The following is a 71,787-nucleotide window of genomic DNA, read 5'->3' on the forward strand; positions in this document are numbered from 1 at the left end:
GAAATAAATAGATCCTCAGTCATACTCAGGCAGCATTACAAATGCAAATGCTTATTGCTATAAATAAACCATTAAATACTTCATTTAAATAATTTAAATATTTCAAGTCTTTCACTTCAGAACAGCTCCTCCCAGGAAAAGATACCCTGAAGTCCTACAGAGAAAGTAATCCTTGCGCAACACTGCTTTTGTTCCTGGGTTAAGACAGCTGAGGGATTGGATAAACCCAGGAACTTAGCTCTGTTTAAATGCCATACTGAAATTCCATCCCAAAGGAGATTTGAGTTAAAGAAGGCTGGGAACAGTAAACAAAACATGAAAATGCTGAAGATTACTAAAAGAAAAGAATAGTAATAAAAATGAGGAAAAGAAGGAGTGATAGTCTTTTATGCTCCAACTTCAGGCACAGGATTAGGGGAATATTTATCTCAACACATGTATGTGTATCTGGTCTGTTAGAAGATCAATTTTATGCTTGTCTTCTTTTCAGACCAATACATTAGTGCTGGTTTTGAGTAAGAAAAAGCAAGAGAGAATTTGTTCTTACTGTGCTGTATGCCTTTGCAAATAGCCACAGCTAAGGACTGTCAGGAGCCCAGACTGGGGACAGCTGCTGCAGTGTTCAAAGCAGGATTTACAATCACATGCATCTCCACTAAGAAGAAATGTTGACTGCACATGACAGACAGCATTAAGCTCCACACACCCTAAAAGGCGTAAATTAAGTATGCAAATGCTTCTTTCAAAGCAGTTTCAACAGCAAGCTATGATACATTCCATGTAAATCCAGCAATGACTGCAAGTTACGACCTCTTTAATTACAGAAAAATAAGTCTTTTATTTCATATCATTTTACACAAGCAATTTCAATATGATAGTCCATGAAAAACAAATGCATACTCTATGGAAGTTAAGAGCTCTCAGTGAAGTCAACATAACATAGAAAGTTGTGGTTGAACAAAGCTTCCTATCTGGTTGAACTTCAGCAGCCATCATTGCACAGATTTAAGTTCCTTTAAAAGGTTTGGTTTAAAATTAGAGTTCATTTAAATGACTGGAGGGAAAGGCACTTAATATTGCAGTTTCCAGAACATGATTTGTTTGTCTTCCCCTCCTGTAATAACACTGTTGCACTGTTCATTCATCCACATGGACATTACAGCACCTGGGAAACAAAATCACAAACAAGTAAATCCAAATGCAAGTAAGTGTGGTACTCGAGATGACAGAACAGATCTTTCTTTGAGAGAGTTTAGCATAGTCTGAGCATTGGATTACACTGACACCATATATGCTAAGAGGAATTTTAGTCAGGTCCTAGGTAGCTGCTCTTATTCATAGTAAGGATCTCATGCTCCATTCCCTCAGCTGACTTTTGGTACTAGAGGGACATCATTGCTATGTAGAATGCAGATGGCAACTATGGAAAGCATTCATGGAGAATGAGCTTTTTCACTGACATTTGGAATTTTCATGGTAAAAGTGTATTCACATCTTGTAGCATATGCCTCAGAAGCCCACTTCTGAAAAATCCCCAACTACAGAATGATCTCTCCACAGGTCAAGTTCCAGTGTAAAACTTACAGTAGGGAAGTTTGAAACAACTGTTCTTAGTTAAATAGCCTTAAAAACTTGACTTACTAAAACTTAGGTAGTTTTTCCCCACACATCCTGGTTGCTGATAGACTATATAGATACATTTAATATGCCTATAAATCCCCATCCAAAACAAGTTTACTAGAGAACTTTACCTAACATTGTTAGACTCAGCCTGGACAGACTGTGGCAAAGACTACAGTAAAGTCTATACTATATTTGAGGGCCAAGAGGTAGAAAAATGTTGACTTTTGCAATGTTGTGGTAATTAGAAAAATTGAAAGTCATTTCCCTTTGGCCAGTCTTCTACAAAGCAATATTCCTCCATTCTAACTTGATTTCCTAGGAGGCTTACATGGACCTACTTCTAATTCTGGTGTTTCAGGTAAATCTGACATCAGGAACAGCAAGCTGGGTGAGCAGATGACTCTCAAACTTTTCAGTACTAGAAGAGCTGGAAAATAGGAATCTCACATTCAGTTTGAGAATAGGAATAGTTCAGGCATACCTGTATGTCCTTTGATTCTTTCAGTAATTTTTCCTCCAAGAAGGTCCCAAACCAGTAATTCGCCAGATTGAGATCCTGATAAGATGGTATTTCCATCCCATTTGAAGCACCTGCAAGTAAATCTCAAATTAGTTCATGTCAGGCTTTTGCATGATGACAGCCAGACATTTCCAAACTAGGTCAAAAAAGAACTGGAAATAAATTATGAAACCAAAGGAAACTACTTTTTAACACAGTCTTTCTGGAAAGATTATTCCCAAATTATTTTAAAGATCCATGGCCCAGACTTGGTTCTGTGACTGCCCTAGACCCAGCCAGGCCTTCCCCTGGCAGAGTGTGAAACAATCCCGTAACAGAAGAGGGCCCAGTCAGCTATGCATGTGTGTGATATCCCAGTGCTCTCATGAGCCACCACTTTCACTTCTGCCACTTCATATTCCTGAAACCATCACTTAAAAAGCAAAGATGACTTTCAGGTAAATAACTAGTGAAAATATATGTGAACATGCATATATAATTATGTATACCCACTAAAAAAATGAAGTGTATTCCATGTATACCTGCTATATTTTTACTCCAGTAACTGAGTAAGCATTCCATCTGTTTATCTGATAAACCATAAATAACTGTATACTTTTCAGTTGGTGGAAAAAGGTGATTGGTCTTTGATTTTAAAAGCCAGTCTTTTTTTAAGACTATCAAAAAAAGAAAACATTGAAACAAAACCTCCACAACAAACCCAAAAAAATCAGTATTAGTGACAGAGATTATTTAAATAAGAAAACTCAACTCGTTAGACATTTCAGTAGCTCAGCTGCTGGAAGAGCTGGTTAGCTACAGCTGTCATCATCTTTAAGGGACATGACAGTTGTTGAAAAGTTGTTTACTCAGAGAGCTGTTTGATTTTGCCCCAGTTTGGAAAGCTTGATCGTAATGCTAGAATGCTAGAATGTCAGTCTTTTCACTCTAAAAAGTGATTCAATAAAACAAAGTTCCCAGTAGTCTGGCCCTTCCCACTCTGCTGTCACCAACCATCTCCACCCAGCTCCATAACCTGCATATTCTCAGCATTACCTCTGTGGCTCTTCAGTGGTCACAGAAGATACAAGCATTCCAGTTTGTACATCTATTACTTTAAAACAACAGTCCTCCCCTGTGCTCAGTAGATGTCTGCTGTCTGTACAAAAGAAGGAAGCAAATAAAAGAAACAACAAGAAAAATCATGTTCAGACATTCAGTTCCAATTGTCAAAGCACTCTGTGATCAGCATGTTGGATGTGACGTTACCTGACCTACGTATCTATAAATAATTTACTGGAAATTAAGTCTCTAAGCAAGCAAAGATAAACAAGATTGGTTTAGAGTCTAGATCGCTGGTCTACAGCCTAGCATGACCTTGTGTACAATTAAATTCTTTACAGAGGAGATGAGTGACAATCCAAAACATCTCACCATCCCCCTTAAAGCAGTAATTCCAATAAGAAAGATATATTATATGGTATTAAGAATAAGATTCCCTCTGAAACTCCCAACAGTGCACATTAAAAACTGAAATCCAACGTACCAGGACTAAAAGCAGCATGAAATACAGTCCCAGAATGATGTGGCAACTGATGCAACACTGTTGCTGTAGTAACATCCCAAACACTAATGGTACCCTCTTTGGTTCCAGATGCCAGGATGGTATTTGCAGCATTAAGATCCATTGTATTTACCTAGGAAGTTAAACATCCCATGACTCCTCCTCTTCTTTCATGTGAGCCATCTTGAGACAGGTTTTAAACATACACAAAACAAGCCCATTATCCCTAAGAGGACATTTTATTTATGAAAAGCTTTGAATTTAATTCTCAACATCCTTTATTAGGTACAAGTATGAAAAATCCAAACTATAAGAGGAAAAAATAGGTCACTTTAAAGACCTTTTAAAAAGCTTTTGCTTTGCAGAATCAGAAATGCTAAGTGACATTTCAGATTGCTTTTAGTACCAATACTCTCCATCTAACTGCTAGACTCTACCCTTAAGGGTAAAATTTTTAACTTTTAAAAAACTTCCTACCCATCAGCTGTTTCCAGTTCTCTTGGGTACAGTTCTTAAATGTTATCAGAACCATTTCAGTATTTGCCAACCTTGTGATCTATTAAAAAACTAACTCTTAGGAAGGTTTAGAACATAGTAATTTTAAATATCTTCACAGACTGATATTAGTGGCCATAAACAAAAGTATGCAGTTACACATTTCTGATGCATTGCACACAATGTGTTTGTATATTTACAGTGAAATTCACTAAGATATTTACCATGACAGCATGGTAAACAATTCAGGATTTCTTTTTCATTTGCTTGCTTTACATTAAGAGGAAACTGTAACAATCAAAACACTTGAAAAAAGATTAATCTGTTTTTAAAAGCAAAGAGGCAAACATAACCACCCAATCTTTCCTGCCCCCCACAGGAATTCTGTGCATTCAAGTTGAGCAAGACAAATTAAGAAACCTCTGTTTACACTGGTGCTTCAGTCCCAAGAAATGGACCTTTCAACCCAGGAAGCCTGGGAACACTGGTGCAGAACCATCAGACAGTGAAAACCCCAAACAAAACAAAAAGGCCCTACACACATTTCCCAAAATACACCCCTCAGCCCCTAACCCAATCTTTGTGCTTTATCACTAGATCATGATTTAAATCATCAATTAATTTTCTTGTTCTCAGACACTGCATCAACATACTTACACTGACATCATGTTCTAAGTGTGCAAGCAGTTCAAAGTGGTGTTTTTTATTGCTCAAGGTCTCTCCAGGAACACAGTGCCACACCTACAACACAGATAGTTAAGTTTGTTCAAGGAAGCAGTAATATAACCCCAGATGAGTTCCTTCAGTGCTGAACTCTCACATTACAAGGGGGGGCTGCTTGTGTTCACTGTGGGCCTTGCCTACATGGCAGAGTACAGCAATGGCACCTGAACTCCTTTACCCTAAGCACAGCCACATGGTGAACACAAGTCTGCTCTCTCCAGATGGCCTACAGAGCCTACCTAAGAGCGGGTATATCACTGCACTAAATGTGTACTTACCAAAACAATCATACACAGCAGGCTTCAGGAAAGTTTTTCCTGTCTCTAGCTTCCAAATTATCTTTCCACCTAACTGTAGGCATGCTCTTTAGATTAGCAAGTTTCTGCTTCTCTTAGCTGAAGAATGTAAACTACAAAATTATTAAAAACATTTTAGAAATCTATTCCACCCAAGAAACAGAATTGCCAAAGTCACAAAACATTCCAGTTTCTCCAACAAATACAGTTTGTCTTCAGAATCCTCATTTTTTACAGTAAGTTATAATGAATGAAATTTCCCCAAAAAAACCACTTTAGCTTTGAAACAGTTGAGCTAAAGCTAAATGAAGAATAAGCTCTGGAAATAAACTTACTGTGATACTAGCCTGGTTATTCCTCTAGTACAACAGGTACAAACATCTCAAAGCATTTGGCAGGCTGAGTATTACAAACTGCTGGCTGTAAATAGTCATGCAACTCTAACAGTCCCATCTACAAACCTTCACAGTGGAATCCCAAGATGCAGAAAATAAGCGCCCATCACGCCAACAGATCTTACTGACTGCATCATCATGGCCCAACAGGACATCTTGCTGTCTTCCAAATGCAATTGAATAAAAATATCTAACAGAGAAAGGTTATAAAAGCATTACATTTTGTAAAACTTAAGGGTTTTTCTTTTAAATAAAGTAACTTTGTTTCTGTGGTTTCTAACAGAAATCTAGTGGGAAAAAACAGAAATACAGACACTGTGTTTTTAAAATGTGATGGTTTTCTGTATCATTATCTAAAACCATAAACATAGCAACCAAGGCACTCCATGAAATTCAATAAAGTCAACAGGAAGTAAATACACACATATGATTGTCCCATGAAGAACTTATGACAGTGGTATCTCCTGGTAAGATTAAACAAGATGATAAAGCCTGCAAGAAAGAAAAAAAAAATACTCAATTTCTTACCCCAAATCCAGTTCAAGTACATTAACGTGCTTTTGGAGAACAAGAAGCATTTTAATCTTCTATAAAAATAACATGCAGATGTTATATGAACACTGATCAAGAAAAACCTTAGAGGCTGGACACTGAACATCAAGAATACTTAATCTCTATTAAATAAAGGTAGCAAAAACATTCAGAAATACATGCAGAACTGATAAATCTTTTCAAATAAACTGGTATTTCAAGTACATGGTATGTAATTCCTCACTCAGAAGTAAGTGGGTCAGCTCTTCATCTTGTAAGCTGCTCTAAATTCTAGACACAAATAGCTAACAGAAACTAAAAATGCAGATTCTTCTGATGTTTGTTCTCCATCACAGGTACTTATCAGCTCAGGTCTTTCAAAGAAGAAATACAACTGTCTGATTCCTACTACTCTCAACAAGAAACATTATTTACAGGTACCTGCTCAGTTACATTACTGTCACTAGGAATGGCAAGGAAAAAAACAACAATCAGCCCAGTGCTTCTACCTGCTGTCATTACTGGTCATGTTTTAGGTCTGTCTGAAAAACAATAAGCTGCTGGACTGTAACACCACTCCTTTTAGCATTGCTTGAAGTGTTTAGGTCAGCACTAAAACTACAGGGAAAAGAATAAGAGTATACGAAGCCTCCTCATGAAAAACAGACTTTTGGCTTAGGAGTCAAAGAGCTCCCTTTTCACAGTGCCAAGAGGCAATGTTCCTAAATTTCCCTTTGCTGAAGATTAGGAATTGATGTATATAGATTCACCTGCTCATGTGCCCCATGGCAGACCATAGGGTCTTGATCCTGCAACTTACTTGGGGATCAGTCAGAGCATGTTATGGCTTCTGTCTGGGCAACACATTTGCCATTCTTGTTCCCCCTAGAGATGGTGATAGAGAGAAAACTGATGTATCTTGGTGTCTTGCACCAATAAAAGACTGAATATGGCAACTGGGAGTGTATTTTTATAACCCAGGTCTGGCCTCAGTGCTCAAGCACAGAAAATCAAATTCAGAATCCCTTTCCCAGCTCTTTAAGGAGCAGGGGGAAAGTGTTGTTCACAAGTTGCTGAGATCATTGCTCATGGAAGAAGGATGGCTCATTTTCACCCAGCACATTCCACTCCCTGTGCTTGGTTTTTCTCTGCTGGCTGACTCATAGGCTTCAAACACTTGGGTGCAGTAAGGCAATGCTGGTGTGAGCATGTGGTGGAATTTAAACTTTGAAATTCTGGTCCCAATGGCAGTTCAAGGTTGCTCAGGAAGATATCCCTGCTCATGCCAGACTGTCTACCACAAGCTCTTCCCTGGATAGCAGGGCAACTCAGAACAGAGACAGTGTAACCATTTAATGCTTCTTCCCCATATTTGCAGAATGTGCTCTGTCTCTCTGGTGGCCTGAGAGAGTCTCAATTCACTCTGCTAAATTATTCACACACAATACAACTGAGTAGGCAGGGGAAAGAAAGATGCATTGATGGATGCTAAGAGCCATCTAACTGAGCAGCTTTCAGAAGATTCCCAATCATCTCATTCTTATTTTGACAGCAGCCTACCATGTTTGAAAAGGACACACTTCTCTGGATGGTTTTCGAGTCTCTGGAAAACATCTTCAAAGTTGAATCTGGGGATAAGGGACAAAATAGAAAATAAAAAGACTATTTTATATTCTAGAAGCTAATAATTTTGCTCCTGCTTGAATATCTTAGTATGAAAAGCAGACACAGGTTTCTCATAGTCTCTGAAAAACTCTTTATAAGGCTTGTGACTTGGGCCTGGAACTACCCATTTTTGTACCAGTTACAGATGGACTACCAGATGCTCATCAAACTGTAAGAGAACTCTGGTATGTAAATGGACAAACTTCCATTATTGTTATCACTGAAATTATCTCCCTAGCCTAGATAATATTGAAATGCTTGACTCAAAATCATCTAAAACTGAGCAAATTGATATAGTTAAGCTATTCAATTACATCAGATATATATTTCAGTTTCATGCCATTTTGTTAAAAAAACAACATTAACCTGCATTTACCCTGCAGGTTGTGGTAAATACCTGTGCAATACTTACCCTGGGATGTAGTGAAAACAGAAGACCCATTGCAAGTGACTGCTATTCCAGTAATTGCCCTGTTTAATACAAGTAAGCTTGTGGGTGACTTCATAGATTTTGAAACTGAACCACCATACTGTAAATAGACTACAGCTGAAATCTGTTATTTGAGCTCTGTAAGAGCTAAGACATTCAAGGAGATTAAAAACACTACAGTGGTGTGTTATCTGCCTAGAGACAAAAATATACCTTGACATAAAATGTGAAACACCAGGACAGGATCCCTATAGTGTTCTGTAAGAACTCCATCTTCATCAGAAGGGACTTGCCCGTGTGAGAAGATAAATGGTTTCGCATTTAGTTTTTCCAATTCTGGATTAGCTACAAATAATCAGGAAGCTGCCTACAAGCAGATACTGAAAACCTCAAGTGTCGGGAATTGGAACTTGCACATTTTTTTCTCTTTTAATTTGACACTGGCAAAGTCACTATAGGAAGAAATTTAGACAAAGCTTATGTCAGGGAATTAGGAAGCACAGAGCATACTGCACAGCCAAAGTTCTGTTACACAGCTCTGCGTCTCATTATTTCTCAGCAGTCTTCAGGAAAAAAAAGTAATAAAAATAATCTGAAGCTGAAATTTGAGGCTCTTTTCAGGATCAAGATTTTTTTAATGCTAACAATCTGGTAACAGATTTCTCACTACAAATATTACCTTGTTTTAGGGACAGGATAATGTTTTCCTAGATTCAATTACAGTCACCAAGAAAGTAGCTGGATTCAAGGTAGTAAGAAATCCTCCTAACCAGCCCAGTCACTAGGACAAGAGATGGGGGCAAAGGAAAACCTGTTCTTTAACACATAGCTGACGTTGTTCATTATTAGGTATTTTCAAAGTTCACCTGAAAAGAGCCCCTACTGACCCTTGAATCCCTAGGAATCCACCAGAACAGCAGTTTGGTACCCAGATAAACTAAAAACCTATAGCTGGAGACTTGGCAAACTGCTCATGCAGCAACAGCTTGAGGTGTACAGTGGAACAACTTAAGTGTTTAACCTTTCAAATCTGATGGGATGAAGTTGTGTGCTCCTGACATTATAAAAAAAATAAAATGGAGTCTTTATCTGGCTGCTATTATCAGTTTTAGAGAAGAGTAATCAATATCTGCTTCAGGTACTAAAATGATAATGAACTTATATAGATCTAGAGCTAAGGAAAAACAATAGCAAAAATCAAGCTGACAAATACCTTCTCTGGATTCATAACCCATCATATACTTAAGTTCATCTTGCATAATCAAATCACTAAGTCATCTCCAAAAGAAAAGTATTTACCTTAAACCCTAACCCATCATTCAGATTGACACACAGATTTCCCCCCCCCCTCCCAATTCAGTGGAAGAATTTTGACTGGAAAGAATAGTACCTACTCTTTGTGAATTTTACACTGTGTATCTAATTTTAGTTTGGCAATATTGTTCCAGGCAAGTGTTATACTTTCTTCTGTCAAATCTTCAAATGATTCTTCATTTGGAGAAACTGCAATAAAATGCCACAATAAAGTTCCATCACAAATAGAAAATAAAAAGACATATTTCAAATACCTAGGTAGCTGACATAAATATGAAATTACAGAAATCATGCAGAGCTTCAGGAATAAGATTGTTAGACTAATCCAAAGGAAATGGAAAACAAACAAACAAAAAATGGAAACCTAAAAACTCTGCAGCAATGTTTTGATGTCCTTTGAAATGTCAAGGCCTTTCCAGATGGAAAAGAGCTAGAGAAGCCATTTGCTGCTACAATGAAGTATATGCTTTTATTATTCTATTGCATTATGTTAAGAGTGTCACAACTTCATTTCACTTTTGCAAAAGTTAAGGGATTAAAAATGCAATGAAATTGAGATAATTAGATGTCAATTATAAAATGGTCATACTCAAGAGAAAACATTGATGAATGAAATAATGACTTAGGCAGCAAATCTATTTAATACATGACCATTACTATCACCACATACATCTCTCAAAGCTTCTCTTGCCATTGGATGCTACAGGTTGCCATGCTAAGTAGCACTCATTGTCACTCCTCTGCTTCAAAGTGAAGGCCATCAAATGGTAAGTGAATTGAAGACAATCAAATGAGAAAGATCTTTCCAAGTGATACCTGGGCTGAATCTTCAGCCCAATTTAGAGTTAAATCACTATATAATTTATGAAGACAATAGCATCTTAGGTTTGGAGAAGTGGTTTAAGTCCTGCCTTGAATGGCAACTGTAATCCCTGTGAGGGCATTGCAATCCTTTTTTAGAAGAAAGTTACTCAATCAACTCCGTCCCTACAATATAGGGGGAATATATGGGGAAAAATATGTCCTTTCAGATTTTCATTCAAGTCATGGAAAAGGAGAAAAAATTCAGATGCTTAATTTAAGTTCTTAAGGTTTACTTTGATCAAGCTAATTAACTAATTACCCTCCTAAGACATTCCTGTTAAAAAACCAAACAGATCTTTGCATCATTTAGAATGCCTGCAGATAGGGCCATTGAAACTGCTGTCACATCAGCTTGAATTTAAAGTGCCAGGAAAGGCCAGGGATGATCGCCCTCCCACAGCTTCAGAAGCAGAGGTGCAACAGTTCCAGAGGAGACCACTGGAACAGAAGGCAAAATACAGGGCAACAGCTGTATATTGAAATTTGAAACTGGTCTGGTTTTGTTTTTCTTTAAGATTTAGTTCATGGATTTATCTTGAGTTGGCTTACAGGGAAAGTAGCTAAGAGAGTTGTATAATGAGATCCTGTGGGAGAAAGAAACTACTCAAAATTACAAATCTTTCACATTGTTAGTTTATCTATTAAACATTTACCTGGAGACTCAGCTATGGAAGTGCTGTGACTAGATGTTCGAGACAAGCTTTTCAATTTCTGAATTTTCCTTTGAGGATGAGGGGTTGTAAACAACTGTTTTGGCGTCTGTCCAAACTCCAGGATTTGTGTCAGCAGAGCTACTTTTTCATTGGGGTCCATAATACTTTACAAAGCAAGATATATAATTAAGCCATGGAGGCAAGTAGTTTTTTCCCCTCCCCTTCCCCAAAAGCATGGAACTGTGTGTGCAGTTACTACAGCACTGCAGGCCATCACATATTCTTACAGAACTGACTTACTGAAGATTTACAATCACAACAGCTTCATAACTTTGTTTATGTAAAATAACAATATTCTCAATGACTGAAAAAGTGAAGCACTTCCAGAAAAGTCAGACTGAAGAAATGCTTAAGAAACAGTCTTTCAAATGCAAGCTAAAACTGAGAATATGGTGCTGGTTCTCTGCATATTTGGGAGTATAAAATGGAAGAGCAACACCATTCATGTACAGAGCCCTTTTACAGCTGGCAGAGAACCTGGAGAGATACTGAGAAACTTAGCTAACTGCTTTAACAAAAACATTCAGATTCTTGTTAATTACCTGTTTAAATCCACTCCTCCTTCATAAGTTAATGGGTGAAACACTGGAAAAAAAAGTTTATTTGTACAATGTAGATATACAAGGCTCATTTTGTTTGTCTTCCTACAAACAGAGCTGCATTTTTACTCACAAAATAAGCTATTTCAGCAGGCATTAGTTTGAGGTCTTACATTTTAATCCTGTTTTTTTACCTGAAAAAACTTAGGACTTCCAAGAGATTTTCAGAAAGTTTCAGAAAGAATTAGTACTTTCATAGAGGAAGGATTGCTTACTCAAGCTTCATTAAATACCTACCCCCAGTAAATAAATATATAAACAGATAAATAAGAAAGCAAGCACAGTTACATAACTGGATCTTTGGTTAATTTTCAGACAGGGAACAGAAAGTAATAAAGAATGATCAGAAAGATCAGTGTATTCACCTTTCCAGGTGAATTGCCATGACACAAATGACTTTGAGGCCTCTGCTTAAGAATATTTACTTTGACCGAAGTTCATTCATACCCAGATCCCTTCTGACTCTCTTATCTACTTAAAAGTCTGCAATTCATTATGCTAATAAAAATCCATACTGCATCAGAAGCAGCACATTATGCATAAAAAGTGCTCTCATTAGTGGTCTCTTTTGAGAGGTAAAAATATAGATGCCATAATTTATATGCTGATTTACTGTATTTAAAGTCTGTGGTCCATTGTAATTGACACTTATCCTCACAGTATGACTGAATGCCAAATCCTACAGCTCTAAAATATAGCCAATCATATGTTAAGGACACGTAGAGAAAGTATACTGGAAAGAAATTAACAGCAGGAAAACAACCCGATCCGCCCCCAACCAAACAGCAAAAAAACCCCAAAACCAAACAAACCCCAGCAAAACAATCCTTGCTATCTCAACTATCTTTCCCTGGAATTAGAAATTAGAAACTATCTTTCCCTGGAATTAGTGCCAAGTATCAAAATGTTGCTTGTTCCTACTCTCACCACTGTTGTAGGAAGGTTTTCTTTCTAAACTTATTACATCTTTAAATGCAAACTATCTCAACATTTTCTGTTACTAGAAGTCCTTCAAAAGGATCAGGACTTTTGGAATAAATGCCCTAAAAATCTGATCTGCTACTCTTGTTTTAAAGAGGGCACTTTCTTATTGGGTAGTAACATACAAAGCTAAAATACCAGACTGATGAATAAGTTAATCATTGGTAATACTATTAGGTGTAAATAATCACATTTACACAGCAGTAACATAACATCCCCCTTTGTAAGGGCCCATAGTGGCTAGATCCATGTTCAGAGTAAGGTTGCAAACAGCGAAATGTCTCACATGCAGTTATGTGTATGTGTACAAGGACGAACCAACACACACTTTTTCCTTCATTCTTGCTCCAAAGACCTGGAGCCCATCAGCCCATTCTTTCCCTTGTCCATTCTCTCAGGAGGAGGGGGACATTGTATTGAAATTCTCCCACTGAAATTACAGTGGAGGAAGGCTAAATACATGTTTATCTGGAGACCCTGCAGGCTTCCATTTTTAATTGGGAAACACTAATTCCATAATATATTGCCACAGCATGATGTGCAAGCAATTCCCAGCAATGCTACAGAATCATCTTGTCCACCCTCTGAAGCACATCTTCAAAGATGCAAATCACCATGAAGGCAATACTGCTTTCATAAGGATCAAGCATTCAAAGCACAGTTATGAACACTCAAAACAAAATAAGCATTACAGATATGTTGTGATTTACCATTCCTGCCTAATTGAAGCATCCTCTATTTTTGCTAGTTCTATAAATGTGTATTTACCATTGTGAGCTGCAACTGCTTCACTTCCTTTCTGCTTGTAGCCAAATATGATGTCAATCCATTCATGAAGATGTTCTGATACATATGGACTTTCTAAAGCCTCTTGGCACTTCTGAAGAAAGTCATCAGGACCTGATGAGATAAAGGTTAATTAAAGGAGAAAATATCCCTTTCAGTATTGGCATCCATCTCTCTTCCTCCTCATTCTTAAAAAGCCAACAAAACAAAACACCCTACACTAAATGTCAATTTTCTTATAAAAAATTAAAAGCACCTATTAATTATGTTGTGCTTTATAGAAAGAGTTCACTTAGAAGAAACCAGAATGAACATTTTTGAGGAAGAACAATGATTCCAGCAATCTTGAATTAGTTAACAATATAAGAAGTTTGACTATTATTACCTGATGCCCAGGGTGGAAGCTCTACATCTTCAACCATCTTTCCACCTTGCCTTTTTCCCAAGTCCAACTTCAAACTATTTACTAGAAAACTAGAATCATTTTCATAAAATTCTGGAATCAACTGGAATTTTAAAAAACAAACAAACAAAAAAAAACAACCAAGTTTTGATATTAGTTTAGCTTTCATCACTTAAACATATTCAGTGGAAAGAAAGTTATTAAAGTTCATATGTCAAGCCCTAAAGTTGGGCAGGCTTTCCAGGTTTTACCTACAAGACAGTTCTCTGAGCCAAACTGCTAAATTCAAAGTGGCACACATTTTAACAAGTAATGTGTGACATATGAATCCATAACATCTATGAGTATCTTCAGAACTCTTATTGCATAGCTACGTTCTCATTTTTAAGATATCAAGTAAGAGTCAAGACTAAAATCTAGAATAAAACTAAAATTATGACAAATTTCAGAGGTTAAATCAATTATTTAAATATCACCATATCTAACCATTAACTCTAGATTATTTTTTTAAAAGCATCACTGTATTAATGTTTCTTTGATAAAGGAGTTTAACAGTACTTACTATGTGACAGTTTATTCTTCTCAACACATTCTACAAGTTAAGGTTTCTCAGGGCTCAAAACCCCAAGATACTACTTCTACAGTTTCTTCCACAGTTTCTTCATTCTCTGGATGAAGCATTGCAATATAGCCAATCCTTACAACATTCCAGCAGACAATATATAAAATTGTCTTTTCAGCCTTAATCTACGCTCTGGTAATTCCCATGTATTTCCATTAACATTCACATTGATACTTCTGTTAAACTAAAAGCCAGAAATCAGGCACAGATGAGCAAACATGGAGTTGATATGGGATTAATATACAGTTAATAAAGGACTCATAAAATGCAGTCAACCAGCCTTACAAAAAAACCAAAAAACCAAACCCATACAACTGAAAAGCAGAAACAATGAAAAACAACCTAACACACTCCAACCAAACACTCTCAAATCAACAGTACATGAGAAAGTTAAGCACAGATGAGAAGACGTGAATAATTTTCCAGCCATTTATTTACCTCTTTGAAATCTGTTGCACCATCCAAACAGTTTTTCCAGGTTTCTGCAATGCTAGATAAGACAGATCAATCACACATTTGTTAAAAAAAAATAAAATTTAAGGCTTTGCACTCCCCATTGATGCATATTTGAAAACAAAACCAGCCTAGTTATAGACAAAATGTAAACAAACCTGTTGAACATTCTGTCAGCATGATCAAACTTTCCATTCTGCAGACAGAGCATGTATTCTGGAGCTAAGGAGAAGGAAAAACAGCATCAGCTTGCTCCAAACCTTGTCTGCTTTGGAGGTGTCTGCTCAGAGAGCATATAAAAGGTGCCTTACCAACTCTAACGAGATAAAACAAAACATAACCCGGAGAAGAATAATGGCTTCCATACATGAACTTGGGCTCTGGCATTTCCTGGTAACGTTTCTGCAGCATAGAAAGAAGAAAGAAACGTCTGTTTCAAATCAGCACTGCTGCTTTCCCTCAATTCTGAATACATACACACTGTTTCTTTTTAAAGGCACAGATTAGGACCACCCACCCTCAATTTTACTTCCAATGATAAAATAAACATTTAAGTTCTAATATCCATGCAGCTTTAATCAGAGCAGTAAATCAATATGGCAAAATAGTTGTCATAACTGATCATCCAGAACTATAGCGTTTTTTTCCTCTCTCACTTTAGCACATAACTGCAGTGACTCAAATTCAAAGAAGTGCAAACAAAGAATTGCTTCCTTTTTGTCTTTCACATAAAGGTTCATGAGAGTACGGAAGAACATGGTGACTTCCATCAACCTGGGAGATTCCTTCCTGTCTGAAGCTCCCATGCATTACTCTAAAATGTAACATAATACAAACAGAATGACTTTTACTGCAGTAAGCATGAAGCTAATAACAGTTTGAGGGAAGTCAGATCTTAGAAGGGAGACTTTATTTACTGTTACTGTAAACACAATATTGTTCATATTCTCTTGCCTTCCATAATCTTAGGAAACTATATGATTTTGAAATATTTTTATCTTTTTTTTATAAATATAATGGAGTTATTCTGGCAGTATTTTTTTCTAATGTTCCATAAATTATTTTGCAATAATTAACTTTCCATAGAAGACAATAATTTTACACAAATAATTTAAAGCCAAATAACTGAGGACCTTCTAAGTCTCTAAGCTTGTTTGACAGCTTATGAAAGGAAAGCCTGCCTACCTTGAGAAATAGAAAAACTATTATAAATATATAGAATTTTCAAGTTAGTGCTCTGACCTCCATGGATCCAAATTTCCTCCCTTTAAAGTTCTCTCCCTCAAATTCAGTATTTTTCTTAAATGGAAATACTTAAGATTTCTACCACTTTTTCTTATTTCTTTCAAACATGTGTTTTACATTACATACTTAAATCCATGGGTTTTGAAGTTTCATAAATTCATGTATGTTTATAGCATCTCAGTGCCACCATATATACATTAACTGGATTTTGGGATATTATTTTAAAAGTAAGGCAAAATTTTCAAAAGTATATACATATGAAAAGGTAGTAAGAGAGAGGAAATGGATTCAAATAATTTTAAATTAGTACTGACAAAACCAGTTCTGATTAAATTAAGCTGGAAAATAAATGTGGAATGGTTATAGGTATGTTTGCTTCTGTTAAAGTTTATAGCTAACTTTTGATAGAATAACTCCTAAGACATAATTCCCAAAGCTTGCTGGACAAAGCTCCTTTTATTGCCAATATGTACAAGGCACAAAATGTTCAGCATATGAATACCAAGATATACATACCACAAGTCTATCCAGCCTTTCCTTATTCAGGGCACCAATTGGTTTACTAAGGTCACGAAATGTTTCAGGCTTTGTCAGATCTTTAAAAAAAAACCAAACCAAATGCTTGGTTATAGACTCCAAGCATTCTACTAGACTTTAATGTACTCTAATCAATATTTAAAAACAAACCAAAAACCCTCCAGCCTATCCAAGCAGCAACAAAGCAAACAAAAGCCAACAGAGAACCCCTCCAGTAGTTTTTTCCCTCCCTACTAACTGCAATCCCATAAAGTCTTACTGTAAATAGCTGCTCATCTTCCTTCCAAGTACATATAATCTCAAACCTCTTGCTGAAGAACTAATAGTTAATCTATGGGGCACTTATTACAAGTAATATCATCTAATCAAGGTACTGCTACCAAAGGCACAAAAGCAGCTGGTACCATCTTCTTCTACTCACTAACCACTCTGTTAGGCTACAGTTAAGTCCCACCATACAATCGGATTGAAGTATTTGAGCAGGTGCTGATGAGTACCACAAGATTCCCCTATTCTGGTTCTTGCAGAGGGACACAATCTTCAAAAGGACAAAATCCCAACACAAACTGCACTAAGACCCTTAATCAAGGAGCCTATTCAGGCACAAGCCTTGTCAGCCTCTTGCATTCAATCTGCAATGCTAAGAATCATAAAAGAACACCTGGATTCTACACATCTCAGTGCATCTAACTTGTTAAAAAAAAAAAAAAGTAATTTTACTGCTTCTTTTCTATTTATAAGAATCACAGTGTCTTTGAATGCTCAGTACTGCTGATCTGCAAAGCAAGCAAGCAGATGTTTGGTACATACTCTGTATCTGAGGAGTGCAATACTTAACAGAAAAAGGTGAGGTATTTTGTCCCCTAAGCTAAAGGGGAAGGGTAAGGCCACAAGAAAACACCCAAGACCACTAATGCCAGGCTCATTTTGATGTAACATGAAGTCTATGCAATGTAAATGCTCCCCCCCCCACAGTTCAGGTTGGTCACGATGCACTAACATGCTTTTTCATATACACATACCTAACACTGAACTAGAGTAGTCTGCTATGATCCAAGGAAATACAGGATACTGGGAGAGATCATTGCAGCTTCTATCAGCCAGATTGTTGAGATGGAGAAGATACTGGTAATTTGATATATGTCCTCGCTGCCACTGCAACACATAACTTTCAGCTGTGTGCTCTGCAATATGATTTTCTGAAATAAAATAAAACAAAACATTAAGAGTTGGGAGGTTTGGAGTTTAGCCCCCAAGTTATACTGCGATTAACATGATGCAAGAGACTGTAAAACAATTAAGGGCACAGTTTCTTAAAAGAACAAGTCAGAATTAACTGGCAACTTTGTGTTGCCATAGCTACCATACTCCACGCATTTTTTAATATCTCTGCACGTGGGTCTCAATTGCATTTGGCCGAAAAAAAAAATCATAAAGAAGGAGTGCTGAAACCAAACACAGTAAGAATGGATGAATATTTACATAGGAATGGAAAAATATTTGCAGACCATGAACATCTCTCAGCAAGCTGGTAACCTTTAGGATTTCAAATTTCTAGAAGCAGTTCTGCTTGAGTCAAGAAAAAAGTTAAATATATTTTCCTACTGTAACCAAGGACACCCACTATCAGTAACTTGTGGAAAGAAGTCATGTATGTACATGAACAGGATTTAATTTCACATCCACTGAAACAGAGTAGAGGAAAAGAAAATTGGCCCAAACTCAAAAAACTAAGAATTATGCACCTAGAGTTCTCTTTGAAGTATAGGCAGGAGCTCAGTACATTCAAACTGCACTACCCTGCTTATTAGCTGTAATGTCAAGGTATGCTGCTGGAAAACTGGGTTATGTATTTACTTTTAAACTTTCTTCCATTGATTCTATATACAGCACCTGGGCAAGTGCCTGAAATAGAACTGAAGGACTGCATCCATGGCATGATGGAAAGAAAGAAACTTGGATTAGATTATGGCAAGCCTCTATTTTAGCCTCTATTTCAGCATAGGATGGAAAGACATTTTCCCATCTTTCCTTCACTGGAAAGACATAGTCCAATCTTTCCTTCACTTTAGGACTTTAAATTCTAGTAAAGTAAAAAACATTAGCACATTCAAAGAGAGGCTCTTCTGCTGCCAGAGAGATACCGAGGTGCTAAAAACACTTCTAGGGAAAGGGCTCACCATTTTTTATTTCTAAGCTCCAACATCACCAGCATTTTCATCTACATCTTGAAATTTCACCTTAGAAAATTATCCAGAAAAAGTCTGAAGCAGGGTAACAGCATGCAAGTATTTTAACAACAGAGAAAATTATATCAGAATCTATTTCCTTTCCAAAGAAAAATATAAAACAGTTCTAAAATAAAGTTATCATTCCTTTGTGGCCTTTCCATTTTTCTTTGTGAAGCAGGAGGGAAATGTCAACTGATATTTAGGCGAATTCATTGAAACAGAACCAGAGTCCTGGTACAATAATAAAATAGCACAAAATTTACATAAACATTTTCAATATTGGCAGTAAATATATATTTCAATGTTTCAAATTACAGAGAAACTCAGCCTTTTTCTCCCTTTTTTTTCCAGAACACACATGTTTTAGGAAGTTTCTGTTTACAATCTGCAAAAAAATAACCATCACTTTCTAGGAATTAATGTATACAAGATTTAATAGAAATGAGAACTCAACTCTTTCAGAACTGTAATTTTCATCAACCACTCCTAAGACTGAGAAAATTTCAGGTACTTTTGTGTAGACTGGAAATCCACCAGGAAGTTTCTCAATAAGGTCTTAACTGAGTCCTAGGGGGATCCACACACAAGCTAGTCTATATCTTTTCAGCAAAACACAATTTAGCTGAGTGGATCTTATTTATCCTTACTTTGAAGATAGTGTTTTGTGGGTTTGTTTGTTTCATTTGTTTGATTTTTGGTTTGGTTTGGTTTTTTTTTTTTGAAGTGGGCAAAGGGGGCTGTTAAATGACAGTGTATATCAAGTTGCAAATTAAAAAAATTAGTTTTGCCTCAATAATGCCTCCTCAGCTTTCACACTCAGCTCTTCAAACACAACCAAACTGGTGCCATTTCACAACATTCATTCTGATCTTTGCTCACTTCTATTAAAACTTGTTACAGCCTATATATCTGTATATTTTTCTCATTCTTCCCACACACCAATAGAGCAAAATCCAGGCAAATTTCCCTTCCCAAGCTACTACACACTACATTAATAAATAAATACTCCAAACCTATATATTTTGCAATAAGGCGATAGACCTCATCTCGATCCTGACAGTTGTAGAATTTCAAGTAGATGTCAGAACACAGATCATTTTCTGTGCAAAATACTTCAAGTCCCTGAAATGTTAAAGTGGGGGGAAACAAATGAGAGCAATTATTAACAAGCTGTAGTACTTGTAGTTTTTAACAGAATGTTCTATTTACTAATAAGCCTTATGACTCTATACTAGGTAGCAGCTTTGCCCACAAAATCTAACATACTAAATTTTCTATTTCCAGTCACGAGAGCATTCAGTTTACACTGAGCCAGTAGGTAGGTTGTCTCTGTCTGGATTGATTAAGCCTAGTAATAGACATTTAATTCTTTGCATTATTCCATTCACTTAGGTAAAAAAAATGTATATTTGGTTTAAATGTGTTTTGAGACAAAAAAATTCTACAAGATTGAAATTTCAGTGCTACCACTGAAAGCACACAACTGAGGCTTCACTGCAGAGCTCTTGACATTCCTCAGTCATGTACAGCAGGAATCATCACTCCACATTAGTCTCAATATGAAGCAGTGACAAAACTTTCTCCATGAATCAATCCAGAGAAAATACACCAAGAGAGAGAAATTCATTCTGTCCCGTGATAGGTGCTTGAGATAAGTGGAATTAATTGCTCCCTAACGGTACTCCCTTCTCCTATGCTGACTGCTTATGAAAGAAGTTTTTCATCCTTGTCAGAATTCATTCTGTTTTCATCTTTTTGACAGCACAGGAAAAGGAAACACTTAAAAAAACCGGAAAGGATCATTGAGTACTGTTCACTATTTAATACAGAGTTTTTAAGAACACATGGCTTTTACCTAATGATGCAGACTGTTACAGCTGGTCTGTTTAAGAAACCATATATACAGCAAGACAATAAAATAAAATAAATACTTGAGCTTACCAGTGGCATCAGCCCATGTCTTCTTTTATAGATGCGACGCACATTTTGCAGTGTAATTTGTACAACTGGTTTCTGTGGAGGGGGAAGAAAAGATGGAGACAGTTCTAGTAGGTTTATGTTCTTCTACCTAACCCTCCTCAGAAAATCTGAAGTTTTTCTTGACTACAGATATTAGCAATATGAAAATAATACCCATCCATGTTATTGTAGCAGTGGAATAGTGATGCTAAGCAGTTATGTTAGAAAGAGGAAGCTTGTCTTTGCTGTTGGTTTTTGCCTGAGCAGCAGAGCAGTTTAGGAATAGGTAAGCAGCAGCGCATTATCCCGGGTCAGTCCCCAGTAGCAGTGCTCATGCACCAGAGAAGCAGAACAGGACGAACGCTATCCAAGGGAAGCCACTGGGCTGCCGGGCAAACCGTGCCAAGGGTGCCACCTGGCGGGTGGAACCAGAATGGCACCGTTATCCCCCTGAAACTCCTCTCCCTTGCTTGGACTTCCAGCACAGCCGAATCACAGAGTAATTCAGGTAGGAAGGGACCTTTAAAGGCTGCCTAGTCCAACCCCACTGCATTGAGCAGGGACATCTTTAACTAGACCAGGTTACTCTGAGTGTGGTCCCACCTAACCTTGAGTATTTCCAGGGATGGAGCATCCAGCACCTCTCTGGACAACCTGTGCCAGTGTTTTACCACCCCCATTGTAAAAACCTTTTTTTCCCTCTACCTAGTTTAAATCTAGCCTGTTCTAGTTTAAAACTATTAACCTTGGCCTATAGCAAAAGGGCCTGCTATAAAGTCTGTCCCCCGAATTCCTGCTCCTTTGTCAAACATGTTTTCTCCAATCCCCTTTTCCCTTCTCTGTACTAGCTCCAAACATTCCTTCCTCTTGTCACAGACATGATCTTTCTAATTCAGTGTTCCTTTCAGAGCACTCAGAGCTTTCTCTTTATTTTCCCTGTGTCTGAGTCCCCAGACTCTACTGAATCTTCTGCTTGTCTTTTCCTTGTCCTTAGGGCACTCAAATCAGGCAGATTGCTTTCTTTCCCCACAGGGTACCATTGGATGAGAGCACTATAGGAATGCTCCAGCCCTCAGCCCTGGGGAGGGAACTGGCAGTTCAGCATTGGGATTAGAGGATGGATCTAGCTTGGTACATCACCCCTGGCCAGACTGCGCTCCACCAGCCTACAGGACCAGTCATAGCCAGCTGGAGCAGCACCAGGGCTGCTGATGTAATCTCACATGTTGACAAGCAAATTGGAAAAAAAAATAAAAAATCTGAGAATTAAAGTTTTCTGGTGATTGTGCTACTGCCATGTCTACACTAAAGGTATTTCACAATATCATAGCTAAGTCAGTGGCCTGCTGAGACAATCACTTCTGTTTCTATGACAAAGTTCCAAAGCAATAATCCATGTGCAACACACACTCAGTTTTCCTCCAGAGAAAGAAATGGTCAGTTTAATAGAAAACCTAGCTAAGAGCTCCCAAAGTAAACTACATATATATAAAGCTCTCACTAAGTTGGAATGGTATCAGACTAAGATTGAGAAATTTATCTTAAATGAAATGTAACAAATAGTGATCTTCAAATATTAATAGAGAATGAGCAAAGGACATTTTGTGCTTTGTCAGTAGGAGGTAAACTTTAAGCAAGTTAGCACAGAATGAAGCCTCACAGAGAGAGATACACTGAATGCAGCAGAGATCAAAGGAAAACCAATGGCCTTCTAAAAATAATTGAAGATAGTTGCCTTGGAGATGTGCTCTATGTGCATTTGAGAGAAAAAGTACAGAGAATTAAAACTGTCTGCTAGCAGGGCAGCGTGCTCACATTGTAAGCAAGACCATCTATGAGGCACTTACAGGATATCCATTAAGAGGCTGGAAGTACAAGTTAGCATCACTAACGCACACATGCCCTGGATTAGTCACCAGTGGCGTCACCATTTCTGCTTTGCATTCCATATGCAGCGTTTCAGAAATGCTTTGAAATCTACAAGTGAAGAAAAGGAGTAAGTTTACCTCCAGTTCTTACTTTGGTAGAGGCACCCTTAAATTACTTAGAAAGGTTTCAGTCAGTTTATAGCCTTGGGACATCAGAATGGGGACTTCACTAAGCCTATTTTACACAGGAATAAAGTTCTTTTTTGGGACCACCACATTTACAGACACTCCAGAAAGGAACACTGCTACATTCTGCTCCAGTCTCAGGGCAGTAAGTCAGTTGTCTTCTCTAGAACTATAGTTTTATTTGGCATGAACTGATGCCCAATTGCAACAAATTCACAGAGAAATGAACATTTTTGAGACAAAGTAACACATTCATCTTCTCAACACAGAATTTCCTGCTCTACATTCCAGGCGCTTCAAAATACTGATAAGCTAACTCTCTGAATTAGAGAACTTAGACTAACTCAACCAGCCATCTAACTATCAGCGCAGTAGACTAATCAACCAACAAGATGAAAATTATTTCCCAGGAGAAAGTGATTAGAAAAGTACCTGTATTTATCAAATGAAGTTCTAGCCAAGCGTGATTGTAATATAGCAGTTATCTAATGTGGAAGGAAAGAAAAGTTAATATGGTATCTGATTCAAATGCAATGAGAAGTTAATTATTAAACACTGATATCACAATTTCATTATTAAGCAGGGATATTAGAAATAATCAGATACTCACCATGGCAGCTTGATCTCCCATCTTATCTAGACAAGAAGCCCTGTAAAGCTAAACAATGAGCTTTAAGTGAAATTGCACAGAGATGTCCCACACAGCTCAGAAGTCAACAAAACAGGAGGGGCTTTAGCATTCTTGGTGATGGCATACTAAAAGATCTATTACAATTTCTTTTTAAAGTAGGAAATATTTATTCACTTCTACTGCCACGTTACTACTTCGCTTAGCATGACCCTGCATACTGACAGCTACTATGGGACACTTACAACAGCTGTCAGAACTAGATGCTGTGTTCAAGTCCACATTTTAAAAACAGATAATCCAAGGTTTTCACCTTGAGTACAAATAAAACTCTACACTAAAAATCAAAAGATGCTGTCATGAACTATGCAGGGATATCAAATAACCACATACCTGATGTAGAGTTTGCACAACATCTCCTACTTTCCAAGCAACATCCAGTTGGAATAAGTGTTCTGTTCTACCCTAAAATTAAAAGTACATTTACTACGAATTAATTTCAAATAGAACTCAGTGGAAAAAAATAAAATTAAAGTAAACAAAATGAAAGACTCCTAAATAATAAAACTCTAAAACCCAGTAAAACTATGCTATTAAAGATTGTGTTATATGCCAAAGATTGCAAAAGCAGATGTTGATCTTTTTTCTTTACAAATATATCTTCCTGGGCAAAGCTCTCTGTGCAGTGTTGTTTAATACAATACAGCACAATAGCTCTGAAGTGAATAAGTTAATGTAGTGCAAACATCAATAAATGAAAAGTAGTAGCTGTTCTGCCTATTTTAACATCTATTTTAAACACTTGCAAATATAGAACTAGCAAATGACATGTTACATTTTAAACAGCTACTGTATTTCTTATAGATGAAAGACACCAGCCCATCAAATCTTTAAAGACTAGGCTAAAAAAGTTAGTCACTCTCATCTACATAAGTAGTTTTGAGCTGAAAAGATCCCAAATCCAGTCAACAGTCTATTTTGACTAGTCATTCACAAAAGCCTCACTAACACATCAACCAGCTTATGTGGCACACTCATTTTTCTCCTACGAAGTTTTCCCAGCTTTCTTAAGAGTAATTTTATAGGAGACATTCCTGCTTTTACTTAAGTATATTAAAAGTGTATGGATCAAGTGGCACTAGCTTTACTCACAACTCATATTTAGCAAAGGTTGTTGAATACTTTCATGACCCCTGAATGCAGTATAAAACTGTATCAACATGTTTCTGTAGCATTTTGTGATTTCTCAGGCTAGACTTTAAAAAAAAGCAGCAAAGTGATCAGTAAGACTAAAGCAAGACATCAGTCAGTAGATACAACTGGATTAATTTTAACAGAAGGAAGGACGACATGAAAATCTAGATGATCTTCAGTGTAATGTATGTGATCTGAGCTGAACTGACAGCAATGCAAGAGGAAAGCATGCTTCGAAAAGCAAATGGAACTGGATTATAGGGAGACATTAAATTCAGCAGCAATTTAGATAAAAGCCCTGCAACATTTCACCCAGAGCATTGTTTTTCTTCAACACGAAAAAAACACAGCTCTAAGAAATCCTAGTGAATGGTCTACAAGTATTGCTTACAGCCAACAATGTGACAGTTTATGTGAGCAGTTTCTGTAGCTCTCCAGCCATATTCAAATACAAGAGCTCAGTATTTTATAATTGATCTGAAACAATCAAAGAAAGACATGGAAGATAAAAAGTATTACTCAATTCCAGCACTCAGTGACATATGGAACTGGCAACAATTCAAGTAGAAAATATCTAGTAGCAACAGAAAAAAAATCAGAAAAGATTGAAGGTGAATTAGATTTCTTGTTTCAAAATGCAGAGAAAAAGCTGCACTTCAGTGGAGTAAATTGTGATGGTTAACTGTCAGAAATGTTTTAGCTGTGGATGAACCATAACTTAGAAGAAAATGGAGAGCTTTCCAAACAACCCTTCTGATTCTTTCCTTTTCCACTGTGTTGGCAATAAGGTATTTGTGTTGGAGATAAGGTATTTGATACTTAATAAATCTTGCACATGTCTGCAAAGCAGATCATAGAAGGACTACAAGACAAAATAGTTTCAACACATGAAGAATTATCAAAATTACAAAAACAAAGAAAAAAACCTTTTAAGTCCTAGTTCAGAGGCAGATCTAATCACAAAACCAACCCAAAGCCCTTGTTGAGAGAACAGAGATCCTCTCTTGTGTCCTTTGCTGTCCACTACAGTAATACGGATTTATAGACTCCATCGTCTTGAAGTTTCCTACTTAAACAAAAACATTGAGAAATATAATTCTATCTTTTTCAACTCTTGGGCAAAAAGTGAATTAACTCTGAAAAATAAAAGTTTTGCATTTGTGTCTTAACTAATCTCACAATTTAAGCAAAGAACCTTTACTTGTATGCCTTGAATCCTCCAGGCTCAGAATTGGAGCAGACCGACCCTCTCAGCAGAAAGCAGCCAGGAGCAAGCTCCAATTTCTGCTGTGAGCAGCCTTATCCACCATTTCTTTGAATTGAGAAGCACTCAGCTGGGAAATATCAATTAGCAATCTCTCATCTGAGCAGAATCTCAGCAATCTCAGTCTGAGCAGAACTGAGGAGAAGCCACTTAGCCAGGATGCAGTGTCCACTGTACATGAGCACTCAGCTGACAGCTCTGACTGTTGAGCCCACAGAGCTGCACATCAAGATAAATAGCAAGTGTCAAGTCTGCAGCATGTCCTCCAAGAAGTATCAGAAAGCCATCACAGAAGAATTCAGACATGCTTTTTCAATATTTTTTTAAAAATATTTTTTTAAAAATATTTTTTAAAAATATTTTTTTAAAAATATTTTTTTAAAAATATTTTTTTAAAAATATTTTTTTAAAAATATTTTTTTAAAAATATTTTTTTAAAAGCTTCACTGTTGTATTTCTCAAATGATAATTATCTTAACTCTTTCAGAAATGACAACATAAATCCTTACAAAACTCCAGTTTGCTAAAAGCGGTGAAAAAATATATACTTACTCTTACTGTTTTATAGGGTGCAATAACATTTCTTTCTTTAATGAGAAAAACCTGAAAGAATAACAGACATTACAGATTCACACCTTAAAAAAAATATAATTAATCAGAAGTACTGGTAAATACTAAGAACACTGTTTAAGCAAGCAAAACACTGAGTTGTAATATTCTGCTTTAACTACCCCAGATAAACTGCAGAAAAACAATGAGCTTTTACATCAGCTAACTGCAAGGAGGGCAAAAGTCCAATTTTGTTCAGAGGCTTACTTATACAGTTCATTAGTGAGCTTTTATCCTAATCATATGATCTTCAAGGAGCTACATTCAGAGGGGCAGATCCTTCCCCTCTTTTAGTGGCTCAAGGTTCTGCCCAAACAGGAATTACTCCAGACTGGCAACACGCAACACACCCTGTGCAAACTTTCTCAAATGAATGCCTTTCTTCTGCTGCTAAACATTTCACTTCCAGCTCCAACCACAACGAACACCAGATTTTCTCCCTCATCCAATACCATGCTTTTGAACAGTTTTATTTCTCTGGTGCTAGCCTCATCTCTGAGAATGTCTTTCCTCTCCAAAACCCACATAAAACTACTCTCCTTCTTCGGAACATTCTCACAATTCTTATAAAAAGACCTGACTGGTAACACACTAATTTGTACGCTGTGCCTTACTATCCACCATCTAAAAGGCAACAAGCCAGAAATAAGTTATGGTTTTGCTGCCTGTACAGAAGGCTCAAATTTGCTAAATCTCAGGCCTAAGCTCAGGACTGGTTCTGAACTAAACAAAATACACTGGACTGCTGTCCTGGGGTGACAACTGCATAACCTACTGTGTTCTACTCCTGGCCCAAGAAACTTGGATGATCACAGGTCCCTTCCCAGTGCCTCAGTTTCCTTCCTATAGGTAGCACCCCTGCGGTTCTACACTCCCAGATTCATTCAGAATCCTTCTGGCTGCTACAGACAGCCTTCCCCATTCCCATCAGCTGACAACAGAGCCAACCTTCAGCCCATGACCGCTCCAAGAAACATCCATCTAGAACAAAGCAAGTGGCAGGCTTGGAAGCCCATAGGTTCAGCATGCCTCTATAAGTGCTACATTAAAAACAATGGCAATTAGTGCCTTTCATCTGACATCATCATGTACAGACCTGAATCAGGCCATGGGAGAATCAGAATGAGAAATCTGCTTCACATTCATTGCTCTTCTGCAGGATAACTATACTGAGTACTCTACATTACATAAGAAGTAGACATAATAGTTTGGTTTTCTTTACTTGTAAGCTGAGCAAAAACCTAAGCATACTGTATTAATTTCCTATCTCTGGAGGATTTCCCTCAGTTATATCTCAAGAAAAAAATACTGAAATAATACCAAATTATTATTCCTGTTTACTATATTTTAAAGCCATTAGTTCTAAGTTGTCTGTTACATAAGGAAAAGCTGCTTATCCAGCTATGTACTACCAATTTTTTCTGATTCTAAAAGACAAAGATGTTTAAGATTTTCCAAGTACTCCCTACGTGTGGTTTCCTACAAGGCCAAAATTCTACTTTAAAAACCCATATTTTTAATTACATCATGATCTGTCATAATTACAACTAGTGACTACTTGACACTTGGAAGTCCATATGCCTTTTATACAAAATACCAGCATTTATGATGCCATTCAAGTATTTCAGAACGTTTCCTCAGAGATAGGAAGATGACTGGCAAGCTACAAATGGAGGAGTGGGGGGTGCTAACCACACTTGCCATCTTAAAACTTAATTCCTCTTTCCTATAAGATGTTTTTTTATAATCCCTTGTTCTTCAAAACATAGAGTAATGATGTATGGTGGAAGCATTGCCTAGAGGAGTTAGAAATACGTTTTTAAAAATCACTCAGTACATAGAAATCTGCCGACTCAAAAAATAGATTACACAGTATTTTTCACAGAAGCAGTTTCAAAATGAAATTAAATATACTGGTTACTACAACACAAACCACAAACTTCTCTGGCATAGACAGTATTAAATGCTTGAGTTTGTTTTTGACTGCAACAGGACATAACATAGCAAGGCTATCAATTTTGGGCATTGGTAAAGACAGATTTTAGAAATAAACAAGGATATTTAAAATTGTATTCCCTGACTCAACTCTGTTCTATCCTGAAAGAACACATGAACTTTTTTTTTTTTCCTTTAACTTTTGCAGCTTTGGAACACTTATCAACTGAAACTTACCAAAATTTAAAGTGCATCCCCTTGGTTAACTCTAAGAATGAATACATCCACAACCACAACTCTTGACTGAAACTTTAAGACAATATTTCAGGACACCTTCTGAAAACTTTTTGGTGGACACACAGCACAGTCCAGAGTTTTCACAAAGCTGAACTGCAGGGGACCGAGATGGCTTTGCCATTACCCCAAAATGCTGCAGAAAGTAGATGAAAGCAGTGCAAGAAAATCAAACTAAAGATGATCAATAAAGTTTTATTACAGTCTATTCTCCTTTTTCATTCAATTCCAAGGTTTCCCTAAGCTCCATTATAAAATGCACAGGGCAAAAATGTTCAGTTTATTAAATTAATGAATAAATTAAGTCATTAACAGTTCGCAATTTCCAGCATCAACAGTTTCACATTAATGCTAAGTTTTTGACACTAATTAGTTTTGTTTTCAGTTAAATTCCCACTCTTAGATTATAGCTTTGAGGAAAAATACCATTAAGGAACATAAGCTTGCTCATTTATGTAACCTCACCCATTTATACATCAAGAATCTATTATATGCATGTCTTACCTGGCTACATACAACAGAAATTCCCCCAGGTGTATTCCTGAAATGTAAATAAGATATTTGAAATTATGGAAATTTGGGCTTTAAAGGAAGTTAAATACATAGAGTATTCCAGATTTGCCTACCTTGTGAAAGGGTTATTTGCTTCATTATCTTCTGGGGTTTTTATACTACTGCAATCCCGCAATGGTATCTGCAGCAAGTCATAAAAATACATGGTATTTCTTAAAAGCTTTTTAAAGAGAATCTTTAGTTACCAAGAAATTTAAGTTTGCACTGCTTACCTTGATAATAGGCTGGATATTGTCATCTGGTTCAAAAATAATTGACTTAGAACAGATTTTTAGGGAGCCTCTGAATTTTCTAAAAGGAACAACAAAAATAAAAAAAAAGTTGTGCATATGTTCAAGATTCATGAGCCTAGAATGACTCCAAAAGGTGAAAGTATGCAAGAGTTTTGTACCTTTCATCTTTGGAATCTTTATTTATAATATGATTAGCTGTGTGCTGCTCAAAGTAATATTCTTCCAGGTTCAGAAGAAGCAGCGAAAACCTACAAATTAAAAATAAAAATATTTTATTCTAAGAGAAAATACCATAACAGTTAGTACTCTTAATAAAACATTTCGGGTGTTCGGAAAGTTTTCTCTGATCTCTTTGCTGCGCTCCACACCCCAATAATGAATTAATTTAACTTTTTAAAATAACAACCTATATGGAAATTTGTGTACATGTGAAGAAGATCAACAAATTCTCTTCCAACATATATAAGGTTAGATATTTGATTCTGATGTCTTAGATGGAAACTATTCTAATATAACCAGGCTTTCTGCTTTAGCCCTGATCAATGTATGCCAGGCAAAATATGCAATGACACAAAAAGGAAGGGCAGGAATTAATCACTTAGAACAGATGGAATTAGATTGTTTTGAAGCAAAGCCAAATTAAACTGGTCTAAAATGTTAAGTGAAAACACTGGCACAGATTTTACAACATGAGTGCGTCACTCAATGGATGCCCTCTGAGGAAGCATTACCCTCCTCACCAACCGCATTTTGTACTTCCTCCACACCTCTGTTCAGCCCCCAGGAAGCCTTTTTATGGACTAATGTGATTAACAACAGACCTCATCAACAACAAAACAAAAATAGGAAACTGAAGTCTTTGAAAATATTTAATTGCAGGATCATAGTAATGCCAGTGTTGGTACCAAGCAAATGCAAATAGGCCAGATTAGGGGGAACATGGAAATGCCTTCTCTACCAACTTAAGTAAAACCACTGCAAGTGATCAAAACTCAACAATTTTCTAACAGGGTGAACACTCAGTCACTGAGTGTTTCAGCTGTAGAGAATGCCAGTGGATACTGGCACAGCAGGAGAAGCAAAAACAACCTCAGTTGGAAGTACAACTTGTTTGTGTGCAGTGCTGATCTGATCTGCACAAGTACTTAGTATTTATTTACACCCATATTTTGAGCTTTTTGTACTTCATTCATGATGTGCTTCACTAGAAATGCCTGTGAAGACACTAATAAACACCAAGTATCCCCAGAGTAGTATTCAAACAGCAGTAAATGTCAGGAGTTCACAAAATGAACTGAGTGAATCAAATAGCCTGTTCATTAAAAAAGCATATTTCACAATGGAAAAAATAACATTATTCAAAATATATCTTGTACACTTAAAGATTGTGTTGTGGTTGTTATCTTAAACAGAACATAACAATACAGGCTTTACTGCAACTACAAGTAACAGTGGCTCTATATACTCAAAACTGTGGTTCCAAGATACCTTGTCTTACAGCTCTGCTGCTTTTTTAAAATGGCCTTATCTTAACTTTCATTTCTTGAAAACAGTTTTTTTATTATCCCATTTTGCTGGTCTTGGCTTGGTTTTCTTTGCAGTATCTACTATGGGGCTTTGTTTTGGATTTGTGCTGAAAACTGTTGATAATTCAATGATTTAAGCACTGAGTGTGTTTAAACAGAGTCAAGGCCTTTTCTGCTTCATCCCACTCTGCCAGCGAGGAAGGTGAAGGTGCACAAGGAGTTGGCAGGGGACACAGCCAGGACAGCTGACCCCAACTGATCATGGGTTATTCTCTGCCATATGGAATTATACTCAGTAACTGTGGGGAAGCTACTATGTTTCATATCCTATTATATCCCATTTTCCAACATATTATCCAGTTGAAATCATCCAGGACAAACTCAGAACTTCCAATTTTACAAACGCAGATCTTGCAAGTTCTATCACAGATGGATGTATAAAGAGCAATTCACCAGTAAAATGCTCTTCTTTCTAGTATGTATAAGCACACTACATATACTATACATATAAATATTATTATTATTTAAGTAATAAAAACATAAAAGTCAAGAATAAAGTTAGCACCCAGGTTTGTTTGAAAAAATCTATTCTCCTTCATCAGGAAACAGCCACTATTGACATAGAGAACATGAGCTTCAGAGAAATGGCATTTATGGTCCCACAATTAATTTTTTTCCAAGAAAACTATAATGCCTGCTCAATAGAATTAATTTCTGAAATTATTCATGCTTGAGCTCTTTCTTTTATCTCCACCAATTCTTTTAACAAACTCCTCACATGTTTATATTCTTTCCAAATTCACCTGATGACAGCACTGGTATTTACTAGATTTTTAAGATTTTAGGTAATGCAGGCATCCCTCATGTATTCAAGACAAGCTACGTTTTGTATCAAAACATTGGCTATTATTCACAGTAACTATAATATACTCAACATAAGCCAAAATACATAAAACAAGAGTTCTCTTTGAAATTTTTCATTATAACCACCTCTATGAAACTATTGTATCTTTGTGTGCTTGTCACTTTATAAATCAATTCACCTTTCCAAAACCAGAAGCTGTAGGCAAAGATTTGAGGTATTCTTTCCCCAGTATAACACTTACTGCTGCTGAACCAGATGGTGTCATGAAGGAAAAAAAAAAGAAAAAGTAAATATATGCACAAAACCTCAAGATAAACTCTTTATATAGCTAAATAGGTAGTGTGGGGAAACTGTAGGTTTAGTCCTTTTTAAATACCATGTTTGCTAGCAGTATCCAGTTTATCCTTCTGCTATTCTGTGTCTCTTCCACATGAGCACTCATTCTCCAGGCTTACAGAGACAGCAGTGCTGTAGAGCTTCTTGCTAGAGACCAGCAACCTCCTGTGCAATGATCTCCTGCTCGCTGACCTCAGCTTTGCTGTCTGGAAAATGCGTTGTAAGGCTGTGCTGGAAGCTATTAAAGCATTTTTCCTCAAAAACTGTCCATCATATAGGATAAGTGCATTTTGCATATTTATCTTCCCCTCCCACTCTCTGCAGAGCCTTCCATGTAGTTCTGAAGCCTCTTGCTAGCATTTCTACGCTTGTTGCTACTCTACTTGCAAGTTCACTTACTCCAACTGCATTTTCCTGTATTTTCAGGCTGCAACAAGTCACTTCTGCAGGCAGACAGAGCCCAGATATCAAATCTCCACAAATGTCACAAAAACTGCTCCTTTTTAAATTAATATGATACCATAAGTGAAAGCAAAATTTTCAGACTTGCATCTCACTACTGGCTAACAAATCTAGACCAGTTCAAGTTACTGCTAATAATGAACTCTGAAGATTATGATGCGTGATCTCTGGAATAACCTTCTGGAATTTCTCAACTCGTCTTAGTCTTTATGGCTCAAGTATTTAAGTTTAATTTGCCTGTATTAATGATCCATAGAGTTGTCAAAGAAAACTCAAATTTCATCACGTGTTACTAGAGTACAGCCAGCTTTTTATCTTCACAGAAGTAGTATCTTTCACATAAATAAACACAGCCTCTGATAGTTACTGTATTAACAGGGTCCCTCTGGAGAACCATCACTGCACATAATGATGCTTCAGGCTTGCCGGGAGGTTTAACAAGTATCTACAGATAGCAAGGGCACAGATCAGCCTCTGGCATGCTGCATAAGTAGGCAAACAGTACTGTGAAGGCCTGAAAAAAACAGGATATCAATCATAATAGCTATAAAATTACAGCAATGGGGATCTTCAAAGTGCAACTAAGCAGTTGGGCTTTGGGCTGACTGCCTTCCAAAGAGCTAAAGGAAGTATGCCAAAGACACTTGTGATATCAAGATGACCGGCACACCAAATTTATATACTATCAAAACTGCTGTGTGGTTCTACAACAAGAATTTGTATGCATACATTTAAAATTAAAATTTAGCATACTTTTAAAATAGTAACTTAATTCTGCACATGACAGGAAGACTTAAAAAAAAATCAACAAGTAACAGTAGGCAGAGAATGCATGAGGTACCCTGTATAAGAAACTGGTTAAACCTGTAAGAGTTGAAAACTATTTTGGTTTTCAGCCACTGAGAAGCTGTACTGTTCCCAGTGCTGTGTAATTAACAGCACACACTGTAAGCCTATGACTTTATCACACTGACCTGCAATAGCAACCTGGATCAAAAAAATCAATGCCAACACAAGTAACAATAAGTAAGTCTGTGCCCAGTCTACCTTCCTTGCCTTCAAGTCTGATCCCAAGATGTAAAAAACCCCTCAATCTAAGCAGTTAGTCAGGCAAATCAAAAGTTTTAACTGGTAAGGTACAAAAATGCTTTGGTATCTAAAATGAAAAAGGGTTTTGATTTTTTTTTTCCGCTTTTAAATTATCTGCAAGAAGCAGCATCTAAAAAAACCCCCACCAAATAAATCAATAAACAACCAAAGCTCAGTTCTGGTTCTTACATATTTCGTAGGAGATCCCTTCAAGTTTCTATTAAACACCTTTGCCTGGTGCTCTAAAACTTTGTATTCCTGTAATACAGTAACAAACAAATATCACAAACAGAAAAGGAAACAGTTTGAGACATTTTTCTTATTACCAGCAAGTGGTAATTTTGATTCATTTTCAAAATTAATAGCCCAGTTGTTAATCAAAACTTCCCAAATATAAATAATTAATGAGTTTTTATTAAAATCTACTTAGAGAAAGGTAATGCTACAGCTTGGAAAGCAACTCAAATACCTGTTGACAAAAAATCCTTTGAAATCCAGCAATAAAACTCACACCTTAAAGTTTATTACAGGATGTTTTTATGCTTACGCCCTAATAAAGGCAGGTTTATGCCCACAAATGTTGTTGCCACTATGCTATTCAATGGTTTGCAACACACTGATTAAGTCAGTAAGCCACAGGCATGTCTTCAGGCATCATTGACCATTTTTTTTTTCTTCTACAATGAACTTGACATACTAGGCCATCCAAGAAAAAAAAAAAAAGCCAACATGTTCTGAAAATGACACAGAGACAAATTAGACAAGATTTTCAAAAAAGTTCAAACCCCATGAAGGTAGCTGTAAGGGTTGAGAGTCTGCAAGATATTCAATGCCTTATACTATAGCCTCTTAACAGTCCAGCCTTTATCCTCAATGTCTCACCAACAGCAAACAAAGCTTCAGAGAACTTCCAAGATGACTGTATTTTCTTACTACATGTAATATTTGAAAAATGGAAATTGAAGGAAAAAAAAAAGCGGCTTCAGTAGCTTTGCTGGTCCCACACACTTGTAATGCTTTAAAAACTACTTCCAGTTGTGGAGAACAGCCAATTTTGACTTAAAAAGTTATCACACTAGCAGACAGGCCATAATGCGATCTTCTATTCAGAACTGCGGAGTTTTCCCAGATAGTTTTGTACATGGAAGGGTACATGGAACACCAGAAACAGTATCAGGAGAATGGGTCAGGCACAAGAACAAGGTGGTCAGGAAGAAGACTTTACCCTTTGGAATGTAGCAAACCCACATAGCCTATCTTCTTGCTATCCAGAGATGCTAGGAAAGAGGCAGTTTCACTTTCCAGTGTAAAATACATCAGTAGCCACCTCTACACTATGGCAAAGCCTTGAGCTTTAGAGTGGGTGGAAAGGCACTTGCATTAAACCTGAGGTGTAACACTGTAAGTTCTGCGTCCAAAAATCAACAGCAGCAGCATCTTGGAGAGGGAAGAAAGAAGAACATGCTAGATAAGGGAATATCTTTTATTATAACAACTCACACAGCTGGAAAAACCAACACCACCAACTTAAATAACACAAGGAGTCTCCCAGATCCAAAATGGAAAAAAGATTTTCAGCCATAGTTGTGCCTGTCTGTCCGAGGGTGTATGTTGGGGCAGTGGGAGCTACAGCAAGGGATGATCACACATCACACACATCTCTACATCCCCTCAGGTAACTTTAATGGAAGCTTTAAGAGCTTTTGTGCTGGAACACCTTCAATCCCCACACAGTGTTAAAAGTATACAGAATTTGGTAAAGAGTTAATCTTTTAACAGTCTATAAGGAGCTGTTTGAGCTTAAAAGATAAGCACCTATACTTAAGGGAAGAGGCAAATTAAAGCATGCCAACATAATTTAGCTTGAAGACCTATTTCAAATTCCTGTCTTTGTATAGTCCCAGAAAGATTATATTAAGAATAACTGAAAAATTCATATGACAGTCAGTGGGAAGGTATTTTCTTATGAAGGGAATCAGTATTCCTTTGAGAAGCAGCTCCAGGTAAAAAAAAAGAAAAAGGTAACCATCTTGCCAAGAAAAACAGAACTCACTTCCTTTTTCAAAGAACTGGCATATAATTGTCACTCAGAAAAGGTCTGAGGAATATGAGTCAAGAACACACCCAAGATGCATAAGAAAACACGGCACTAAGTAGCAAGAAAACACTTGCAAGACTTCAGCTTGTATGATGTCATTCCCAATACACAAGGTTTGGGAACCCAAAGGCACCCACACATTCCTAGCATTGTTCTGAGTATGCAGCCAAGAAGCCAATCACCCTTTACAAACTACAACCTGGGGTTTCTAACTCCTGCCAAGATGCTACAAAATATCCTCCAAACAAAAGTGTGCTGCATCAGGCTTAGTCTACTTGAGAATTTTACTGTTCCTCTGCTTGATGTGCATGTCCCTCTATACTTCAGTCTGCAAAACACTCAGACATTCGACAACATCTGGGGGAAAAAAAAAGAAAACAAAACAAGTCCACAGTTTTTTCATATACCAGTTTCACCTACCAGCTGAAGCACTGGACTTATTCAAACTGGATACAGGAATGAACATGCAGGGACCACTGCCTTGGCAAAATCCTGTTTATACCACCCAGGAAAGGTACCCATTGATCCTGCTTTAAATTCATAATCTGTGATTGAAGCCTTACTATTTTTGTCCTTTCATCAGAAAAGCACATGCTGGCAATCTACTTGGACACGGGTTTCAAGTGGCTGATCCAACACACCTTGCACAATCACTTAACCTGAAACTAGAAGTACAGTCCTGATAACAGAAGGAAATTGTCAGGGCTGAAAAAGCAGGGTAGCCCAATCTAGCAGCAGCACACAGCTATGCAAAACCAACTCTAAAATTAAACCTCCTCCCAACAAGAACAAATTATCTGTAAGCCAGCTGTAGGACTCATTTGCTGATCTTTGGATAAAAGCCTTCATTATACATATTTTATCTCAAGAGAGTAAGATAAGGCTACTGACTAAAAAAAAAAAAAAAAAATATATATATAAATCCAATGCCCAAGCAACCATCACACCAAAGATCCATCTGAAGCACCTACATGCTGCCAGGAGGTTGCTTCATGTGAGTGATGTTTCCAGCAAAGAGATGAACCCCTCACAGAGGAAGCCAAGCAGGGTGCAAGACAAACCATCAGCACTGCATAGAGAGTCCCCATACCAAGTGTTTACACTTGTCTGCATTTGGGCATACTGCCAGCAGAAGTGAGAAATCAGTTTATGAAGAAAGCAACAACCTGAGCAAAACACCACATCATCTAATTTGATGTTTTGTAACTAAGTTGCTTGAAAAAAAGGATTGCTGTTCATGAAGGATGAATATTTGGGGGATTAAATAAACTGTCCTGGACAGAGAACATTTCAGCATTTTCTTGTTTTCTTCTAGAAAATGGCATATAGTCAGAAAAGAAGGTTTATGTAACTAGATATTAAAGTGGACTAATTAGTTAAGAAGAAATATTTTTTTCAGATCACTTAAAACTAATCTGATCTGCCTTCCCTCCAAAGCAACTGCATAAGAAGATTAACTTCTTACTTACCAAGTTTCACACTACTCTTAACTGGAACTTTTACAGCATAAAGTTTTGTAGAAAGCAACGTTCAAGTAACAAAAAACCAAAAAAAATCCCAACAAACCCCAACCAAAACACACATCAAATGCAGTTGCCACAAAATTTTAGAAGTCCTGTTCATTTCACTAGGAAATATCTTCCCCAAGGATACAAAGATCAAGCAAAGCTTTCAAGCAGAAGTTGGTGTCTCTAACAGCTACCCAGTTCCTAGGGAAAAAATTCTCAGAACCTGTCCCTTCAATTAAGTCATAACACTGTTTTTTTCTGTTTTAAGATAGAACTATAAGGACAACACACAACAAAAATACAGTGTTTCTGATAATTCTAAGCTCAAAATATTTTAAATCGCTTAAATGCTTTTAAGATTTCCTACTTGAGAAAAGCACAGGAAAATAGGGAGAGGGAGGGACCTGATATAGGGTACAAAACATGTAAATTTACTTAGATTTTGCACTAATATCAATTGCTAGGTAAGGGGAAGAAACAGAGAAATGGGTTTGCAGATACAGGAAAAGCTGCCAGTGCAAATGAGAATAAGACTGACCTTTCATAAACTGCTCAAATTACAAGCTCAAATAATAAGATCCTGATATGCTTTCAAGTAGGAGTAAAGAAAAAAGTTCTCATCAACAACAGTAGATCAGTAATACTGACATTGATATGCTGAGTTTGTTCTCAGGGCTTTTTAGAAGAGATTTGGACCCTATTTAGGTTCTCTGGGACAAGTCTGATTTTTGGCCATTTTTAGCTTTCAAAAAAAAAAGGCTATTTACATTAAATCCATAACACAGCTCACACAGTCTTTTACTTAGTTTTCCTACAATTACAATAAAAAATATTTATCTTTTCTTCGATACTGGAAGTTTGTCCTTTCTGCCTGCAGTCCCTTACACACACCTGATACCACAGCAGAGCCCCAAAGCAACAAGATATACAAGAAGACAAAACGTGATCCAGAACACATCTGTACTTAAAAAAAAAAACAAACAAAAAACCAAAAAAACCAAAACACTTCAGAGGATGTGGTAGCTTCATAGGCTGTCTAGCTATGAATCAGAATTTATATGGACAGAGTGAGTCCAGCTCTCCATCATGTGGTTTTCTCATCAACAATAAACAGTGCTGTGTAACCAGCAGAGACTTGCAGCAGGAATTTGCGCAGGGCTCACACGGGACCAGCCTGCTGTTTCCCTGGTTCCCGCAGCAGGAGACACCTGGGGATCCCTGTTCCCCCCAGAGAAGGGGGTGTCCTACTGTGTAACCCATGCCGACCTACTGCTCCCACAGAGATCTCCTATGTGGAAATGTTAGGCTTGCAAAAGATTTTGAAACTTTTTGACAAGACAGATACAGTGAAGCCAGGCAAAAGGAAGTGGGACACTACCTAAAAATAAGAGAGTAAATTCAGGATACACTCAAGCACGTATGATAAGCCTTTGTTGTACGTTCAGAAACAAAACAAAGATTACAGTCAGCAAACAGGAGCGCGTAAATTGAATTTAACGCTTTAAAGAGACAACACAGAGTCTGTAATTTAAGGGCTGACAGTACACTGACTATAGTGTTCAGGAAAAAAAAAAGGAAAAAATATCACAACAAACTACAACGAACAACAGTGAAGCACAGCTCCATGCCACAAGCGCAACTGAGAACAAACTAATAAACAAAAATTTACAAGACGCTATTTTTCATGCAATTTATGCAAGGCAAGCAGCATTCCTGTTTTTCCAGGTCCTTTCTACACCCTTTTCAGCCTTAACTCAGGGGACCCATCAGCCACCTGACGTCCACAGCGAGGGCAGCACAGCGCCCGCGCTCTCCTCCCTGCGCCGCGGCCTCTCCGGAGGCCCCGCCGCCCGCAGCTCCGCCGGGCCCTCCGAGGGGCCGGGGCCGAGCGGGAGCGGCCGGGGCCGGTGGGGCAGTGCCGCTCACCTCTCCTTGGAGTACAGCTCCCGCTCCAGCCGCCGCCTGCGGATGAAAGCCATGGAGCCGAGCCGCCGGTGCCGCCGCCACAGCAGGCCGGGCCGGGCCAGGCCGCGCCTCAGGGAGGCGGGGAGAGCGGGCCGGCCGCGGCCGTAGCCGGGCTGGGGAGCCCGGCCCGCCCCATTTGTGCCGCCGGAGAGGCGGGGGGAGGCGGCGCAGGGAGAAGGCTGGGGAAGCGGAGACAGTCGGCACCGCGGGTTCTGCGCCCTCGCCCGGGCTGCGGTGTCTCTGCGGGCCTTCGGGGCCTCCGCGGCGCACACGGAGGGAAGGGCACGGTGTATTACATTGCGAAACAACTGCCTTACGTGGACTAAAATAAAAGTTTTGAATGTAGTGCCACTGCAGCGAGATCATTGTGCCCGTAATGCGTGTGACAGAAGCTGTCCAGGCAGGAGGTGTGTTCAAAGCCTGGAATCACAGAACGTGCGGAGCTGGAAGGGATCCAACTCCCTGCCCTGCACGGGGCATCCCCAGGAGTCACAGCCTGCACTGAGAGCATTGTCCGAACGCCTCTGGAACTCTGTCAGGCTTGGGACTGTGACCGCTTCCTTGGGGAGCCTGTTCCAGTGCCCAACCACCCCCTGGCTAAACAACCTTTTCCTCATACTCAACCTAAACCTCCCCTGACTCAGCTTCATGCCGTTTGTTCAAGTCCTATCACTGTCTAGAAAGACCTCTATGGAAAGAGGAATGTGAAAAACGCCAATCACTTGTTTTTAAAATTTTAAAAATTTAATAGTAATAAATGGTTATAAAAATAGTAATACAATTAGAGTAATAATAATTTGGACAATTTGAATTAGGACAATATGAGACGATAGAAACAAAGAGTTATGGACACCCTGGTACCTTTTTCTGGGCAGCACAAGCCCAAAAAAGACACCTGTTAACAAAGAATTAACCCTTAAAAACAATAGCTTGTTGCATATTCATACACCTCATACATGAGGCATAAATTCCATCCAAACACAGGATTCTGTCTGGTCATCGTCAGCTTCTTCCTCTGAATCCTAACAGTGCCTTCGAGGCGGGAAAAAGTTAATTTCTTCGGATAAGAGGGCAATAAATTCTTTTTCTCTGAAAGATTTAGGTGTCCTGTGGCTATCTCACTGCGAGTCCTTTCTTAAAAAAAATGTATCGTACATAGCATAGTTTCTATTTTAACATTTCTTATAACCTAAAACTATATTTAACACGCTACTTAAGAGAATTAATACAGCATCACTTTCTAACACAACACATATAATATTCATTTCAATATTTGCAAACAGCCAATCATGAAATACGCATTTTTCACAAGGAGTTAAGTAAAATCTCTTAGTTAATGTAAAACCCCTTCAATTGATAAAACTGCCACTGTATCTGAACAATTTATTATGCATTTACAGACACGATATCTTGTGCAGTAGAAAAATCTTGCTTTTTGCATAAGTTAGAAAGAATGGATTCATGGAGAGGATATATTTTTTCACATAGGAATTAAAAGAATTATTGGCTTCTAGACCTCAAGAGATTGTCTGATGTACTCTCTGCACTCAGATGGATTCAGGTATATGTTGATCAGTGTTACTCAAATATTTTCAATTTGTGGGCATAAATATGAGAACTGTTGTATTTACAGAAGGCAGGTTTACTTTGGCTAATTGTGTTTCAGGCTTCTCTTCAGGAGTACTTCACAGAATCTAAGGAGGCAACAGATCACAGTTTGAAAACCACTTCTATCATCTGCATGAACTATTTCTCTGATCAATTTGTAAAAGCACCTGTTTGAAGAAAATCTGCAACATTTGTGTGTAGCCTGTACAAACTTCCAAAGGCATCTGTGGATATATATTTGTCCAACCTGATTTTTCTTTGCTGCATTCCTTGTCATATATCCAGTGGAAATCATGGAATCACAGAATCATGGAGGGGCTTGGGTTGAGAAAGGGTTGAAAGGGACCTTAAAAATCATCTAGTTCCACCCCCCTGCCATGGACATGAACATCTTCCGCTAGACCAGATGGCTCAGGGCCCCACCCAGTCTGGCCTCGAACACTTCCAGGGATGGGGTATCTACCACTTCTCTGGGAAACCTGTTCCAGTGCCTCACCACCCTCACAGTAAAGAATTTCTTCCTCACATCTAATCTAAACTTTTTCTCTTTTAGTTTGACATCATTACCCCTTATCCTTGTTGCTACATACTCTTGTAAATAGTCTCTGTCTTTCTTGTAGGCTTCATTCGGGTACTGGAAGGACACAATTAGGTCACCCTGAAGCTTTCTCTTTTCCAGACTGAAGAATCCCAGTTCTCTCAGCCTTTCTTCAGAGCAGCGGTGCTCAATTCCCACAATAATCTTGGTGGCCTCCTCTGGACTAGCTCCAGAGGCTGATATCCTTCCTGTGTTGAGGACCCCAGAGCTGAATGCAGTACTTGAAGGTCAAAGGTATTTATGTGCCTCACATATGTTTTAATAAATATTTTTGGATAAATGTATACTTATTCATACAATTGTTTATATGTGAAGATATGTATATCATCCTCTCATAGACTAAACATTTTTTTTCACTTTTATAGACTACACTCATAAATGATTTATTCTTCCAGCTTTATTCTTCCAAAAAGTCACATTCCAGTATGACTTTTGCCTTTATCTTAGGATATAAGGCATCAACATCAACTGGGGTGCAGTAATTATGCCCCATGTGTTACATATAAGAGGAACATTCATAAATACATCCCAGTAAGAACTTGCTTGTCTTATTGTGACAGAAATTTCTGCTCAAAACTGATTCTAACATAATGGCATCAATTTCTCCACTTTTTCTCCTATATATAGAAGTTCTTCTCAGGTATAATATTTTGCCTTAGCCATGAGGATTTAATCTTGCTAACTTTAGACATTTGTCCTAGTAAAGAAACTAGTTTTGAAATTTGATGCTGTCTTCTAGCTCTCACAGTGGTGAGAAGGAGGTTTTTTAACATTCTGTTGCATCTTGCAAATCACTAATGAAAATACTGAATAGAACTGAAATGACAGCGGATCCTTATGGGTTCTCATTACAGGTCCTCTCCAAGTCTGATTTTTGTAAACAGCATGCCAATTGCTTGATGCTTTCATGAAAATTATGTTTCTTTTGCTTTTTGTTTTAATGGAGCTGTCATGGACAGTGTCTAAATGATACTAAACTCAAGACCGATGATGTACTGTTTCTCTTTTTCTACAGAATCAGTGAAATTGATTGTAAAAAAGGGCATTAGAGCAATATGAGAGCATCTGTTCCTGACAACCTTATGGTAACTTCTTAATTGTGAAACTTATTCTAGATTATTCCTTGACATGAAAATAAATCTGGATTGCTTTAGACCAGCTTTCCTTAGATAGATGAATTTTAACCTTTTCTTGTCTCTTTAAACCTATATAGTCTTTTAGTAATTCAGAGATTGTTTTTGTTAAGTAAATTTCTTTAGGCCCTATTAACTTGATTACATAAAATTTATATAGTTTTTAGCTCATTCCTTCTTTAAGCTGGGTGGTAAGATAAATTAAACTAAGTATCTGGGCACTTCTAATGTATTTCCAAAATTTTTTTTCCAGAATATTTTATTGTTGCATTTTATACTCCTTTTTACCTGTCACTCATTTTGTACTGTAGGCTTTGTAATTTTATTCTTTTATTCATATTCTTTTATGTTACCCTTCAGTTATGTCCCCTTATTGTGACTTCTTTCTTCAAATCTTTGAAGAGCTTTTAATGTGATGTTAATACAGTCTACTTAAGCTTCCTTTCCTTCCTTTTGTTCACATCAAGATAGCTTGCTATTGTATGTTTAATTAAAAATGAGTCTATTGTTCTCTGTAGAAAATCTAGGTTAGCTTTAAATGACTGAGCTCAGGCCTAGACTGCACAGAAAGGAGGTTAATTAACTCATATGGAATGGCATGCTGTTATGATGAGCCTGCTTTTAGTACCTAGACTAGCTTGATTAAAGCTAGCTTAACTATTTCTACATAACAATGCAATCCATAGTTGGCAGTGCTGACATGCTTTTTCTTCCTCTTTTTCACAGAGCAGGGAAGTCTATTTTGGTCAAATGTGTCATGATCACTTTCACTCAGTTTACTTTCTGCCTTTAAAATCAAAGTGAGCTCCTCTCTACTTGTCATGCAGTTCCAGTTGGTAATACCTCCTGTAACTTCCTCTGTACTGTGAAGCAAAAATTCATCCCTACAATACTACAAGAACTTGATGAACATTTTGTGTCCTGCCATATTGTTCTTCAAACTGATATTCAAGTGATTGAAATCCATTGTTATCTCATGGGCAAGCTTCTTGAATACCTTCATTAGTTGCTCAGAATACATCAGAAAAAAACACCAACTTCCTCCTTTTGAGTACAGCTGTAGTCTATTATGAAAAATAGACCTGAATCATAATGTAATTTTGCTTCCTCCTTTTAATTTTCAGCAGGAAAGGTATCTTTTTGTCTCTTCCTGAATTCAATACACATTGAATCATCATCCCCTGATTTACTGTGCCCTTTTTCCCTAGCATTCCTATATACAGCTATCACTCATGATATGCTACCATATCTCTGGGGTACTACTAAACCTTTATTTTTTCCATAGTCTCACTGGATCCATGGCATTTGACTTCAAATTTTCCATGTTGTTTTTAATTTTTTTTTTTTCATTTTTGGTTTCTGGCAGGTATTTCCCATGGTATTTAACCACTAAAGCTTTGTCTTTCAGGTATCTAAAGAGCTTCATTAAATACAATCTTCAAGTGTTTCTTGTCAATCCATTCCATTCTATTGGGCATTTTTAAACATGTTCAGAGTAGGCTTAAACTCAGCTGTTGAAGTCAGTGGTGAAGTTCCTGTTGGGAGTGTATAAAAGACTTCCGAGTGTAGTTCAAGGATTCATCCAGTAGTATATTTATTCTGAAAGATATGTCAGTAGCCAACCTATGACACATTAATCAAAGGCAAAACTATTAAAGAGTACTTTAGCTTATTGTTAGTAGAACTAGTCAGAAAAGAAAAACACCATTTTTTTCATGGCTAAAAAAACCAACCTTGTTACCTCTCATTGCAATGACATTTAAACTATTTAATATAAGTTTGCACTTTTGTAAAGAAAGCATTTTTTGAAAGATATGAATGAATAGTTTTGCTTTCAGGAGAAGTTTAGGACAGAATAACTTCTGCAAGAGAAGCACTGGCCCTAGTTTTCTGTGACACACAAAGTCTTTTCTCTGTGTGTGCACTCAGAGCCTAGAATAATACATAAATCCTTATCTGGTACATCTTGCTTCTACTACAGTAACGATAATAAAATCAACAGCAATTAGACGTGTCATGGTTTACTTTTTGCCCTGATCTGAGTGACATCCTGGAGGTACATGCAGAAACTTCACTAGATTAAAAACAATCATGTAAAGTTTACCCTCATGATGGAATTGCCAGCTACATTCTGAACACATTTAAACTAGTTTGTAATCATCTTTCTTGTACTAAATTCTGCTAAGATTTTTTGAGCAAGTTGTAAGTCAATTTATATGTGTACACAATGTGTGTTGGATTTAAAATCAATTTTAATTAAACCAATTTTTATCAATAAACAAATGTGTAATTCACCATTTTTCATGGAGAAAAAAATAATCCTAGAGGCAGATTTAAAGTGTCAACATTTAAAGATGTTGTATAAGTCAGATTGGAAAGGCAAGGATGACAGAAACTTGTACAATTATTTTACATGTCAATTTAAATTTAAGATTTTATGTAAAATAAATGTTTCTAGTGAAATCCTTCTAAACCACATCCATTCTGAAATACAGTACTTGATTATAAATTGGTTTGGTTTTAGTACTCCTTGAAGGATTACATCTCCTTTAGGTCTCTGTACTCCTTTGCTAACATTACTAAGCTCATTTTCATACGTTAATCTCTCTAGAATTTGAGGGCTGGATTTTCAGCCACTGGTTTGGTACACACTGTGTATACAGATCCCTGCACTTCATTTTGGAAGCATCCTGAAGAGGACTCATAAAATAAGGCAGAGTGCATGGCAATCCAGAAATAATCTGGTACACTGTTATATATCTGCACTGCCGAGAAAGAAAATAATACTAATTTAGTCTCTTTAAAGGCATGTAAATTTTAAAGATCAGAGACAAATTTGTAACAGAAAAGAATATATTTACTTTATTAAAACAGATTTGAAACACATGTGAACGATATGGAAAAAGCAGCCGAATGTGTTCATCGAGTAAGATACTCCCACACCTCTTCAGTGTTCCAGCTACTTTATGGAGCTGATGACTTGGCTTCCCTCCAACACCCATACATACTTCAAGTCATTAGATGCATGAGTCACTCTGCTCTGCTGTAGAGCTGCTAAATGTGGTGCCACAAATGTTCATTTGAAAAATGGATGAGCCCTTGAGTCATATTTCAGTATAGCTGGTGTTTTAAGGAAAGGCCTTTTAGTAAACTTGTTACATATAGTCCACAGGACAATGGAGCTGTAATTTATATCATAGTAATGAAAATAAACATGGATGGTGGTGGTGAGAGAAAACCTGAAAGGTCTTAGGGAAGGAGGAAGCATCTATTAAGGATAGATATTCTCTGCAAAAGAAGTATTCAAAAAACATTACAGACTAAACAGCAGTTTCCATTGTATCCGCCACTACAACATGTCACTTAAATGTAAATTTAAAAAGTGACTTGTAATGTCATTGGGTTTTCCCTCACTTTGAATGGGCACAGTTAAGTTGTTGGCAGAACATTAGTTAGCTGATGAATACATGGTTTCATTCCTTTGCTCATGAGCAAGGGCATGTGACTAGATGTCGATGAGTATATGTGTATAAAACTCAAAGGGATGTTTAAATCCTACTTGGTAAATGGTAAAACCACAAGTTTCACTTTTTTTGGTCTACGGGTTCAGTGTTCTGGCAGAGAGTGTTTTTCTTGGATATAAGGGAGGGAAAATAAAGCAGAAGAATTGAGGTGCAGAACTATACTCTTTAATTTGCTTATGTAGTTGGCCTTTAGAACTCTTAAAATGTTTCAGCTAAGAATATTTAAAATGCCTGTACTTTTTGCATAGGTAAGAGTCCCAGATGTGTTAGGACATTTATGTAGTAGCTACTTCAACTCCGTGTCCAACAGCATTCTTGCTGCAAAGAAGAACTAAAGAATAATATTCATGCTTCCATTTTAAATCAGTAAAACAAATGCATAATTTAGATTAATTTTTAGACATGCATACAAATGAATTATTTTTTTGACATATCTTCTTGTGTATTGGTTGACTTTATCCCGCTTTCCCTAAACCTAAAAAGATAAAGAGCAAACCTATGTTATCATAAATCCTGTCTAAAAGCTAAGACTTGTGATCAACTGGGGATATACAAGATCAGCACAGCTAAGACCTGCATAAAGAAATTAGACTGTTTTTTCATATATTGGAGAACATACAACAAATATATAAAGGCCTTTCTTTCTTCTTTCCCATCTAGAAAACTTGACATGCTTTGTGTGATGTATAGTAGAGAAGTCCTATGACTATATTTCTGAATATAAGACTAGATTTTTTTCTAGAGTGGAAAATGCTTTCACCTCTGTCACCAGTCAATAGAGTTATATTTATATATATGTTTATAGCAGCTGGATAAGTGACAAATGAATACAAACAACGCTTCTTTTCAGAGCAGTTGTTTAGAACAGAACTTCTTCAGGAAATAATTGCACTTAAAGCACTAAGGATGAGTTTTTCTCATCTAAATTTAGCCAATATGCAAGTTAAGCCTTTAGTCTAAGGTAGTGTCCCATGCTTCTGCTGTGCATCATGGAGAGAGATGAGTGATTCACTGTTCTTACTTGGACATCACATCTAAGAGGAATGGATTGTTTCCTATAGGATCTCTGCTCACTCTGGGGAGAGTCCAGATGACTGTCTTAGGTTAGACATTCAGTTTTAAGGTACTACAGCTGAGTGAAATGAGCTGTCTGCATTATTTGCTAACAGCAACCCCAAATTTGCCCTGAAGATTAAACTTACCCATTGCCATATTCACACATATGCAAGAGCAACTTTAGCACATTTTCAGCATTTCAAAATCTCTATGACCGTGTCGATCTTGTAGTAATCAGATGTGCCTGGACAGGCTGGACACTGGGCAGCATTGTGGAGGAAAAGTTCCCTGGACATGAAGCGCGCTGCTCATATAGCTGTTTTGTAAGTTGTGCTTTTAATTGTGGTGGAAACATATCTGCTATCAGCTGACTGGTTGGAAGGAGAGAGGAAAAGCAGTCTTTTGCATTTTAAGAGGAGCAGAGGTGAAATTTTGGGGTTTTGTGTGTTCTGAAAAATTTCCAAAACCAAGGCTTCGAGCTTCTGTTCAGTACTCATAAGCATATGGTAGTTTTTACAGGATCACATTTAGAATTCCTACTTGGTATGATACGAAAGAGAAAAATTCAGTATTTGATATTGCTGCCTCATTATAATAGCTTGACTTCAATAGCCTTTTGTTCAAAGAATTGGAACAGAATAGGGTGTGAGAAACTACTTAGGACTGCATCACTCAGCAATATGCAGAAAATAAATTGAACAGCTCCTCATGCTGTATGCCTTCTGATACTTACATTTTTTTGAAACTCCTAAAGCAAAAGACCATTAATGAAAGAAGTTCAAGTTGCCTGATCTCTTCTTTTAAAAGGATATTGGAAAGATGGTTTAGACAATGAAGGAGTATTTGGCTTGTCACTTTAATGGATGGGCATTAAAGAGGTTAAAGACATTAAAGAGTCCACCTGCTGCAAAGACATACTTCAAGTACCCAAGAATTTTTAGAAATCTAAAGCAAAAGGCACCTACTCTTCCTCTGGGATTTTGAACCTGAAATCTATGCTCCAAGCATGTATGCTCAGCATCTATAATGGTCAAGGATACAGCGCTCTGGTTGACAACTTAAGCAATGAGTTTGGTGGTTTGGGAAGACAGGAACAGATGGAAAAAGACAGAAGTATGGTTTTTTATCACTGTATGGATCACCATATCTATGTCCTACACATGGCTGCATTCTTTTAGCCAGTTGTACCTGTGTGTTGGATGGTTTTGACTCTGGTTATTTTCCTTCATCTGACTGTAAGGATTTGTTAACTCTTTATGTAAGAAAAAAGTTATTTCTTTGGGAGAAGGAGCATCTCTTGGTTGTATTTGTATAATATGCGACAGGATATTGTGGCCCATGACACTAAACCAATTACAGCAGTAGAGCTACATTAGTCACTGGTGATGGCACCTGGATGATAAGAAAGTCAAGGAAACCAGCAAGACTCCAGAAGTCTAAATTAAGTGATGAGAGCATAAGCAAATGCCATTACTGAAAGGAAATATTATGATGGACAGGGTAAGATTCTACTAGTCAATTACTGACAGAATTTGATTGACATTCAAGTTTTCCTCTACTCTGACCAGTGTTTTTCAATCAATCACAGTACCAAAACTTTTCCACAGTTTGAAATTTTATCATTTAGGAGTGATGTTTAAAGGAATTGTATTTAAAAAAATATATTTCAATTTTTTTCACCAGAAAATGCATATATCTTTACAGCAGGTGTTTCTTTGGTCTGTGCTGTTATCTGTGCTCTTGTCATGTGTCTCCAGATACTGGACAACTTTTTTCTCCACCACCTTTTTCTCAAGATATTTAGAAAGTCTTAACTTATAAATTAGTTTAGTTATAACTTAGTTTTTAACTTATAATTTTTATAATTTGATAGGAAAGTCAGAAACAAACCCTGAGGAAGTACAATGAATAGATAGGAAGTTATCACATATTTAAATATGCTGCAGTATCTAAATATATCAATACTGATTACACAGCTCTCCTGCACTTAGGACACTGCCACCCAACACATGAAATACTGCCACCCAACACATGAAATACTCTAGAGCTTTCAATTTTTGCAGGGTATTTCTAACTGTAAACCACAAGCTCTTGTGAAATAGCAACACCACAAAGGTTTGTTCTTACTTATATTTCACCAGAAGCTGTAACCACAAGTGCCAACTGTCTACAGATGATACAGGAATTAATTTGTAAAGGAGGAGATGCAACAAACTATCAAGAAAATACTTTTACAAAATCACCTGTGGTGCTATTTCTGCTATTGGGACTACAAATAACAAATATGATTTGTAGTGATATTTTGCTCTGCTCTCAACCACAGCAAGCCCTGACAGGCCAGTTACCTTGAAGCTTGTTTATTGCACACCAAGGCATGAGCTGGGACTTTTAAAACACTTCTATTTACTGTCGTGTCTGTGGAAACTCTGCCAACTTCTCCCTTCACTCTCTAGTGTGTTTAGTAAAGTGTTTGCATTTCTTTTCTTCCAATTCTAGGCCTTAAGTTTACCTGGTGGCTGATACACATCTCTGTCTTCTGGTGGGAAATCAGTGTGATAAGACAAGATAAAACAAACTCACTCCACCTTAAATTGATGCTTCTAAGATTGTTTCCATCCTAATAAATCAGAAATATACTATGTATTCATCTTCTACATTGATGAGTGTTTGAAATTTATTTACATTTATTTTAGACAGACAAAATTGGGAAAAATAATTTCCAGAAATATTTTCTTAGAAGTTTACATTACCTGTGCTTGTTTGTGCAAAGTTTGATTGCACAATAAGTGGATATATTAAAACCTAAACATTTTCCTTGGTCCATCCATTTCAATCCATTTAAGATTTTTGTTTCTGTTAGAGATAGCTACTGCATTTCAGAAAACAAAATAAAGATTGATACACACAGTTTATGATGTCCTTCATTAAAAAACCCTCTATCCAAGCCTTTGGATACCACCGTACAATAAAAAACTCTTATGAGTTTTCACCTTGGAGAGATCTTCTATTGAGATCTATACAGCAAGATTTCAGCCAGAGGTGAGTGGAGTGCTTCAGACCTCATAAACTGTGAAAACAGAGGAGACCTTGAGGTATCAATGTGTGGAGGAAATTTTGAAACTAACTTTAGAATTTTTACTTGAAAATTTCATTCTTGAAATGCCCTAAATGTAGATGATAAACTGCTTGTTTATCTATTTGCATGTGTTTATATCAAAAGGATAACATATTAGCTTTCTTTAGATTAAAAATAAAACAAAACAAAAAACCTGGAAAAAATAGGAGTGCTGTTTCATATTTTTGGTCACTTGATGGCACTAAACTAACACTGTATACATATTAATCACCAACAGCATAAGAATATTTCTGTGCCAGTGTTTTGTTTTCTTTTTTTAAGACTTGGCCCGATCAAAGTGCTTTGTTTTGTTGAGGGCAGATTTCAGACACAATGAAGATTAAAATAAACAAACATAAACCCAAGAAGCAGTAGTGAAATCTGGCTGGCTGTGTTCCGTCTGTCTTGTTAAAGTTCATGACATACTACAAATACCATGATGGAATGAAATATGTAGCATTTCCAAGAGAAAAAAAAAAGTCAGTTTTTCAAAGTAGTACACCAAAGACCAAACCAAGCTTTCCAATGTAAAATCTGAGAGAAGTATGTGCAAACTTTGGACAGTGACATTTACACCAAAGTCTGTGGCCATCAGGTGGCCACCCACATGAGACAGAACATGTGGGCACCCTGGACTTTTTCATATCTCAGTGTCTTTGGGGAAATTGCAAATATTTCAAGGCTAAATGTTGGGTTTATTGTGTGAATTGGAAGTGAAGCAGAGAGAACTTTGCTTGGATGGTCACAGTCATGTAATACAAAGCCTCTGCTGTGATACATGTGTGAAGAAGGGATTGCAGGACCACTCTGTCTCCTAACAAAGGCATGTCCTCACAGACTGTCCAGCAAACTGTCTGTATTGTATTTATTTGTACTGAAATCTGAGAAATCCTCAGTTAAATGGATACTTTTGGGGGGACTTTTCAGGATCTAATAGAGTAGCAAGGGAGCATTTTTATTTAATTGTTGAAAGTTTTGCTCTTTCAACGTATTTTCCTGTTCTACAAACCCACATTTTTCAACAATCTTCACAGATCAGCAACCAGAAATGCTTTTTTTGGCTCAAGGAACATATTTCCTCCTCATAATGCTTTTTCTCTGGATGTTTTTAACTTCTTTTTCAACACAAAGTTACTTGCATTTCAAAATCCAACTTCAGTCCTACCTGGACTTTGGCCCTTCTAATTTTCTCCCTGCAGAACCTCATAATATCCTTGTAGTCCTCCCGAGTTGCCTCCCCTTCTTCCAAAGATCATAAAGCCTAATTTTTTTCCTCAGTTCCAGCCAAAGCTCTCTGTTCAGTCAGGCTGATCTTTTCCCCCACCATCTTGTCTTTTGTCTTGTGGGGACAGCCTGCTCCCTTGATTTCCTTCTTGAAGAATTGATCCCTAGATTTCCTTCTTGAAGAATGTCCAGCCTTCCTGAGCTTCTTCTTCAGGACTGCCCTTCTACCTCAAGTCTCTTATACAGGCCAAAATCTGCCTGCTGGAAGTCCAAGGTGGCAGTTCTGCTGGCCACTTTCCTTATTTTGGGAACTGAAAACTTAATAATTTCATGATAGCTGTGCCCCAGATGGCCTCCAACCATCACATCACCCAGCAGTCCTTCTGTGTTCACAACCATAAGTTCAGTGAGTGTGTTCCCTAGTTGGCTCCCTCATCAGCTCTGCCAGGAACTTTTCTTCCACCCACTCCAGGACATTCTGGACTGTTTCATCTCTGCTGTGTTTTATTTCCATCTGGTAAGTTGAATTTGCCTATGAGAACAAGGCCTAGCGATTGTGAGACTTCTCCCAGCTGCTTATAGAATATTTATTCTGCCTCTTCATCCTGATTAGCTTGTCTGTAACACAGTCCCACAAGGATATCTGCCTTGTTGGTCTTCCCTCTGGTTCTTATCCACAAACACTCAACCCTGTCAGCACCATCATTAAGCTCTAGACAATCAAAACCTATGCTATGTGTTTCCATTCTTATTACCTATTACATTTTCATCTATGTGCAGTATGGGAAACTTGGATGGAACTCATCCTGAAAGGGAAAGTATCCACGATTTCACCACTTCTGGAACAGTGAAGCATTTACCTGCAGGGTTTTTTTCACTGTGTTGTGGTTTAACTGCTGAAGAGATAAGGCCATGATGGGCTTCACTTTCTCATGTACTCATAAGCTCCTATCTTCAATTATTCTGCAACTACGGAGAAATAGATCACAAATCAAAGAATATTCTGAGTTGAATGAGGACCCACAGGGATCAAGTCCAACTGTGAAGGAGCTGAACCAACAACCTTTGTGCTATTAGCACCCTGCTCTAGCCAACTGAGCTAAATAAATATGGTATTTTCTGGGAGTTTTTTGACCTTACAAAGAGTTCAATTAAATTGAAGATTTTCAATTTAATTGAACTCTTTGTAATGAATCCATTTGTAAATGAAATTTAATGGATTCTAGCCAATGAATCCATTGTCAAAATTTTGGTTGCATTTGTTATCTCATATGGTCTAAACCATGATAAGCTTAAGGAAAGGAGTTGCAAAGCAATGAAGCGATTTCCACAGTATGCAAAACCAATTTCAGCTCTCCTTTCTACTCATGAAAGTTAATGGCTTTCCACAGGAGGTAAATGAGGACAAATTTGGCTATCTTGGTTTAAAAAATACCTTGTTTTCATGGCTATCTGCACTAAATTTAATCCAACTACAACAAATGAATCTGTTCACAAAGTTGGATAAATGCAAGCTAAGCTAATATAAGCCATGTGAAAAGTCACCCTGTTCTATGCAGTATCAGTCAAATAGTATTTTAACTTCATATGAAAGTATAGAAATATACATTAAAATCTTCTCAAAAATAGTAGATGAAAGTGTAGTTTTTAGATGATGTAGTTTTTACATGATAAATAAAATCATAAGATCTCAAATTTGAATTTGCAAGCTTGCTGCCAGAAAAGCAAAGAAGAGAAATGAGGAAAAGCTCAAGAAAATGTCCTTTCAATATCACACTCTGTCATATAAGTTTTTCATTGTTGCATTTCTTAGTCTCTTGTGCTTCATATACATGTGCTGGAATCACATAGAATAGGGATTGGATATGGAATCACAAATCCAAATTTTTTATATGGCAAAAAATCATCATAATTTTAATTGCATGTGAAGGTTTGATTATAGTTGTAAGTATGCAGCTCAGAAACTGCCCTCTCCTTATGTTGTTTTCAAATCATCTTTTGTTCATGCAGCATACAGTTGGTTCTACATCTATAAATTTCTAAAGGGTTTTAAAAACATTGCAAACTTAATCAGTCTGTAAAAATTTTAATCAAAAATCTAGCATTCAATGGAAGAGCTGCTAGAGGGACTTTCAGGAAGACAGACACAGGGAAACTGAGTAGCTCTGCCTGGTGGAGGGGTGAATGTGCTGCCTGAATGGCATGAGCACTGCTGCCTTGCCTTTCTGTGTCTTCATGGAACCTTCTGATCCCTATTCAAACAATTTGGATACCATTTCTACCTGAATAAAAAGGGATAAAATGCAGAAATGACTGTGACTCAACCAGAAACATTCCTGGAAGCTCCTAGGAAGACTTCCCATGTCCACTAACTCCATTGCTTATCCCTTTTAGCCCTGATCAGCCATTAGCTACCTAACAGGGCAGGCCCACAGTTCTGCTGCATTCAGTTCTGTCTTCTGTCTTATAATTATGTACACACAGATACACTAAGATACATGCATCTGATAGATCTATAGCCTGACTAACTCTTTAGGTATAGGCCATCCTTTTTGGACAATGTCCAAATGAAAAGATAAACCTTCCTTTCACAAAGCCTACTAATTTCCAAAAATTCACAAGTCATATTTTAAATTATAAAAATTTTTTTTAAAGGTATCAAGTTACAGACTACAGACAAATTATTAGTTCGTGAATACTGAAGGCTGAGTTGAGTACAAAGAGAAGAAAATGTTGGGAAGCCAGATGCTAAGCTAATGCAACTTGACATAGTTCCCTTAACATCAGTGGAGTTCTTCTGATTTACACTAAATGAGAATCTGGCCCATTAAAATATAAAAATAAATATACAAGTGCCTACTAAATTTGAGCTTTGTACTTTGAAATATAAAGCAGACTTTTTATCCACAGGTCTGTGCAGTCCTTGGTTAAAATCCACTGGGATTAAGACATATAATTTTTGGGCACTGGAAAGTGCTAATATTGTTCACTGTAATAAACAGAAATATGTTGTGAATTCAAAAGAAAAATTAATAGAATTTTAAAAAGTCATTATAATAACGAAGCCTATGGAGTTCAAATGAATCACATTTCTTCAACCCAAATTAATAGTTGTGTGCATGAAGATCTGCTCAAGAAATCAGACTTAATTTATCTGGCTTCCCTTCAGCACTTAAGTCTGGTAGAAGGAGCAAAGATTTTCTTTCCCCTCATTGGTAACTGCTCATGCCTCTCTTAGTCTCTCAATTCCAGTCCTGAATAATGTGTGAAATTTTGGAAAGACTTAGTCTTTGAAGAAGAACTGCAATTGTAGTTGGGTGCATTGCTGGTGCAGTACCTCGATGATGGCCACCCTCTCTCCAAAGGAAGCCTTTGCAGCTTCTGTGCCTGCCTGTGTCCTGCAGCCCCTCCTACAAGCTGCCTGGGAGGCTGTGGGGTCCTAGAGGACACCATGGCAGAGGGCAGAGGGCAGGGGGCAGACAGGGCAGACAGGCACAAAGCCTCTGTAAAGAATAGAATCATTTAGGTTGGAACAGACTCTTCAGATTGTTGAGTGCAAGCATGTAACCCACTTCTGTCAAGCCCACCACCACTAAACCATGTCCTTGAGAGTCCTACCTTGAGTGTCCTGTCTACCTTCAAGTCTTTTAAATAACTCCAGGGATGGAAACTCAAGTATAGCCTAGCAAATGTTATACAGACAAAAAGAACTGACTTTCCAGATCAATGATCACAGATTGGCCATGTTTATGAAACCAAGTAGAGCCCCAGAATTCAGAGCTGAAAATAGGTGTGGCTTTCCAATTATCATGGGTCAAACTTGACAAAATGGAAGTTTTGACTTTCAGTCACCAGTGGAAATCAGGAATAATTAGATCGAAATCAAAAATCAAAATTAATGGCCTAATTTGGAAAACTGATCAGAGGATGTTCTCACCCAAATAAATGCACACACCCGAATTCTGCACTCTCAAATCACTGGAAGCCAGGGAAGTGTGTAACACACACCTACCCAGGTACATAGCAGGAGTCATAGAGAAACTCACACTCTGCTCAGCCAGTAATCTGCATGATTACTCAGTAGCCTGCTGGCGTGATTTTTTCCTGTGCCAACTGGCATGCTCTACCATAAGATCAGAGTCATATTTGGGGTTTGGAGTCATTAAAGACCATTCCCAAAAGGGCAGTGTCAACAAGAGTGACGCAACTTGGCTCCCTCCACCCTCACCCTCCTCCCTCAACAGTTCTCCCAAACTGTGCTAGCAGCTAGCAGCTTTTAAACTTCAAACATATCAGCATATCAAATCCAAATTGTGTAACCCTAATTTTATTTTCATGCAGCAAAAGCATTGTTTTGGTAAGTTTCAGTGCCTTCTGTATTACAGTGAACAGTGTGAGCACTCACAAATACGATGATAATTGTATGTTAGAGCCTCAGAGGTACCACACTGGCCTGAAGGAGACCTGAAGGACAGGAGATACCTGGTGTAGACAGGATTAGGCCAGGAGATACCTGGTGTAGATAGGATCAGGCCAGGCCATCTCACTTCAGAGCTAGAGAATAGTCCCTGAACCGGTGTTGCTTGGCAGTTCATCCACAGTCACAACCACTGCAGTATCAGGGACAAATAATGGATGTTGGTGTTGCCAAGTAACATCCCTGTGAACTGAAATGCCACCTGACAGAACACAGCAGGTACAAACATAGGAAAGCCCTTTTTCCTACGCATGATTTAGGTAACCACATAATGTAAAGACATAAAAATAAGCCATGATATCAAAGTATAGATCTGGCATGTACTTTTCATTACAGTAATTCTTAAAAAAATATCCTTTTTAAAATAAAATCCTAAATATTTAACAAGCACATCTCATTGGTATGCTGTATTATGCCTAGCAAACCAGAGCCCAACAGTAATAAAACCCAATGTTTTATGTGACAGAATGCATAATGCAAACTTTTCCATCTAGAGAGGTTCCTTTTTTTCTCACTGGGATGAAGTAAGTATATGAATAATAAACTAGGTGGTATCTGTAAGAGACCAGTGTTCTTTCTTTCTTATATAAGTTAGAAAGGCAGAAAAAGAAAACAACAAACAAACCAGGAAAAGCATCTACTAACCAAGAGATGGCTATTTTTTGAAAACATTAGGTAGGAGCACATTTAAGTCCAGGTAGTCATTACTCAGCTATGCTCACACAATTCTTATTGCCTTAAATGTGTATTTAGTGCTGATCTGTGCACTACAGCTTCTAAATATTTATGTTCAGTTATTGAGAGTAAATATTCTTGAGACAGAAAGCTCAAGGCCCACTGTAGAAAATCTACTTCAAGCATAGCTAGAAAAACATTACAAATCCTGGGCCTGGAGAGACAGAAAACATCTCAGCAATGAAGAAATCTATATTCAGAATGACCTTTAAATTAGTATCCATTGTGATGGACATTCACAAAAAGGATCAGATTTTCTTAGGAATTTGGAATCAATCTGACTATGGGCCTGATCCTCATGGGACAATTTAGTTGAAGTGGTGTTGACATTAATACAGAGTGAAACTCACATTTTGTCAGTGTAAGGACCAAAGCAAAGACTCACTAAATCTATTAGATGACTGGTTTGGGCAATAGTTTGGCTACTTGCTACATGTATATGTGTAAATGTGCTTAGAAAATAATGAAATTCTGTTTGACATTTTATTTAAGATCTTCTGCCATATTGCACAAAAACTTTCTTAGGACTTCTGTCTACTCTCTCCATCTGCAACCTGCAAACAGCATGGAATGTACACAGAAAAGTGCATAGGGAAATTAAACTTCCTGATACACTTTTTCCTCTCAGGGATAGATAAATAGGTCAATTTTTAAAAAATATTAGCTCCTAAATTTAGGCACCTGAGTTGTCTACTTTTAAGATTCTTAGTCCTGGTCTCCCCAGTCAATTTGAGAAGAATCAGTGATACTGTCTAAGGATTAGATGACTGGTCCTTTATTTACTGGGTTTTTAAAAATGCAGACATGTTTCTCCACTGCAAGATGGCTCACTGTTTTGCAGATTAAGTATTCATAGCAGATTGTGCATTCCTAGCAGATTGCATTTGGCCCTCAGTTATCGATTACAAAAGCACGAAAGCAAGTAAGTTTACATATATAGGTTTAGCAAAAATAACAACAACAACAAAAAATCTTTCTTAATCCTGTATAAGGCAGTAAATGTTAACTTAAATAATTTCCATTTGCCATATGGTCTTCAGGTGATTTGATGTAATTCAAAACAGGCATTCAGTAGCCTAATGGTTTTAGTGTACCACAGATGTGTCATTGCCTTGAAATGTATTTTTAGTTTGCTTCTCAGGCCTTGATTCTGCTGGCATTAGAAGTCCAATTACAGAAGCAAAGCAAATTCCAAATTCAGTCCACAAGGCTACATTATCAAAACTCTCTCCACTGGAAAAATATTCATGTCAGGCTTGAAATACCTTAATCATATTTCTCTTCATTACCCAACACAGTATATGAGGATATGATGTAGAAGAGCTAGAAGCTACTCAGGAAAAACTCTTCCCTGTTTTGTCCAAGTCATTTCAGAGAGCTGTGATTTGAGCCTGAGCTTAGGCTCATGGGGTCGCAGTTTTAACATGATTATGCACATGCATGACTAGCACCCATACTTGAGTGCACATACTGCAGATTTTAAGTCAGTGGTTCCAAACACATCTTAGTTTGTTTTGTTGCTGTGTCTAAAGCAGTAATGATAGCTCTGCTATCATTAAAAAACTGCTTTCTGTGAGAGGCTTTAGGGAAGAGGTTTTTTTTTTCCCTTTGCTGTCATTATTTCTCACAATAACAGAAGTATTGGAAACATTTGAGCTCAGATGGGAAAATTCTTAAACCAAATTGCAAACTTCATCATAGATACCTGTGAAATATGTGCATGAACCCTTGGGTGAGTAAGTCCACTTCACTTTGTTCTCATTCAACCATATGGATCAAAGGTTGGTGTAGCAGACATCAATAGATGGCAATCCCCTTAGAAAGCATGTATTTTCATTCAGTTGCTTTTCTCAGCATTATATCTGTTACATCTAGTATATACTTCAGGTGATTTTGTTTTAAATTACTGAGATTACTTCAAATGACTGGAGCAATGATGGAGTCACTGGCTCTTTAAAAGATTTTCAGATTCCTTCTCAAAAGCTTCCAGATCTACCATTAGGAAAGTGAGACTTCACACACACATCTCACCAGTGGCAGCAGTATATACTAAAGCAACTGCAATGAAACTGAACAGCTGTTTCTAACCTTTCATTAATGAGATCACAGTTGCTAGTTCAAACAAGGTGAAACAATAAATATGTAGTTTGAACAGAGAAAGTTAAATGGTACACAGAACTACTTATTGCATAAAAAGCAAAAATTGTATCGCAGACATGTTGCTTCTTGCCAAGCTCTTGTTGATGTTCCAAGAAAATTAATAACTGACCTACTATAAAATGCTATTCTTTTATTACTTTCTTGAAGCTTTCATCAAAAATAGATATCTCGAGTGTCTTGGATATTTCTGGTTCTTTTGAGGATTTGCTGCAACGTTAATCTTCACAGTGCAGTTGTGTTAACACCTTCCTGCTGTTAAACCAAATTTCACCTTCAGACACAGGGGGACTGAATTTTTAGACAGGGATAATCCAGGACTCAGCAGCAGTGGGTTTTGGAAAAGAGAGTGAAATATAACCCAAGCTGGGCTGACTCGGTTGGCAGGCTGAAGCTGAGACAGCTTAACAAGAAATGAGTCTTTAAAGATCCTGTGTGTTGATACTTCAGGAGTATGTTACTTTTTCTGAAACTTCCAAGGGGCTTTATGAGGACTAGAAAATGTTATTTCATAGCAGCAGAGTAACAGGTTTTTTTCCTTCCAAACAAGGGATGTCCATCGCAATCAATTATGCCTCATCAGCTGCTTTGACAGGAATAATCATTGGACCTATTAAAATGTCTGCAGATTCCTCTTTCTTCATGAGTACATAGAAACTAGAGTAGAATGTTTGCTCATGTATTACAAGTTACAGACATTACAGCGCTATGCACTGTATAAGATTGATAGATCGATAGGCAGGCTGATAAACTGGGGAAATGTTCTCAAAAGTTGATGCCATCAGTATGTGATGACATCAATTAGATGCAGGTGAACCTCTCCTCAGGCTGCAGTCTGGGTAAGGGATTGCTTGGATGACGCCCGACTATCAGAGCTGCAGGTTGTTCACTAGATAAGAGCAATTCCTGAAGGACACAATGGAGGTGAAATCAGAATTCAGGTATTTCTATAGCTATTGCAAATGAGGGGGGAATTTTGTCCAGTTACTGGTACCTCAGCTCTGGTTACAGGAATAAACTGCTATGGTGGTCCATTGGCATGGGAGTGTAACTTTTCCATTCAGCTCTTAGAACAGCTCATTATGCTCATACACAGAATCACAGAATCACAGAATCACAGAACAAGCTGAGGTACCCACAAGGACCATCAAGTCCAGCTCCTGGCCCTGCACAGGACCATATATTTATATACACATATATACATATACATAATACATAGCAATGTGTTCTGTGTCAGCCTCTACTTGGCAAAAAAGTCTAAGCAGAAACTCCAACTACCAACTTTATTTTGTGTACCTTGTTTGTGCAAAAAGAGTTCTTCCATTCATTTAGTTTTTGAAATAACAGATTGTCAATTAACTTGAAAAGCTCTTTGGCTATGCCTACCTTAGCAAATATGCAGATGAATCCAGCAGTGGCTCTGCAGACATTTTAATTATATACATTTCAGGAGGTGTTACTTTGGGCTTATTCTATTCTGGTCATATAGGCTGAATGCCTGTCAGTGACTGAAGTGCACTAGGTGTGCTGTGGGAGGGGGTCTCTTTGGTTTTTTGTTTGCTTGTTTTGGTTTTTTGTTGTTATTGTTGTCTTAATAAATTTGAGAAGTATCCACAGTTCTCAGTGTCTAACCATTATCATTTGAACATTTGATGGGTGGGTCTCAAGGAGCTTTGTAAATCTTTGCAGCTTCAGAGTGGTTAAGTGCTGTTATCACATTACAGCCAGGGAAAGCAACATACAGAACTATTGCATAACTTGCCGCCACAGAAAGTCTTTGTTTGAACCAGGTGTACATGCCATGTCTGTTGACTACCAGCTAATTTTTAAACCTCTCCTCAGTTTTTAAGTACAGCTTCTTTCAGAGCAACAAGCCACTATAGATTTGTACTTCAGCCTGTGCAAAACGCTACTGCTCATCACCTAATGAACAAAATGGGCAAGAAATAGCTAGGCTGTATATCAGATTTGTTCTTTGTGATGATATGATGTGAAAGCAAATGCCAAACACAGCCAAAATAGAATGGTATTTCAGTCAAACCACATTTACCTTGTGTACTTTGAATATCTATGCAATGGGCAGGGTTATATAAATCAGGCATGCAACTTGAAAGCAAAGCTATTCACCAGCAATATGTAGCAAGTGTCATATCTAAAATGAATGAATAAAAAAGAACCAGGCTGGGCAATAAAATAACACAGATTTTCAACCTCAAAAGCAGCAGTGATGTACCTCTGATTTGCACTTTTTTATAAAGAAAAAAAAAACCCTTTTAAATCTTGTCAGTGTTAAAACTATACATGCAGTAACTTTTTGTCTTCTGCCAAAAGCCTGCCCTCTATTAGATCAATGACATTTCCTTTGAAAAGCACCTGGCTTCTGAGACTACAGTGTCCATCAATGAAATTCCTGGTTGTGAAAAAGCAACAAGGAGGTGATATAGCAGGTAAGGTTACTGACATATCTCCAAATAGGATTTCCTCTGTGGCAATTCTGAATAGTCAATTTTGAACATTTATAAAGAGTTTCACAAATAGACAGTGAAACTTCATTATCTTCAACTGGTGAGGAGATAGAGTATTTTAGAGTAAAATAGATGGCTACCCCATTCAATCTATCATCCTGCCTACAATGTGTTTATTGTCTGATTCTGAAAGTGTAAAAAAAAGGTCTGCACAACAAAACCAAAATACACCTGGTCAGTTGTGAAATGCTGATTTCCTAAAACGTATTGCTTTCTGACTTATATAAGTAATGTGTTTATATCAAGAAGCATGATGTTTCATTACACTTAATTATCTTAGCATAATTATAAATGCTAATGGTCACATAATTATCTAGATCTTTTTAAAATCCAATCACTCAACTCACTATTTCACTCGAAAAGTCTCTCGGGGCTGTAAATCCCATGCTTTGCATGAAATAATATTTCCCTTAATTCGTTCTTCATTTAACTGCCATTAATTACATCATATAACATCTTCTCATATTTTGGAGCACAGAAAGACTGGGTGCTTATCATAGTTTTATATTAATAACACTACATTTCAGTGCTTGTTTTATAAGTTAGAACCATAAAAGAATACATAAAAACCTAGTGAATGAGATGATGACAATAACAGAAAATAACAAACTTTATGAGCTCTGTTACAACCGCTACCTTAAATCATCCTACAAGCATTCCTGTTCAAAAATATGTCAGGTCTGCAGTCAGGCCAAAGTCGAAGTGTATAGGTGAATACTGAAGAGATGAGTCCAGACTTCAGGAATGTATGACAAGCTTGTTCTGCAAAAGGCACTATAGAGGTCCTGCATAGTCTGAAACTGTCAGGTCTCACAGACCCCAAGACCCCAGACCATCATAATCACAAGTTGATAGTTGGGAAGTTTTACTCACTCCTCCATTTTAATGTCTCAGTTCTGACAGTCCTCCTCTGGCACCATTGCAGATAACAGTGATGCCTTTCCTTCCCCCCCCCCCGGTGGCTCCATGACACCACTGCTGTCACCACACAAACTGTTTCATCCTCACAGGTCATTGAAATCATGACTTTTTTCACTTCAGAAATCTGACCCTTACCTTACAGGCCACTATAGGGTCTCTTTTTTAAAACTAGCAGTACAGGGGCCTGCGCCAAGCAGAGCAGGGAAGTCTGCATGCTGTCCTGAGATCGTTTTTGCAGCCTGTGAATGCCATCCCTGCTCTCCACTCATAATAACTACATCACCTCGCCTCTTCTTTCCTGCATTTGTACATGTCAGCAGGCAGAATCCTTGTCATCTCATCCTTCAGTGAGGCAGGGTTCTCAGAAGGCAGTTCTGAAGACTGTCAAGGCTGAACTCCCATGTTCAAGTAGTCTTGACTAGAATAGACTGCCTAAGACCTTGCCCAGATGGGTTTTAAATGTCTTCTCTCTGCTCTGTTCTCCTATCTTCTAGAAAGAGAGATCCCATTCAGAAGTTGATAGTCTATGAGGCATCTGGATGCAAAATCTAAGTGTGAATGCAACAGACGAAATATGTTAGCACAGATTTCATTTATGATGGTTTATTGTTATTTTAAATATGATAAAATGTTTGTGAATGGTTGTGGAATCCATGATGTCAGCTGTAGATCTTGAAGCTTCTGTTTTAAGAAGAATTTGCCTATCTTTTTCTTTGTTTTCATGTAAAGTTGTAACAGAGGAATAAGGAATGTGTTAATAAACACATTATACAATAATGTGTTTATTATTATATATGTGGGAATAACATCTTCCCACTGTGTTCCAAATGTATTTATATGTGTATACACATATCCATATCCACATGCACATTTCTATATACACACACATATATGAATATAAAAGGCATTTGCTTTGTGTACATGTGAAAAATACTGTTAAAACCAATTTTACTGCTTTCTCCCTTTCATCAGAAAAAAAATAATATTGTTGCTGTGTACACAAAAGCACAGAAAAAAACACAAACCAAACAAAACACAAAATATGCTCAAGCTGCAAATGTTGAACCAGATAAACTTTGAAATAAATTTCATTGCTGTGCTTTGAATAGCACAAAGAAAAAAGTAACCTTCTCCTGATGTCAAGGAGATTTCAGAAGAGGTATGTAAGCTAAAAATGCAGGTTATGTGGTTAAAATGGGACTAAACAAAATCATATAAACAGCATGAGAAGAGCTATTAAAAATGTTGTTGATACAATGTCAATATTGTCTCACTCATAAGTACTTCCTTTTGCATTTCTGTATTCTGTAGGTTGATCACTGCAAATGTTGATAATCTTAATGCCTTCTCTACAGTAAGCAAATTTTTGACATTAATGGTGTGATCATGTATTGGCTGTGACCTCTTCCCAGAGAAAATCTTGGTACTGAGTTGTAAGTTATTTTAAAGAGTTTTGCTGAAGATCATTTTCAGTTCTGAAGAAGCATTCAGCTTTATTCAGAAGTTATGCCCCTGAAGCTAATTCTGATTAAGAAATATCTAGTCAGAATGCAAGAACTGCTTTCAGATTTATATTCTTTCAAATATACTCATCTCTCACATAGCTGCACTGGCTCCACTTTTGTTTATTATGTTGAACATAAGATTCTTGCATTTGCCTTCATGACTCTCCAAATTCTCTTGATTTTTAGGCCATTAATAATAAACTGATACAAATACTTTATTATATTGCACATTTCCTCTTTATTATATTATGCAGCTGTGTAAATGTACAGTTTGGGAAAGCCAGACATACAGAACTAAGTAATTTCCAAATATTTGCAAAAAAGCTGGTAACAAGTAATTGATGTGAATTATTAATTGCAAATGATTATGAATATTGTATCCAGTAGTCTGGAAACCATATTTTCCAACTGAAAAAGAAGATCCTAAATCAGTTAAACTTACTTAAAGAAAAGATTAAAATTATCCCTCTATATTTTGTGAAAAAGGAGATATTGCTAGTAATAAATATTATTCATAAATGTTGATTTCTGAAATGATCAAAAATTAAAGAACAACGTGTTTCCTTCTGAAACTTACTAATGCAAAAATGTCAAGTTATGACAGTACTATAGCACTGTAAACAAAGGAAACATTTCTATTTATATGTATGTACAGTATATAGTGTAGAATGTATCAATGTCTAATATATACTCTCCAATTGTAACTGAAGAACATGTCTGAGAACGGCTGTGGAAGAAGGGGGAAGAGGGTGGTTTCAAATCAGAAGTTTGGTCATCCTGTACACATGAGTTTAAAAGAGCTGGCAAAGGTAGTCAATGAACACGAATGCTGAAATTTAGTCAGTATTGAAGCACTAAAAAAATTCCATTAGACACTTAAAACAGTTCCCATTGTATTTTAATAGACAAGAGGTAACAGTCTAGGCAATTATGGACCTATCAGCCCTTTCCTGTTCAAATAATAAGCACAGAATAAGTAAACCTGGGTGCTAATACTATTCTGTGCTATAGTTCCTTTAAAGTGTTAATATGGTACTAATGAATTTAACATCAAGTCACATGCACAGATGGAAAATAGATCTGGTCTGACCAGCCTGATAGGTTTTTTTCAGGGAAGCTGGGTGTAAGTGTAGTGGTGCTTGACTTTTAGAAGTTTTTGACAGAGTTCAGAGCAACCTTAGGGGTGAAAGCTGGAATGATAGAAAGTAACATGGCATATATAACTGAATAGAAAATTTCCTAACTAGTCCTTGCAAATGTGGGAAACATGTTGGGAAGAGTTACTTCCCACTGGGAGCAGATCTGGAACCTTTCCTATGTCTCTCATTGCTGATTGGGTTTGCAGAAGTAAGGGACGCTGTGGGAAAAGGTAAGTGATGAAGAGAAAGGGATGAGCTGCTCATTGTAAACAAGTTTTATTTTTCTGACAGTCACATATAATGTCTCTCAAATTAACCCTCTTTGTGCAAATGAAATCACCTAGTAGTGAAGAAATAGGTCAGCTCAATAGAAGTGCTTATTGTATGGCAGTAGGCTGCAGTGCTGATGTGATCCTTGGACTGTAAACAGAGTGATCTTAAGAGCTGGAAAAATATATTCCCTCTTCATTTGGCATGCATCTGACTGTTACTGCAACCCTGTGTTAATGTTTTCTTTGCAGGCTGAGGAAAATGTTTGCAATTTGGAGAGCATTCCGGGAAGAGTCATGACAGATACAGAAGGACAAGTAAACATACCTTAGAGAGAGAGAGAGAGAGAGAGAATGCAAGAGTTCTGTCTATTTTGCTCAACAAGGAGCAGTTAGGAGGATGCCTTTGGTCACAGTCTACAGCTGACTGCAGGAGGAAAATAGGTTAGAATAGAGGGTTCTTTGGTTTGGATGTAGATGCATGAAAACATCCAGCTTTGAGAAGTTGAGGACACAAACAGCCCGTGGTAGTTGGAGACTTTAATTGTTTACCAAAATCCATGGTGAAGTAATTTGGAAATATCTAAGTTTAGATCACATGCTCTTTAAAGTGTTTTTCATTACAGGCAGGAACCAGCTGTGTGAAGCCCAATGGTCAATGCTGATCTCTGAGTCAAATCCTAGCCCAAGACTCTTCTAATCAAGCATATTTAGTTCACTGCTTGGCAGAAGAGGAATACCAGCCATTTCAGTACTTCTCCTGCACCCAGAGAGCCTCTCAGAGCCAGGAGCTGTTATATTTGCTTGGGATAAGCAGTTAGTACTGGAGTCATCTCCTGTGCCATCTGCTGATGGCTCAGCACTCAGGACTGTGCCTGCATTGGAGTGTAGATCAAACAGGCTTGTACCACACAGGCAGGACAGCAGGTTAAGTGATCATAGTGCTCTCTTCTCCTTACATAATTTTTCAGTCTAGTTAAATGAGACTGTGTGCCTTTCTTTAGTGTAACTCTTTAGCAGGACTGTGAATAGCAAGTTAAGGTCCATTAGGTCAGTAGCACCAGAGGCAGCCTTATTTGGACAGTCTAACAGAAAAATAACCTTACACACAACAAAACACTTCATATTTATCTGAGCGCACCAGTGGGTTTTAGGTGCCCTTGCTAGACTTAGTGACTTGAAAACATTTTTCCTGATAACTTTTCCCTAACCTGACCATATCTTGGGACATGATTTAGAGCCAGTGGGCAAACCATTTCTGGGAAAAAATAACTCCTGCTTTTAAATCTTTTCACTTTTATCTTTATACTTCCATTATATTTTTTTTTTTAATTTACTAGTTCCAGAAAGTGTTTTATGTAAGCTTTCCTCTCTCACTGTCTGAGTCCAGTTATCATCACATATGATCTTTGTACAGCACATGCATAATAGTGTTTTGGGCATTTACATTAAGAATTGCTGCTAGTTATCTAGTCCCATCAAATACGAATTTCAGGGAAACACTTAACTGTTGGAATAAAAGGAGATTTTTAAAAAATTCCTGCTCTCTGAATATTGAGTTCATAGTATTACAGAAGCCTGAATTCTCATCAACTATTTGTCTGTACTGTTGTAAAGCCCAGCTGTTCAAAAGACACTAGAAAATAACATAATGTTGCTTCTCCAAATCACTCAGATACAGCCACAAAGGATGGCAAACACACCTCATTGCTTTAGTAAAGGCTTTAATCTCAGAAAGTTGGAAAGGGATCTCTTGAAAAGTTCTGCTCTTTGGCCAAAGCTGTAAAAAGCATTCAGACTGAAAATCAAAAAGGAAGATTACACTGAATTTTGTACAGTTTGGGAAGGAAGATTAGAGGTAGGTAGAAAATTATGTAAGATTCACAGTCCAGCCTAATTTCCAAGTAAAACTCAGCTGTCAGTTATTGTGAAAATGCTGTCTAATCCCAGAGGTACCTGCACACCTTACCACAAATATTTCTTAGAACTTTCCTTCAGAGTCATCATCTCCACTGAAGGAAATCTTTCAGTCCTGTGTTTGGGACATGTACAACAATGGGTTGGTGTCCTCTTTGGACACCAAAGCAGGAAATGAACTCAGGTTTTCTGCTCTCTGGACAGAAGGTTGTTGCTGCTGCTGTCACCTGAGAAGAGGAATTTGTCCCTCCTGAATGCTTTTAGAAAGCTGTTTGGAGAAAACCCAGGGAAATCAGTGAGTGTCTCCTGGCAGCACAGAACCAGTTGCCATGGGGCAGGAGATGCGAAGATGTACCATAGGTCCTCAACTTCTCCCAGTAGCTGCCTGAACTCTCTCAGGTTGCTGGCTGCTGTGGAAGCTGTTCTGAGACACAAAGCTTGCCCTGTGATCACACTGAGTGCTTACTGCTAACTCCACTTGAAGGCTTTTATCGCAGGAGTCTAGACACATAAAAAGTGGGAACCTTCTTTTAAAAACTGCTGAGCTTTGTAGTCTCAGTCTTCTCATTAAAAGCACTGTAGCAGAAATTGTGCTTGCTTGATATATCAGCATGTAGTTTTTGTACTGTTCAGGTGAATAAAGTGAAGACGATAATCTGGACAACATTTGTTCATACTCTGCAAGGGAATGACCACAGCACTAAAATAAATGGCCATGACATTTCCTCAAATATATGGAAGTGTGTGAAATCCTAAGAGCTCTTGTAGAACACAAAACCTTTCCCTACTGTTTTTCAGCTGGGTAGATTCTTTGCTCCAATTCTGCTTTTTTGTTCCAGCAATTTTCTGAAGCTTTCTAACTTCTTCAACCTCCACGCTCTCTTCCTTTTTATGGACAAAAGGTAGGTGTCCACATGACATCTCACCTGCTACTCATGTTGCTTCTTTCTCATGTTCCTATCAAATTTCCACATCATAGTACAAATATGTAATAAAATCTGTTTTGTGTGATTTTTTTTCTACACTGTGGGTGGGATACTCAGTGTGAGAAATCCTCACTGCAACCTTTCAGGATGATATAGAGCTCCTTCAAGAAGGCCATAGAATAGATAATGACCAACTTTGCCAGCCCACACTTTTTAGACTACTGTCTACCTGCTAAGATTAGTTTTTATGTTCTATGATGACTAATGATTCACAAACACACAAATTTTTACATTAATTCTTTACCCTTTCTGCAGCACCAAACCGTGTGCTGTGTACAGACCCTTGAGCACAGACATGGTGCAGCACTGTCTCTCAGTAACAAAGCCATTAGTGCATGTGGTGATGTTCCCACTGCACAGCCAGGGAGTTAATTTTTCATTGAAAACTACAAATCTCTTTATTTGGATCAGACTTGGATTAATTTGTCAAACTAGACTCACAGGGCTGCTATTATCCTTTCCAGAGGATGGTGATTAGATCTGTACATACGTTGGGGGTCTAATCACTGTCTTATATAGTAATAATAAATATTATAACCTTCTTTGCTTTATGTTTTTTCTCGCTGTGCAATCTGTCAACCAGTTTATCTTCTCCACTAATTAGGCTGGGGGCTTTGGGGGAATTATACTGTAACTCCTAAATCTCCTTTCTGATTATCTCCATGTTTACCTTTTTGATTTGATAATTCTTACTATTATTTTAATACAGAGGAATATAATTATTAATATCTTAGGAGAGAGGGCATTGGTACCTTGACTGGGTAACAGTGGTGTAAATAGCTAAACCCTTGCTAAGCTTTCCTAGTGTTGAAAGTGGCTCTAAATATCAGTAGGAGAACAGCTTCCCTGTGCTTCCAGTGTTTATAAGTAGCTGTCAAGGACAGGGACTGGTTTTTCACTTGCATTACATTTTGGAAGAGAGTAGAGAAACAGGTTTGTGTGGTAGATGTGTGGATTTATCCTCCAAAGCATTAGCAATGGGGAGTGAAAGTCTTCTGCCAGGGGACAAGTTTTCAGAGGGAGTGAAGGTGCTGCCCACCAGACTGCACAGTCCTGATTTAAATGACATCCATCATTTAGCTGACCAGCAGTTGGTGATAATGGGAATTTCCCTTTGAAGGGAAGTACAAGAAAAGTTTCCCAAGCATAATTCTTGCCTTCTTTCTTTGGGAACTGAGAACTGTAAGCAAGGGACCACATGTTCAAGAAAAAGTAGAAGGTAGAAAAAGCACTCTGAAAATGCATTCTAAGTTTAAATTCTGGGTTTATGACTGAAAATGTCAGACCACACATAAAAAAACCCTAGAAAACTAGCAAGAAAATGCTTTCTATTTTTCAAGGGCAATGTTTTAATGAGGTAAGGAAAGTATGGGTGTGATAAATAGGGCCAGGAGACCAGCTCCTTTAAAAGGCCTTTGTCAAAGACAGCTCTGGGTGGGGAACCTGGTGGGTCGCGCACACCGCCGCTGCTCCCACTGGATGACACTGAGAGGAGGTTGTTTCTCGTCTCTTGGCAGAGCTGGGGCTTCCATCCTCATGAGAGTCCTTAGAAAAGGCAATATTGGCTCGTAGCCCAGGGGCATCCTCCAAGCTGGGTCCTATCAAAGTTTTGGTGACAGGACAGAATCCGGCTCTGGTCAAGAGTGGGTGACTTAGTGTGGTTCTGGTGGGTTAAAGTCAAAGTTTATGTGCTGGTTTGTTGTTTTGAGAGGGTTCATATAGTTCTCACAACCTCTCATTTGAATTCAGTCTGGGTGCAAGGCCTCTTGGGAGCAGGGGAGCAGGGGAAGTGGTTTCCCACGGGAATGGATACAAATCCAGGGTGAGACTGAGACAGAAAGGGGTACAAATGCAGAGTATGATGGGGAGAGATGCAAATACAGGGTAAAATAGTAACATCTAACAGCGGCAACTAAAGGCAAGTCCTAGAACTCTAACATTCAATGTTTAACAACAGACCAACATTTCAAATTAGACTTTATCAACTTCACTAACATCAACTACCAATTACTACACTGAAAAAGAGCTCTCATCTCCAGGATTTCATTCCTCACATGGGCACCATAAAAACGCCCCTTAACTTAGGAGTTCATGTCCAAGAATCAATAGTTTTCTCAAATCAAATTATTCTACTTTTTTTTTTAAATTTTAAAAAATCCAACCCAAACCAGGAAATAAAATACAAAACTACAAAATCTGCATAGGAAAAACTTAAAAACTTGAAAGGAGTGAAAATTACATTTCTCACAGAAGCAATGCCTTGGCTGCAGAAGACATATACAAACTCTTCTGTGTGCTCTTTTTCCAGTGGTATCTTGATATGCTGTGTTGCAGTGTGAAGCAATATCCTGTTTTAGCTATCCCAGTTTCCCAGGCGTGCCAACCTCTCCCTTCCCCTCCCCCTTGCCCCCTTGCTAAGTGCTGTCCGTCAATCTTAACATTCCAGCAAGGGCGTCGTCTGGTTGGTGCAGTTCAAAAGATGCTTCTGAGCCCTGGGGTCATTGGCCAGTCCAGGTGTCACTGTCCCCTGAGACTGCCCCCCTCCCACCTGGTTGGTGGCACACCTACCCCTTCCCCTCCCCCTTTCCCCAGGCTTAAAAAGACACGGGACCATGTGGTCGGGATTCTGTTGGAGCTGTTACCAAGATTTGGAGGTCTGTGACCATGGAATAAAACTCTGGATTAACCCTCTGGCAGAATCCGTCTCCTTTTCCTCTTCACCTCACCTAAAGCCTTTCCGTTAGAGGTAAAAACTGAATTCCTGCTTGCCTGGACTTTTTCCAAGTGCCAGCTGCAACATCCAGCCAGCCAGGGGTGTCTCTGAGGTGAAAACACCACAGTTACTGCCTCTGGTCAAGCAGCAAGGGCCAAAAGAGCCCAGGCACGTTCCACCTGGCAATATTGGGATCATATTCCAATAATGCTGTACTGTTTTTGTGTGGTCAACAGCTATAGGAAACATAATTCAATTATATTTGAATATGAATGGTGGAAAGCTACCACAATATTACTTAAAATGCTTGGATTTAATAAAGACCTGAAATGACACAGAATCAGATGAATTGTGACAAAGCCTTTTGAGTGGTGCTAATCTAGTTTATAGACAAAGGAAATGTGAAAAAGTTGAGGAGCACAAGATCTGAAAATCCTAATTTGGGGAATTTAGATTAATTTTGAACTCAAAAGGGTGACTAGGGTCAGGTCACCAGCTGAATGAAGGGTTTGCTCTATCCTAAAGGATACTCTGCTAGTTCCAGCAGCAAGTAATTTTGGTTGGCAGCCTGGTAGGGGGCGCAGCTGCAGGCATGGGGCTCTATGGTAGAGCCAGTGTCAGCAT

General features: G+C 37.7%; 1 protein-coding gene across 2 annotated transcripts; it reads right to left on the reverse strand.

Annotated features, from left to right (window-relative positions):
- Nucleotides 1-813: 813 nt before the first annotated feature.
- NSMAF (neutral sphingomyelinase activation associated factor) lies at nt 814-39,754 on the reverse strand. 2 transcript variants are annotated; one of them, XM_036406315.2, is made up of 31 exons: nt 39,523-39,754; nt 29,871-29,960; nt 29,692-29,770; nt 29,533-29,600; nt 29,411-29,447; nt 26,621-26,671; nt 24,004-24,075; nt 23,593-23,640; nt 23,415-23,467; nt 22,776-22,905; nt 20,911-20,982; nt 19,983-20,091; nt 17,761-17,937; nt 16,718-16,797; nt 15,268-15,358; nt 15,115-15,178; nt 14,942-14,993; nt 13,864-13,984; nt 13,461-13,592; nt 11,655-11,697; nt 11,053-11,216; nt 9,616-9,724; nt 8,204-8,262; nt 7,687-7,754; nt 6,020-6,087; nt 5,662-5,785; nt 4,839-4,922; nt 3,669-3,819; nt 3,179-3,281; nt 2,105-2,214; nt 814-1,165 (listed from the first exon to the last, which is right to left on the reverse strand). In XM_036406315.2, the coding sequence occupies exons 1-31, from the start codon at nt 39,573-39,575 to the stop codon at nt 1,071-1,073; spliced, it is 2,757 nt and encodes a 918-aa protein (XP_036262208.1). In that variant the 5' UTR covers nt 39,576-39,754; the 3' UTR covers nt 814-1,070. The 2 variants fall into 2 exon arrangements, with proteins under 2 accessions (XP_036262208.1, XP_036262209.1); XM_036406316.2 differs by lacking the exons at nt 22,776-22,905; nt 23,415-23,467 and having other exon boundaries at nt 39,523-39,752.
- Between the last annotated feature and the right edge of the window lie 32,033 nt (nt 39,755-71,787).

The sequence above is a fragment of the Molothrus ater genome, chromosome 1 (assembly GCF_012460135.2).
Source record: "Molothrus ater isolate BHLD 08-10-18 breed brown headed cowbird chromosome 1, BPBGC_Mater_1.1, whole genome shotgun sequence".
NCBI classification, from domain to species: Eukaryota; Metazoa; Chordata; class Aves; order Passeriformes; family Icteridae; genus Molothrus; species Molothrus ater.

Excerpts from the sequence above, each read along its gene's own strand:
- NSMAF (XM_036406315.2), bottom strand. The coding sequence starts at position 39,575 with ATGGCTTTCATCCGCAGGCGGCGGCTGGAGCGGGAGCTGTACTCCAAG. Across the intron at positions 29,448-29,532 it reads GCAAATAACCCTTTCACAAG|GAATACACCTGGGGGAATTT; the intron begins GTAGGCAAATCT and ends TTTACATTTCAG. Across the intron at positions 15,359-16,717 it reads AAAGGCTGGATAGACTTGTG|AAACGTTACCAGGAAATGCC; the intron begins GTATGTATATCT and ends TCTATGCTGCAG.